Source organism: Squalius cephalus, assembly GCF_949319135.1.
Source record: "Squalius cephalus genome assembly, chromosome: 3".
NCBI lineage: Eukaryota > Metazoa > Chordata > Actinopteri > Cypriniformes > Leuciscidae > Squalius > Squalius cephalus.
Genome location: NC_137124.1, coordinates 24,733,801 through 24,805,889, shown reverse-complemented (window position 1 = coordinate 24,805,889; position 72,089 = coordinate 24,733,801). Strand labels below are relative to the sequence as shown.

The following is a 72,089-nucleotide window of genomic DNA, read 5'->3' as shown; positions in this document are numbered from 1 at the left end:
GGCACATATTAGAACCCTTTTGAAGGGTACGGTCCCAGTGACAGCTTTTGTACCTTTTTTTCTGACAGTGTAGAGGCTTTTAGCCTCAGGCTACACAAACACATTGAATACAATAATAAACAAACCAGATAACTGCTGTTTTGCCCATTTTTCACTTTAAAAACATGGAAACAAAAAAAGCAGTAAAACCTGTAATTTCTTGCCACTGTGATTACAAAATATGGACAGATTAAAGATTGTACACATTCATATACCTATAGAGTCGAAATGACAATATTTGAAGATCTTACTGCTTAAAATGTATATTGCATACAATTATGACCTACAATTCTGTTCTTAACGCATGTCATGTATTGCCACTGTGATTACAGTATCCTTAAAAATAAAGCTAATTAAAAACATCTGTACTGTATACATTCCTATTCTTAAATATTTTAAATTACACAACCATTGTTTGGAGACACCTCGAACAAATCAAGATCTGAGTCTGTTAGAGGAAATGGCTTTTCCCCCTGCCAAATGGCTCACTACAGTATATCAGCCTCTATTTCTGTATTTACGGGAGTCTGAAGTTGTCAATAAAGTCTATAAAAGCTTTTCTTAAACCGTAGAAAGGCACGTAACCATGCATGGAGGTGAAAATGGCAGTCAGTTTTGTTTGACACTCCATTTGATGTATGTGATTTACCAAAGTGCTGTACATTTTAGCCTAAGAGTGCCATGATATTGCACTACAGATATAATTCACAAGCAGGCTACATGAAGGAAAGTGATATAATCTAATTATATCACTATAATTCTATAATTATTAGTAAATATAATATATAAATATAATTATTTAATATCTATATATTTATACAACAGTTCGTTCTGGTTCTCAAATCTGATAGGCCGAGAGCCTTTTTCAGCCATGCAATATTCCCCCAGTATCAGCACTGGAACCGTTATACCATTTGTATCACTCTGCTTGTAACACAGAATGTCATGGCGGACGAGCAAACCACCATCATTTTAAAAATACTACTGTTATTTTGTCACGGAATGTAGTTTTAAGAGTATTTTAGGCAAGAATGTAGTTATTTAGACCTCAAATGTGAGACTTACAAGTCTTATAGTGACTAAAATAAATATATAAACATAGCATATATTTGACAATTTTCAGAGATTGAGCACCAGACTGTCAGCGGCCATTCAGCACTCATGTACCCACCGAGAACAGCTTTATCTCAGACAGTCCTTCGGGAATTTGCCGCTGGCTTTTATGTAGATAGCGTTTAAACACAAGGTATAATTCATTTTGGATATATCAAACAGGCAATTTTTGGTCATTCATCTATTACTTGCTCCAGAGCAAATTGATTTGGCTAAGGGCAAAGTTTCATAACTTTATATTTTTAAACTGAAAACATGTACTCTACTATAACTAGCGCTGCTTTTGTACTTTTGACTGAACTGTCTGCTTGTGTTCATTTCCCATTGTACAAACTTTGAATATTATTTATTAAAATATTATTGATCAATAAGTACTATTTTATCTAAATAATATGCAGTATTTTGGTATTGAGAAAGGGTCCGGTTGTGAATGTGATTTCGACTTTGCTATATTATTACACCATTAGATGACAGCAAAGACTATGGGCCCTATTTTAACGATCTGAAACGCAAGTGTCAAAGCGCAAAGCGCAAGTAACTTTGTGGGCGGGTCTTGGCGCTGTTGCTATTTTCCCGGCGGGATAAATGACTCTTGCGCCAGGCGCAAATCTAAAATGGGTTGGTCTGAAGTAGCTTCATTATTCATAGGTGTGGTTTGGGCGTAACGTGAAATAAACCAATCAGAGCGTCATCTCACATTCCCTTTAAGAGCAGGCGCGCTTGTTCTAAAGCGGATTCCTATTATAACGGCGGATTTGACAGGCGCACGCGAGGAGCGGTTCACAGCCAAGGAGAGCAACGCTCTCGTCAGGGACGTTGGGGATGGAGAAACCCATCCAAATTAACTTCGGTTAAAAAGGCGTATGATAATTTGGGTAAATGTGTAAGCTAGATGTATGCTTTTATAATAAATTGTCTATCTATCTATCTATCTATCTATCTATCTATCTATCTATCTATCTATCTATCTATCGTAATAATGTATGATTTGCAAAAATGAAAACGGCTGCTTCTGTGTAGATGAGAGAATCAAAGTGTATGCGTGTGCACACTCTACATTGTTTATGGCCAAGCATGCGCCCTTAAAATAGCATATGAATAACATGCGCAACGCGCCACTGACTTTAAACTATTTTTTCCTGGTTAGTGGCGCAATTGTTTTCTAAACCTGCAAAATAGCATGAAGGAACGTTTGCGCCGGAACACGCCTGCTTTTTTGCGCTGAACCGCCCAGGGAGTTCATTCCCTAGTTTAGCGACGTGCTTCTGTGGAGGGAAAAGCGCGCTTTGCGCGGGTGCAAAATAGGAATGATACATGCGTCGGTGTACAAAGTCAATTGCGCTGGGTGCAAGATAGGGCCCTATATGAGTAAGTCACCAGCAAAGACTTATATATTGAAAGGATGAAACTAGTTTGTAAACAATAAGACGCAACTTACAAATGCACTGACTAGTGCTGTAATGGGAAATCCCCTTAACGGTTAAAAGGACAAAGATACCACTTTCCTCAGCGGACATTCAAACTGATTTGTGATTATGAATATAAGATTGACCAGAAGAATATCAGCTAGATGCAGGTAAAGCACTCACTTAGTTGATCTATCTCTCATAAAACTCTATTCTACACAATACAATAAGCTTCAATGAAGTAACTCAGTCCTTCATTATTAGTCCTAAAGTGACATATTAGAATTAGTAACGGCTTGGGCTTGAGGCTTAGGCTCAACTGTTAAACTGTCAACTTGAGATTTAAATCCATGGCGGAAGGAAGTAGTTACGCACAAAAGATGTTTTTTAAAGACACTCCGTTGTTGTTTTTACATACTTGTTCCATCTAACTGTTGTATAAACGCAATATCACACTCGTAGCCATGCAATATGTAACAATACATTTCAATATGAATGTAATGCAACAAAAGTTTGAGGTTTTTGTTTGAAAATGAAAATCGGGTTTCCGATCGGATTTTCATTTCCAACCAAAATCCAACTGACGTCCAAAGTTGGGTTCTGACGTCAATCTGATGTTGGGTTCTGATGTCAATCCGATTTTCATTTCCAACCAAAATCCAACGTCTGTCCGACGTTGGATGTTGACGCCAATCTGACGTTGGGTTCTGACGTCAATCCGATTTTCATTTCCAACCAAAATCCAATGTCCGACGTGGTGTTTCAATGTTAATCTTACATCATATTGACGTCCGATGCCTGCTGGGTTCAGAATCATGCCATCAAGAATTTGCTATGAGTAGTCACAAAGTTGGAATGCTGCGCTTTACAACAATAAGGGGGCAGTTATGGTTCAATATTTACTGCTGTGTGTGTGCACCAGAGGTGGAAAGTAACGAATTACAAATACTTTCGTTACAGTACTTGAGTACAATTTTACATTTTTTTCTACTTTCTTGAGTATAATTAAATTACTTTTACTTTTACTTGAGTTGAATAAAATATTCAACTTTGCTACATTTATTTTTCACGCAAAGTACAAAGTAGACTTTGACAAAGGTGCCGAAAGAGCAACAGACCGAGCTGGCATTTGACAGGCACTTTTAAAACTACTGCACTTCAGCCAGTGACAGACAGGTCTAAAATCTTGGGTTATTTTTTTCTACCCAAAACCTGAGTTGGGTTATTTTTTTCAGTATTTGGGTAGTTTTTGTGTTACTAATCTACTGGGTCAGACGTAACAACCCATTGTTTGGGTAGTTTTCTTGTGTTACCCATGCAGCTCCTGTGTCAGACGTAACGAGTTATTTCACAGACTTTTTGTGATCACTTCAGTAGAGAGCACTGCGGCTCCGTCAAAGCATGTCTTCGGTAAAATACAGGTTTGTATAAAATATAATACATTTTATTTATCTATAAATACGTTATTGTTCTGTAAATCGTTTAATTTTATGTAAAGCAATATACAGGGACGCGATGTGAGTCACCTAAACGAGTGTCGCGTTGGTCGTTTCGGGTGATGGAAACGCCTGATGCCATGTATAGAATTTTATGATTTTATTCAAAAAGATACAGAATATAAACAAGTATGATGTTCTCAGAACTGTACACTAATTGTTTATGGACAGGTTATGGAGCCTGTCGCCGCATATTTCGGCTACGTGTGAAACGCAGGGCGGCGGTCTGAAGTTAGAAGTTACACCACTTGGCACAAGATCCAGCGCCGTTAAGGTGGAAACGGGACAACAGAGACTGGTCAGTTAAACTTGAATTACTTATAAATGTTTAATTTTTACTTCTAATATTTGTTAAACGACATTAAATGTTGGCAATATGTATTAAAAATGATATAAAATATACAATACTTTAAAATAAAGGAATTATCATGCAAGCCAGTGGTTGTGTATATATATATATATATATATATATATATATATATATATATATATATATATATATATATATATACATACATTTTTTTGATGATTTAAATTCATCCGTAATTCATGTATGAAGTAAAAAAAAAAGAAGAAAAACCGGCTTCATGGTACAGGCCCCTGGTCAGACTCACTGTGGGGCTCTGGCTCCTGGGCGATGACTGGCTCATTCTTTCTATCTGGCTCGTGCATCACGGCTCAGGTGTCCTAAATGCAGGATCTAAATGCAAGCAGTTACATTTTTTTTTTACAGAGAACTCAGGAACAATAAACACGAACAGAAACACAAAACCTAACACGACGAGAACTGACAATGAACTCAGGGAAACACAAAGCTTAAATACACAGACCAAACTAATCAACGGAATTAATGGCAGGTGTAACAGATAATCAAACATACGAAAAACATGGAAAAAAACTGAAACACAGGAAACATGTGCAAAACCCACCCAAACAGACATAAACACAAATGATCTCTAAAAATAGTTAATAATATTTTCCAATAAAGTTTGCAAAAATTTTACATTTTAAATAATTTATGAATTTGAAAATTCAGATGTCATTTTTAATGCGGGGTAGTAATAATTAGTTACAATAATGTACTTTGTGTGTTTAAATAAGCTGATGTTATGTTTTTTAGACATTTAGACAGAGGTCAAACACCTTGTAGATGAGTAGAACATAAGGAGCCTGAAGGCCCTAAACTCAAGACAACAAGAGAAGTGTTGTGTCTCTTCTAATGATAGAGTAAAGAATACCATTCTCTGATGCAGTGAAGGTGTTAGGGAGAAAAAAACTAATGGGAAAAGGTGGGATCTGTTGTGATAATCAATGAAGGAATCAGTTTACATTTTCCCTGGACCTATTTTTTTCCACCTAGGACTCTTCTTCTTCCATTTTTTCTATCCCTCCATCCAACTCATCCCTTCAGGGCCATGACTGTCCTCCCACAGGACGGGAAGCTCTGATCCTCCCTTTGGATCTCCCCATTTCCATCCATCACGTATCCCGTGTTTACAACAGTAATAACTAATACACATGCGAGACACACAGTTACACACAGTCAGAAGTTTCACATCACTTTTTTTCCATGTGAAAAATTGTCTTCAGTCATCAAAATCTATATTTAACATCCAGTGTGGCTATTGTTTGGGGAGGTGAATGAGACTATCATCATTTAGATGAATGGCTTAACTGTGTCGCCATGACAATGAGAGGAAGTCATTCGTCAGGAGGTTGGCGGACGATGGAATACAGTAATAAACATTAATACACTGATTTAGCAAGCATCTGGAAACAGTAGTCACCTTTTGGGAAAAAAAAAAAAAAATTCCCACAATAAACTGTTAATGTTAACTTGTTTGAGGCATAGGAGACATACTGACATACAATATATAAATATAAAACCAAAAACTGACAGATGTGAACTTGTGAATCTAGTTGATCTTCTAATTATGTCCTTGTTGACCACTTCTCTTCCATGATACACATTTCTGTCTCTTCCTCCTGCCCTAAAACCTAAAATAAGCTCGGAAAATGCAAAGCACTTTAATCATACTGTACAAGGCTGCTGGGTTAGCTTGATAAATGAAGCCATTGTCCCGTGATTATCGCAGTTATTCACAGCACATGCACAACAGGGGAATCTTGCATTTGTTGCATTACATGGAAGGAGTCGCTGCTGCGCTCCTCACATGTTTCTCTGTCACAGCAGATTATAGCACTGTGGTAGACAGTTATAAATATGAGGTAATCTGGCGTTCTGCGTTAGCTGCTATTATGCCATCATTATTTCAGTGGTGGCTGGAGCTCACACATGATTCATTGAAAGAATAGTGTAAAGAATTGCTCTCATTCTGTAAAGACATCCTTAAAGTATGAATTAATCACTCTCACACTGAGTGTGAAATTGGCCTGTATTGCACTGCATGAGTATCGGCACTCAATGAGTTAGTACTGCTTTGGACATTATCTGTATTTAAGTGCACAAATTTTATGGTAAAAAAAAAAAAACCTTCAGAGATAGTTTGCCCAAAAAATTAACTTATTCAGTCCCCGTCATGTAATTCCAAATCTGTATGACTTTCTTCTGTGGAACACAAAATATATATTTTATTATTATTATTGAATGCCAAAGGGAGAATGTTGTTTTGGACCCCAGCATTCTTCAAAATATGGAATGAAAGTCATACAGGTTTGAATCAACATAAGGCTGAGTAAATTATATAATTAATTTTTGGGTTACCTAACCCTATAATTGTTTGCTTTTTGTTATAGCAACTCTCAGTTCTTTCTTGAAGGACGTTATCATTTAGGGTTCATTCCATGACCCCAGTGCATGTCAAAGCAGCACTGTGTGAGTGATGAATGGCTCTGATGCTCATGTGCTGATGTCAGACACTGTGGTCCGGCTGTGTGGCATTAAGAGGCTTAACTTTGTTATCGCTGACATAGAGACATCTAGCCACACAGACAACATCATAATGTGTTGTCCTTAAATAACGAATGGAATAACTCTACACACACAATTGCTCACAATGTTAAACAATACAAAGTTGTTTTGTGAATATGAAGACTAAACATACATTACATCTCTGTATTGTTAACTGAGAGCTGCAGTAGATGAGATGCATGATGTATCGGGCTGATATTACTGATTTATTTGAAGTCTCAATATATACAACTCAATATGTATATTGTGTATATAGTGTATTTAATTGTTTATGCTCATTTACACCTATTTTTACATTTAGATTACCATCAACAATGATAAATTTAATATTGCAAATCTCATGAATATCCAATTTTCATACTGTACATTATAACGTTGTTATGGTTAAATACATTTTTTACAATTTAAAACTATTGATTTTAGTATGCAGTGCTTTTCTGTACTTTTAATTTACTTAAGACAATATAGAATTTAAATATTGGCAATTTTTCAGTTGTCAGACATACCAAGAAAATAATTATCAGCTTATTGATAACAGTCAGAATTTTAAAGTTGTGATGTAATGGAAGTAGCAACAGATCTTTTCTTCCATATTGTAATGTGCATCAAAGTGTATCAGATCTTCAAAAAAAAAAAAGAAAAAAAAAAGAAAGAAAAATCCAGGCCAGGACTTGGTAATATCCATCGGTTTTTGATTGGATGGAGGCAGATCTGAATGCGATCTTGCAATCAATTGTAAGAAAGGGCAGGATTTAAGCGGACTAAATGATTGCAGAAGTCTGGCATACGTCACCAGAGAGAAGTCGATCAATTCACCGGAGGATTATGATATTTTTTAATTACAAATTACAAGCTAAAAAAACAAATGAAACATTAACAATAATATCAATGCATTTAGAAATTAGATTTTTCGTTGCATGTCGACTTTAACATCGGTGCATCCCTAAGATGAGCAACAAACGAATGAACACAGTTGTTGCAGATGACAAAAATCAGTTTGACAGTATTTTAAAAGAGTTTACTTGCATAAAGACAGCACATTATGCATATCAAGTCCTCCTTTACCAAACTAATGAAGCCTGGTAGTTTAGACTCTCTCTGCTCCTCCTGGGACCCTGAACTGAATATCCTGAACCCATTAAAAGTTCTCTATGGTGTGATCTGAGGGGATTTTCTAAAGCAGGTCTTTGAGAGGGACATTAAACAGTCTTTAACAGAGCTTTCATCTCTAAAGCGCTATCAGTAGGCGCAGAGCAGGCTGGCACTGCCTGGCATGCTATACTGGGTTACTGCCTTTATCAGTTCTCTTTAATTAGGAAACAAGCTTCTGTTTCTGTATCTGCTTAACCAGCCATGTGCCACACATCTAGTGAGTGTACACACACACACACACACACACGCAAGTACATGGACACAGAGATTGATGGATACAGTCACAATTAGACCTACACACAAAACAAGTTCCATTTTAAGCTGTGAATTTTGTTTGTTTGTTTTGGTGCATTCTGAGAACTTTATTTGCATCCTGGTGTTCCTATCCAACATTTTTATGCAATATCCCAAACCTGACTGTCTCTGTTTTTGATATATATATATATAGGTGCTGGTCATATAATTAGAATATCATCAAAAAGTTGATTTATTTCAGTTATTCCATTCAAAAAGTGAAACTTGTATATTATATAGACTCATTACATGCAAAGTGAGATATTTCAAGCTTTTATTTGTTATAATTTTGATGATTATGGCTTACAGCTTGTGAAAACCACAAAATCAAAATCTCAGAAAATTAGAATATTACATGAAATCACACAGTAATTACACAGTGATACCATGGTCATTGAACCAGGTTTTGGTTATTTTGGCAGTGTGGGCAGGTGCAAATCCTGCTGGAAAATAAAGGAAGCATCTCCATAAAGCTTGTCTGCTGAAGGAAGCATGAAGTGCTCTGGAAATGTCCTTGTAGACGGCTGCGTTGAGTGGACAGCACAGTGGACCAACACCAGCCGATGACATGGCTCCCCAAACCAACACAGACTGTGGAAACTTCACACTGGACTTCAAGCATCTTGGATTGTGTGCCTCTCCATTCTTCCTCCAGACTCTGGGACCTTGGTTTCCAAATGAGATGCAAAATCTGCTCTCATCAGAAAAGAGGACTTTGGTCCACTGTGCTTTATTAAATCCAGAGTCAACGCAGCCGTCTACCAGGACATTTTTAGAGCACTTCATGCTTCCTTCATTTTCCAGCAGGATTTGCACCGGCCCACACTGCCAAAAGAACCAAAACCTGGTTCAATGACCATGGTATCACTGTGTAATTACTCTGTGTGATTTCATGTAATATTCTAATTTTCTCAGATTTTGATTTTGTGGTTTTCATAAGCTGTAAGCCATAATCATCAAAATTATAACAAATAAAGGCTTGAGATATCTCACTTTGCATGTAATGAGTCTATATAATATATTAGTTTCACTTTTTTAACGGAATTACTGAAATAAATCAACTTTTTGATGATATTCTAATTATATGACCAGCACCTGTATATATACAGCGGGGGAAATAAGTATTGAACACGTCATCATTTTTCTCAGTAAATATATTTCTAAAGGTGCTATTGACATGAAATTTTCACCAGATGTTGTTAATAACCCAAGTAAGCCATACATACAAAGAAATAAACAAAAATAAGTTCAGAAATTAAGTTATGTGTAATAATGTGAAATGACACAGGGAAAAAGTATTGAACACATGAAGAAAGGGAGGCGCAAAAAGGCATTGAAAGCCAAGACAACTGCTGAAAACTTACAGTAATTAAAAAGCAATACAGCCCCCTGTCAGTGGAAATTAATAACAGCTGGTTCAGTCCCAAATGATGGCCTACAAAAAGGTCTCATTGCCAAGGTGTCACACAAGACACATCTCATGATGGGTAAAAGCGAAGAGCTGTCTCAAGACCTTCGCAACCTAATTGTTGCAAAACATAATGATGGCATTGGTTATAGGCGCCATTCTAAGCTTCTGAGTGGTCCAGTGAGCACTTTTGGGGCCATAATACGGAAGTGGAAAGACAATAATTTCACCATAAATTTGCCTCGACCAGTGCTCCTCGCAAGATTTCTGATAGAGGAGTGAAAAGAATAATCAGAAGAGTTGTCCAAGAGCCAAGGATCACTTGTGGAGAGCTTCAAAAAGACCTGCAGATAGCAGGTACTGTTGTCTGAAAGAAAACAGTAAGTAATGCACTCCACCTCCATGGCCTGTATGCACGCTCACCACGCAAGACTCCATTACTGAAAAAAAAGCATGTTGAAGCTCATTTAAAGTTTGCTGCACAACATTTGGAAAAGCCAGTGAAATACTGGGAGAATATAGTGTGGTCACATGAGAGCAAAATTGAACTGTTTGGATGCCATAATACACACCATATTTGGAGGAGAAATGGCAGTGCACATTACCCTAAAAACACCATACACCTTGGTGTTGGCTCTTGGACAACTCTTCTGATTATTCTTTTCACTCCTCTATCAGAAATCTTGCGAGGAGCACTGGTCGAGGCAAATTTATGGTGAAATTATTGTCTTTCCACTTCCGTATTATGGCCCCAAAAGTGCTTACTGGATCACTCAGAAGCTTAGAATGGTGCCTATAACCAATGCCATCATTATGTTTTGCAACAATTAGGTTGCGAAGGTCTTGAGACAGCTCTTCGCTTTTACCCATCATGAGATGTGTCTTGTGTGACACCTTGGCAATGAGACCTTTTTGTAGGCCATCATTTGGGACTGAACCAGCTGTTATTAATTTCCACTGACAGGGGGCTGGATAGCTTTAATTACTGTAAGTTTTCAGCAGTTGTCTTGGCTTTCCATGCCTTTTTGCGCCTCCCTTTCTTTATGTGTTCAATACTTTTTCCCTGTGTCATTTGAAATGACTCATTTCACATTATTACACATAACTTAATTTCTGAACTTATTTTTGTTTGTTTCTTTGTATGTATGGCTTACTTGGGTTGTTACCAACATCTGGTGAAAATTTCATGTCAATAGCACCTTTGGAAATATATTTACTGAGAAAAATGATGACGTGTTCAATACTTATTTCCCCCGCTGTATGTATATATATATATATATATATAGAGAGAGAGAGAGAGAGAGAGAGAGAGAGAGAGAGAGAGAGAGAGAGAGAGAGAGAGAGAAAGGCTATATATTTATATATATAATGTTTGTTTCAAAAGGGAAGAACGTGTATTTAGAATTACAGTATTGCCACCCTTTTTCTCTTTTTTTTCTATCTCTCACTATCTTTATAAATCATTCATTGCACATTCTCACACTTTTTAAAACACTTACATAAAAAAAGCTCTCATTTCTGGCTTATAAAAGCGATCATTTACAACATAAATACTCTTTACCTCTGTGAGGAGCTGTGGGAGATCTGGAGTTCTAAAAGGGGGAGCTGAGAGGAACTGACTGACCTACGATCTCTGCTACACCCCTCAGGTAGGCGGGGATACTCCCTTTTTGTTACGATGGACACAAATACCCTTTCTGAAATGGAAACACACATGGATGAGAATAGGGAGGGAAAGGTGTCTTTATAGAGGTTATCCCTAAAACAACACTAAAGATAGACTGACTGTGTGGAACGGCCTGTTTCCCAGCACAAGGTCGGAAAAGAGCTTGAACTTCAAATAGGAATAAAATGTCAAACAAAATAATCATGCATAATTTTACGCAAACCAATGACATGTTCCGATGCCCTCTGTGCAACTTTCTCGGCATCGACATGAAAGATCACGGGAAATGTGTCGAGCGTGACGTGACTATTGTGGTTTGTGAGCATGAACAACCCACACACACCTACATCCTGACATGCACAAATACCAATCGCTATAAATGCAACAATGATGTCAAACTGTGCTGCAAATACAAAGTGAGATGTTTGTGCCTTCCTCTCCACCCGGCCATTACACCGAATTATTTTCCTGGCTAAAGTTCCCTCACATTAAATTTCACAACCTGACATTGATAGCATGCAGCCTCGTTCTCTCTTTCCCCTGTTCCTCTCTTAAACTCACAGAATATACACACTATGTGGACTCACGGGATCATCTACATTATCCAGGGCTTTAGTACACCAAACTCATTTGCACTTCTTATGTGCAGAAGGGTATATGGCCTTCAGAGACCTGGAAACAGTTATTCTCACCAGCCTTCAAGGTTACATACGTCATTATGAGTGGTAGTAAAAAAAAAGATTTTGTGTTCAACAGTAGGACACTGACATTCCATGAAAGAAACCAGAAAAGGCCAAATGTCAGGACAAGGTTGGGCTGAAACATATGAATGTATGACAGTTCATAAGGCTTATCAATTACACTGAAGTGGAGTGACACCAGGAAATGTTTTAAAAAGTCCAAGCTCTGTCCAGGACTAAAATTACCTACAATTATTAGGGGAGGAAGGGCTGAGAGAAGTAACTGATGAAGTAACTGACTCGTGACTTGAACCTTAATGTAACTCACACTCAATATTTCAGCTGAAGTGGAGTTTCAGACTAGTTACAGCTGAAATAAAAACAGCCTTTCTTTTTAACCTTGTGTCTGGTTATAAAACTGAGCTTAGTCGTAAATCAAACCTGTGTCCTCGGCAAAATATCCTGAGTTGCAAATTGTAAATAGTGCTTTGGAGACTTATATTTTTTGACAAGAGTACACAAAATAAATATCTAAATCATTTTACATTTTGGCACTTCTAATTCCCTAAAAAGGCAGAGGTCTATCAGGCAGAATAGCGGCTCGCTGTAAATCTATCTGCCCTGACTGTGGCCAGCCGAGGGTCACCGAGGAGTCAGAGTTTTGAGGAGGTATAAAGCAGTTACTTTATGGCTATCCCAATTGTTGTGCATTAGAGTTATGTGCATTGTATTAGCTCTAATGAAGGGCGTAAATTCTCAGTTTTACGAGCAGACCTTTACGAGGAAGGGGAAATTGTAAAACACACGCTTTTTGCGTTACCAGTGTTTGTCACCCTGCCTTAGGAGTTCATGCTGCACACACGCTGTTTTCATTAACCTGTGGATGGCTCTGAGATGTGTGTGTGTGTGTGTGTGTGTGTAAGGATTGAGTCTGGTTATGAGTCTAGTCCCTCGTCTGGAAATCAGCATCTAGCTGGTTGATAAGAGGCAACCCTTACAACATACAGACTTAAAGATTTAATGGTGGCCTGTGAGAGGATTGTTTGGTTTGATGATGATATATTTGCTGATAACTATTCTTCAGTACACAGATGATCGCCACCTAATATCTTCCATCTAATAATCACAACACAGTAAATCAATGGAATAAATTTTGCAAATACAGACAATCGTTATTATAAACATTAATACAAGACTGTAGAGCCCCATCCATTCACAGAAGCACAGATAAACTCCATCCTCAGTTCCTTAAATGTATATTGACATAATGACATAATGTCAAATTTGCTTCTGTTCCAAAAATGGCATACAGTGCATTAACAAAAGAAACTAACAAACTTTCATATTTAGCCAAAATATTAATAAGATTAAAATTAATGAAGGATTTTGTTTTGAGATCCTTCATTAATTTTAATCTTATTAATATTCAGAAGCAAATTTGACATTATGTCATTTGAATAACATTCTGATTGGTCAATTTAGTAATGAGAGGAACATTTATGCTGTCAGCCTCATACTATTTGTGCTGTGAATAAAAGTTACAGTACCTGTCAAAGGTTTGGAAATATTATAATTTTTTTTATATTTTTGAAAGAAGTTTTTTTCTTTTATGCTCACCAAGGCTGCATTTATTTGATCAAAAATACAGTAAAAACAGTAATATTGTGAAATATTATAAAAATGTTAAATAATTGTTTTTTTATTTTAATACATTTAAAAATGTACTTTATTTCTATGATGGCAAATCAGAATTGTCAGCATCATGCATATGCTGATTTGCTGCTCAAGAAACATTTATTATTATTATTATTAATGTTAAAAATTAATCATTTTATTTATCAAGGACACATTAAATTGACCAAAAGTCACAGTGAAGACATTTATAATGTTACAAAATATTTATATTTAATAAATGCAAATAAATGCTGTTAATTGAACATTCTATTCATCAAATAACAGAAAAATGTTAAGCAGCACAACTGTTTTCAACATTGATAATAATAGTAAGAAGAAAATCTTACCTGAACACCAAATCATCAGCATATAAGAATGATATAATGAAATATGTGAAATATGTTCAAATAGAACATTTTAGTTTTTAATAATATTTCACAATATTACTGTTTTTACTGAATTTTTTATTAAATAAATGCAGCCTTTGTAAGCATAAGAGACGTCTTTCAAAAACATAAAACATTTGAATTTTTCCAAATTACATTTTTTTATTTCAACTACTATTCAAGTCTACCATAAAAATGTTCTTTCTTTCATGTCTCACTCTCTCTCCACCACAGTGTAGTGTGACATTGTATGACCTCTCCAAGAGGTCAAAGCGTTTCTCTGGTTGAGCTCACTCCCGAAGATGTCATTTCAGTTATATAACTTCCTATGCCTTGATGCACACTGTATAATTGCGCATAAGATCAATATAAATTTTTACAGATGGGCAAACCCTCAGCCCTTTTTCTGTGGCTAGTCAAGATGTAATGGAAGTGAGGAGAGGTTGTGTGGCTGGTGATTCCCTCCTCACACACATTGAGCTTGACTCCCCTTTCCCACCCTGCCAAAAGTACAGACACTCTCCTTTTACAGACTGACAAATCAAGCAATTATGTGGGAGTTGATGATGTCATCATTTCTCCAGCCCTGTCTTCACGTATAAAGGTCTCGGCAAATTTCAAATTCACCCGTTGCCCTAAATGAAAGAAAAAGATGGGGTGAGAGGGAGAAAAAGAGAGAGATAGCGACAGAGAATAAAGATTGAAATATCTCCTCAGGACATTCTGCTTACTATTTCAGAAGCTCTCTTATCTCTCTCCACTCAGCTCTGTTAATATAATGGTGAACAATATTTCATGAAGGGCAGCTGAATACTGCCACGCTGACACACACCATCTCTCTTTCTCCTCCCCGTGCCCTCATCTGTCTTTTCTACCCCTCTTCTTTTTTTCCCCTTTCTGTAGGAAGCGAGGGACAAGGTTGGAAGAAAGGCTGATAAGCTCTCTTAGTGTCGCACCCCTCACCCCTCACATCGGCAGTTTCCCCTCGTTTGCAAATATTTTCATATCAATAATCGGGCAATTTCCGTACATGCTAATCCATCAAAGCGAGGCCACGGGTAATCCAGCGCGGCTCCAGGTGAACCGCTCTCTCAGGCAGACATCTGTTCCTCGGAGCGTCGCACAAAGGCCTTCTCTGTCAACCTTGATTGATCAGGGGAGGGTCTCGTAGCACGGAGGAGGCGCAGCGTGTATCAGAGATGCTCGACACCGGCACCTGAAGAGGTATTCTCTCTGGCGAAGAGCAGAAAGGGCTCCAATCAGTGTTAAACAGCTTGCAAAGCGCCACACATATCAGGAAATGCTCGCTGCTCTCCTAGAAGCGAGAGAACAAAAGACACGAGGAATGAAAGCAAAGAAAATTCGGATCAGTATAATATCTATAAATGCTGACAGGGTGGATTTTGGATGCAGGATTTTAGATTACGGAGGTTTTAGAGCAGCCGACTTTGCAGAACAATGAGATTGTGTGTTTGATTTTAATTTCCCTATAATCTACTCAGCATGTAAAGGATATGCTTTCTCTCTCTCTCTCTCTCTCTCTCTCTCTCTCTCTAAGATCACAAACCTAGATGGAGGAAAAGAGCAAGGGGAAACAGAAAAGGAGAGAAAACAAAATGAGCAAAGCAAAGCGGAACGAGAAATTGTGAAGTCTCATTAGTAGCACATTTATCATCTTCTTTGTATGGTTTTAAACACTGACTAGGTCAGATCTTTTCAGGCACCTCCAGGGAAATCAGCATTTGTCAGCGCTGAAACCAGCTCTGTTCTACACACACTCTTAATTCATTCCGCTAAAGAGGCTCGCCGGATGCCCGTGGCACCGCTGATGATTTTACACTCATCCTGGTGAAACCTTGGCTGCCTGTCGCTCTCAATTGGCTGTCTGAACACACACTTGTCCTTTTTAATCTCGAGCCGGGACTGTTCGCACAGAGCCCATACCTGGGGTTCTGCACTGTCTAATGCAAATGATCTGTGTTGAGACAGCCATGCATGTGAGACTTTGCAAATTATACTTCCTACGAACGGTAATTACAGCCGAGAGCCTCACTGACTCCCCGGTAGCGAGAACACGATGTGAACAAGACAGATATTATATATTATAAATGCTATTAATGTATCCTCATGCAAGGTCAACATAGGACAAGATGTTGGAGGATGAGAATACGAGTATGCTTCAGCAGGGAGATGCTAATGGCTTCTGCCTTGTGGTCACCTTTGCAAAGTTTTGTTCATTTGAGCGTACAGAGCTGGTCTTTGCGGGTCATAATTCTTATCTTCTGTCAGAGGAAAAACAACATCCTTTCCCTGTTTTGTCCCCATTTGCATACGGATTCCTCATTACATCTCGTTTGCGTATCTCAGTCAAACGGCACTGATCATCCACCCTACCAGTCAAACGCGCCTCCACCTAGAAACTCTTTATGAGTGCGCGACACAGGGAGGGAAACAGACTCTACAAAGACGGAGATGACAAAAAGAAGAAAGCCGGAGCGATAAAGAGAGTGCACGGCTCCAAGTGGTGATGTTGAGAGGAAGAAACGCCTCAGAAAATCTCCATTTCATGTGAGTTCAGACAGAATAGTGTGCCATATGTAAATAGTAGTTCAATAATGAATGCCCTATCGTTGCTTTTATTTGCTTTCAGCTTCGCAAACACACAACCGTGGTGTGTGAGACACAAATTAGAAAGCATTTAAAAGGAAATATTCAAAGGCTGGCAAAGCCAAAGGAATATCAGTTATTATTTTTGATGTTGCAATTTCTGTCACTTTGATGCAATCAGTGAGTAGCCTGGGCTCGTAGGGCTCTCAGGGGAAGAGGACTGTCAGAGTGAAGAAGCTGGTGGGAGGGTAATTATCACAGATCAAACCCTGCTAGTTAGCAGGCAGAAACAGGAGGCAAATGCCAAAAACCAGCCAATGTTTCACAAACGCTTGTTCAAGGATATCCTAATTGCTATAAGTGGTTCCTTCAGGACTGACACATCAAACGCAGCCAGCTGCGTGATGTCATCACTGTGTTCCCGCCGTGATGCTCCTCAGCAGGCAAATTAAGGGAAGAGGGCAAAGCGCAAGCACACAAGGACAGTTTCCTGCCATGTGAGTTGTGCCTGTACACACACACACAAATGTCACTTACACATACTGTTTTTAGCATCAGGCCATGCGTCGGGCCTAAACAGCACTGCTCTGATGCTGTGTCTGACAGGAAATCGAATTGTTATATAACCACTTTATTTACTGCAAAATCTTTTGAAGCTAAACAGTTTCATACAGACCTCACAGAATACGGAATGTATGATTCACTGTTGAAAACATCAGAAAACACAGTATGTTTCTTTCTGACAACAGTAAATATTTTTCCTAAAACTTGTATTCTGTCTTTATTTGGTGTCCATTAAGGGAAAAATGTATGAGAGACATGCTGAAGTAATGAAACTATAATGAGTCCGGTACATAGGCTACTATATAAATACAGTGCTTTCCTTTTGTCTTTTCATATACACTACTGTTCAAAAGTTTCAGGCTGGTTTTTGAAAGAAGACTAACTATGCTCAGCAAGGCGGCATTTATTGATCAATAATACAAAATAATACAGTAATATTATAAAAATATTACAATTTAAAGTACGTTTTCTAAAAAAAAAAAATTGTGGAAACCATGATCCTTTTTTTTTTTTGTAAATGGATAGAAAGTTGAAAAGTTTGAATCTCATTTTTTTCTTTGCTGATTAAATTACTTTACTTTGTACAACATAGATAAATAAATCTTACTGACACCAAACTTTTGAAAGGTAGAGTATGCCACTAAACTGAACATTTCCTGCAAAGAAAAATAAATCATTAGAACTTTAGCAGACAAAGAAGCCCCTTAAAAGTAAGACCTCAATAATTGCCTGGAAAATGAATTTGACTTTTGGAGGAGAGAAGCAAGAAAGAAAGTGAGAGCCAGAGACAGAGGGGATTACTGCACACAGACCACTGTGTCATCCTTTCATTCTTTCCCTCGCTCGGATAAAAGCAATTTTCATCAGAGACGAATTCCAGTGCAGCTTCATAAAATGTAAATTTGTCCTGTGTGTATGGCTGTATATCAGTGTAAGTGAAGTAATAATCTGGTTCCTATCAGCTTTAAGTAATCACCCTTGTGGCGGTGTCTAACGACCGGAATCAGAGACTTTAATACCTCCCATAAGAGCAGATCTCTTTAAAAAAGTCAAATAAAAGCCAGTGTGTCAGTCTCCCTTAAAACCCGAAGATAAACTCAATTATTTTTCCCCTGCCTCAGCAAGAGGACACAACAGAGACCTCTGAAATTACTCGCTCACTCACAGGGATTGTAAAAAAGGCCAATTTCTAGAAACACACTGTAAATGTGACAGAAGGCAAGAGAAAGAGACACTAGCCGTCCGCATTGTCATAGCTAGGCTCAGCGTAATGAGAGCGACAGAGACACGAGTCACTTCGCATGATAGCGAGGTTTAAATCAGGCCGGGCATCAGGGCCGGGCGGAGAGCTGGAGAGCCGGAGAGCTATAACAGCTGACAAACGAAGCCACTGACAGGGGTAATGGATGGCAGGCTGTGGCCTATCTATCCGTCGAGGCGCTGGTGAGGTGCGGAACTTCACGGCGACTCTCTGATGCACGAGAGAGCTCGTAAAGTAGCGCGGGGCACCTGACCTCTACAGCAGACAGCGGACTGGCAGGGCCTTTACGACCCGTGCTGGATTTAATGGCCAATAATGACTGGAATAACCGCTTAAACCTTAACGGACCCCGCGCGGCTTTGAGCAGAGCGAGAGATGATATATTTGGCCTGCGGAATGACAGGGGCAATGTATCAAAGGGAAGGAAGGAACACCCTGGAATATATTTGTGCATGTGTGGGTATGTGTGCAGATGGAGGAGGAGCAGAGAAACATGGGATGAAGCCTGTACGATAGCAGCGTTTTCACACACAGCAACAACAACAACAACACAGTGTCACGCTCATTCTAAGATCAAGTCAGAATAAAATGTGCCTGTTCAGAGCAACATAAATATGCAATATAAGGCCTTGACACGTTGATACGCAGATTTATTTATTTTTCCCACCCAGACTTTATTCTAATTTATAGCGCACCAGCATCCTTTGGCCTGAGATCATAACACCAATTCATTAACTATTGGCACCAATGTGTATTCCGATTTTCAATAAACTCTCTCTCTCTCTCTCTCTCTCTCGCTATTTGAGTGCCTGGCACGTTTTCAAGCAACATATGCTGCCATAATCTCTTAAAAAGCACCATCCAAGTCCAAATTTAATTATGTAATAGCAGAAACGCTGTCAGAGTGCAGACACAGCAACTTAGCCATTAAACAGCATTTCGTCGTACCGCCTCACCGTTCTTCAAGCATCCACACTAAAATGTCAACCATGGTAATGATGTTATAAACACAGCAATACAGGGCAAAAATAACATTTCTGGATGCTCCAAAATATAACAGAGATTCCTATATCAGAAAGGAAAAAAGTCAACTTTTCTTAAAGGGATAGTTCACCCAAAAATGAAACTTTTCTCACCTTCATGTCATCCCAAAACTATCCATTTATGGTTTCGTTGCAAAGTCTGGCTCTTCTTCTCTTTTAGAGTCTAATATCATTAGAGTGACATATTTCCAGCATTTACGCCTCTAAGCCCAAGCTAAATCCCTAGCATGCAGTAGTGGTTTCCCACATTCTCTATTCTCTGGTTTTGAGGAATACTGGTGTTTGTGTGATGGTTTAAGCCAGGACTGTTGAGTGGTGGTCTAACCCCAGCCACACTGGCTCTGTGTGCAATGAATCACACATTGCCATTATGTTTTGCGTGCTTTTTATTGCATTCACGATTATTGCATTTACATTCTGTACAGAGGCTCTGATGTGATATGTCCCTGTTGAAGGCTAGAGGAGAGGAATACACACAAATACATGAGATCGGAGCTGGGAATACATCCAAATGTATCAGTGATATGGGGTCACCTTTTGATTTGAGTCTAAAAGGACATGACATAGATAAATCCTATGAGCAAACTGTATTCCTTAAACAATTTCGAGGGTCCTGTTCACATGCCGCTGTTCCACAGGGAGTATGCGCTTGGCATGCCTGTGATAACATTCCCTCTGCACAATAGTGTAATCTCTGTGGCTCAGGTAGTGTGTGATCTGCGCCCTGCAGTCGGTTTGTCCCGGCATTAAAAACACTCCCCATTCTTTGTGCTTCTACAAATGAATTAAGCGGATTCCGACAGGGAATGCTTATCGGAAAAATTTTGCTTCACTTCCGAGATAAACAAATCAGACTAAATAAGTTCTGCGAGAGTTTCACTAACTCGTTCGCGTCCTAATCTGCAGGACTGCTTAAGATTACACCTCCAGATCATTTTCCAACACGAGAAAAGAGGGCAAAAGTTAAGCTTGTGTGAAAAGAGCATATTGTTGGAATAGGCATAGACTTCTCCATGAGATGGCTTACTTTAGCTATTGTATTTATAGTAACAAATCAGAAACTTGTGTCACATGATTTTTTTTAAGGACGGGAGCATTGTTTGTAGATTAGAAAATCAGGTCACCGGTAAAAATTCATTTAATTTTTTAATCTGCACACATGTTTGTTTTCGCCTGAAACTCAGAGAAGCTCCAAGGCAAAACATAAAAAGCATTCCTAAGCAGTCGAGTTGCTCTTATAGAAAATACCTCAAAGCGTTTAAGATAATACACAATCGTGGATTGAAGCTCAATCTCACTCCCTCTTCCTCTTCAGATAAGTGTTTCCATTGATGAGACCTGGCATCCTCCTCTTATCTCCAGAACACTTCACGGCAGGAAAAGGGTGCTTGAATAAGTCTTGCAAGATTGTGACGGTAATATATCCGCTTAATCGTGGCTCGCCAAAACTTCTACAACTTCCCATTTTGCTAATAATAATATAAGACTTATTTCATGCACATAAGCAAAATTATTTCCTAACTACACTAGGAAGAGGTTGTATGCCCCCCCTCTGCAAGCTCCTAACTTGGAAAGCTTGTTAAGACTGTATCATCTATTCTCTATGGGCTATAAAAAAAAGAGTGCCTCATTTGTTAAATATTGGATATTGTATAATATTTTGCAAGAAAATAATATTTAAGGCATTCTAAAATATTTGTCAAATTACACAACCAATGCTGCTATTACTGTAAATATCATATCTGTTTGAGTCTGCTAAATCCCAACAGGCTTTTGTGCATCAAAAAGCAAGAACTTTTCCTCCACACCACAAAGTGGCGCTGTGCTGTACACTCCATTGCAATAATATCACCCAGGAAAGAAGCACCTCCTTTTTGCTCAGACTGTCCCTGTTAACACTGCCAGTACAGCTGTGTGTTTACGTTTCAGTCTGCCATTCCACTCAGACTCAATCAAGCAATAGGATGTGATCTGCAGTCATTAAAATTAGCCGCTTGCAGGAGCCAATTCATTTGCATTCTGCAAGGCGCAGTTAAATAATTACTTAAATGGCAAATATATTTTTCAAATGTCTCCCGTCTGTGCTTTGCTCTGTAATGCTGATAGAGGTTTGGTTGTTCTTTCACGGCGAGGTGCTTTCACCTAATGAAACTCGGGATCAATAGAACTGTTCTTTACTGTCATATATGCTGCACTCACACAAGGGAAATAAGGCTCTATTTTTCATTCTCAAATGTATTATGGATGTCATTCTTTATTTAGCACTTTGTTCAATTCCAAACATGATACAGTGGAGAAATATTTCCTTGGTCTGCATTGCCTGCATAAGAAAATAAGATAAAGAAAAACAAAAAGGGAAATGAAGAAAAGAAAGCACCAAGTCCAAAGGGGGGGAAGAAGAAAGGAGGATACAGAATCAGTGAAATAAATGTTTCACATGAAACTCTAAGCTGCTCCCTGAAGGATTATTGAGAGTTTCTGTTAATCTTACATAATTAAAAAAAAAAAAAAAAATGTACAGACATTTACATATTAATCTAGTCTCAGAACTGACATATTTCAAATCAAGTTCTCAGTCACAGAAAGAAAGAAAAGGTTGTGTGAATGAATAAAAAGGGGAGATAAGAGCTGAAAAGGAAGAGCAAAGAAAGACAGAAAAGGAGAGATGAAGACAGAGCCAATGATGTCCTTCGTCTTCAGGTGGATGTCTTATCTCCAGTAGAGGACCTTTCTTATGTAATCAGTGTTTTCATTCAGCAGCTGTTTCAGCTGATTGTGCGGGGGAAGAAAAAGCCATTTGGAGCGGTGCTGCTCGGAGCGGCCCCTGTGAATGGATTCTCTCCACCGCCAAGAGCCCTAACAGGCCCAGAGCCCGTCGAAGGTCAGTTCTATTATTTGAGGAGGGAGAGGCTGCGTTATAACAGACAATGATAGGGCCTTAACCCTCATTTAGAGGTGCCATTTCTCCACCTGACCCCCTTGCTAAAATGTTAGTTTTCTCATGTTCTGAAATGTGATAGCACCACGGAGTAACAGGGCTCTATCATCAGAGTCTAATACTGGTCTGCGCTGTTCTAACAGCTTTTGACATAGACGAGCTTCACCCTAGACATCCAGTTTATCTTCTCAGTTGACCATGCCTGTTTCCACACTCGCTGTTCAATAAAGATACATTGTTTATTATTCCATTGATGATGTCCTGTTGTCCAGAGTAGCGAATTTCAATGAAACGTGCAGCAAAATTGGTATTGTTAATTCAGTTCTAATAGAGTCGGCTATGTATAACAATTCAAAGCAATTTAATTCCTATTAAAATTCATAATAATAATATTAATAGGACTTTGGGATAAAAAAAAATTATAATTATTATCTGGTGTAACTGTCTGAGGCTAAAATTCCTGGCACAAGTATTGGTCAGAAGTTATCATATCATTTGCTTCATTAAAATGCACTGAAGCTTTTGTTTTACAATTTAATGTATTACAACATTTTACAATTTTAATTATTTTACAATGTATGTCATTTTGTCATGTGGAAAAAAAATATAAACCAGGAAAACAAACCATCATGAATGTGGTGGTCAGTAACTTTTAAAAATCAAATGGAAGACAAATTAAGTTGGAACTCAAAGAAAACTCAATGATATTTAATGTTTAATTATTTGTTTACTTTGAACACAACTTGACACGTTTAGCACTTTAAAATCAATATACTACAGTTTAAAAAGGTACAAACTTTCACATGAATACAAAAATGATATTCCTACAATCTTGGCACATGTATTTTGAGCTATATTTTTAGAAGATCTCAGACATGTTTATTAGTCATTAGCCCACATACCTTCATCTTGCACTATCATCATACATATGCAAGTGAGGAAGAGAGATCAAATGTGGAAAACCATCATCATTCTTGATGATTCATAAATATTAATATCAAGTCAAGTGCTGTTCCCTTTACATTGTGGTCTTGTTGTCATTTACTCCATCCTTTTTTGTTTTTTCCAAACATGTCCTTTCCTGAAGGCCCTGGCTGGGGCTCAGTGCTCATTTATACACAGAGGTGGCTCCCCTCATACTGAGGTCAGAGGGCCAGAGATGATTAGGAGACAAAGGTGTTGAGGTGTCACCTTTAGGGCCAGACTACTGGGGGGCAATGGAGCACCTTTAAAAAGACTGCCCTCTCCCATCATTCAAAACAGATGGGATTTCAGTGTGTGAGTGTCAGCTCTCGTTTGGGAGACGCAGCCGCTGGCAGACCTCAGCAGTAAAACTTATTAGGTATGCAGTTGCAGCACGGCCCAAACCACACTGGTTTAGCGAGGGAAACCGCTGATGCTCTAAACCACTGTCACTACAACACATACACACTCTAGCCAACACACACATAAACTAGACAAATAAGTAAACACATAAGAGTGAATACATCAACAGCTCCTGGCTATCATCTGATATAATGGAAGATTCTTGCAGCAGTCATTCAAATTGCATTCAGTCTCAATAATGCCCTGGGCACAGGAGGAAGGAAGTGATTGCAATTGGATTGCACTCGTGCAAGGAAACAAAATCAGAATCAAGCCATCTTATAGGCTTTCATTTCCCATCAAATTTTCTACCCCACCTTTAAAAACAAAGCAAGACTTTGTTTAAACTGAGTAAGAACATCAGAGTTCAAAGCAACTAAAACTCTAAAAATTAAGGTAACAGGGTTAAAAATGGCATTTAACATTCTAATGTTACACTGTTCACAGATACTTCCAGAATTTCACAGATACGGTCATGTGTAAATCCCATAATCTTATTAAAGGTCAATTGTGTAGAAATAAGGCATACTGGTATAAGGTTCACATGGCATTGATTTCTACAACAGGGTTTGATGGGTAAAACCCCACTACTACATTTTATTCTTGTTCGTGTTACATATAGGTTACATGTCAATGTTAATATGTCCATAAACATATAATCTGTAAATAACTAATTTTGTTTTACTTTTATCCGATATTAATAATGCGGATTAAAGTGAGATTAACCAGCAAGCCCCACCTAAAAGAACAGCAATCCAAAACATTAGCTTACTGTCAGAGAAATGGAAAGAGAAAGAGACAACCTCACAAACCAGCAAATTAGAGAGAAGAATATTGTGGTGAATTTGGATCTGAAAGAGAAAAGCCACCACCACAGTAAACATCCATAAACGCCCATGAACATTCAAAACACCGAAAAGCAATAGGCAGGATTTCTGGAACACTACTCTATAGGCTCCAACAACAAAACAAAACATCTCATTATAGCTAACCAGGGGATGATTGTGGCACTCTGTGTGTGTGTGTGTGTGTGTGTGTGTGTGTGTGTGTGTGTGTGTGTGTGTGTGTGTGTGTGTGAGAACCAGTACATATATTTTCTCTGATATTAACTTACAGCTCCTCAGTTGAACAGAGATTATAGACCTCTGCTTGCGCACTGATTTGTTTGCGCACACAATACAGGAAGGAAGAGAGGAAGAAATCAGGAATCTGGACAAACATGGATACCATTTAAAACAATCATAACATGTAAGAATAAAACAAATAGGCAACCGAACTGTATGCATTTGTATTTTCCTGTCATTTTTATAGTTCATAAATATTTTTTCTCACTCTGTTTTTTTCTTTCTTTTTTTTTGTTATTATGTATACAGTAGCCACTCAGACTGAATGTGAGTTAAGATCACATATCACAGAGACTGAATGAAGGAGCTACACAAAGGTCTAGTCTTCATTGCATTCTTTTTTCTGTCTCTCTCTCTATCCCTGATACACATCTGAGGTTAAGCTGAGAAAGGTATAGCATCACTGAACCTGCACTAAGCAGTGCAGAGCTGTTTGAGAAGGAGGAGTCCTTTACACAAAGTGCAGAAAGCAGAACCGAGGCACAGTCTCCATCTAATTAATCCAAACACAATCTCTCTCAATAACTGGATAAACACTGCACTTATGTTTTATGGTGGTATTGTTCGATTCTGTACTGTCTGATTTTGACATAATGCAAACTCAAAACCACATAAATACCAAATACACTACACCTTTATTGACACTAAACCAGGAATGTGTTAATTTTTTTAAATAAAATAATGGATATTATTTAGCATCATTATTAATATTGTTAAAAAAAAATACACAAAGAACATCAATACTATGGGTAAAAACTCACAAGTCGCACATAATTGTCAACAATTTGGGTAGGTACAAAGAAAGGACAAAGCATGATCTGGAAAAGAATTGCTTTAGATATGAAGGATCTGTAAAATTAAGAATATCTGAAATCCTTATGAGGCCCATGACAGACTGACATCCTCAACTCCATTTCCAGTGTGCACTGAGACCTGAACAGAAGAGCCGACACAGTAAGATATGCACAATTAGACATCTCTTAGTTAAAGCAACCGTCTCTACAAAAAGTATGATGTTTATATACTACCAATCCAAAGTTCAGGGTCAGTAAAAAGAAACTATATGTGTACAAATAAATTGATCAAAAGTGACGGTTAAGACTTTTTACATTGTTTCAAATGATTCTATTTAAAATAACTGCTGTTATTTTGAACGTTCTATTTATTAAAGAACCCTGAAAAAAAAAGGTATCATGTTTTCCACAAAATTAAGCAGAAAATCTGTTTTCAATATTGATAATAAAAAGAGGTTTCTTGAGAGAAACATATTTCCCAAATCAGTATATTATAAAATGATTTCTGAAAAATCATTTAACACTGAAGACAGGAGTAATGACTGCTGAAAATTCAGCTTTACCATCACAGGAATACATTCTATTTTAAAAATTATTATGAAAACAACAGGCATTTTACAGGCGCTCTGTAAATGACAGTGTACACTTTTAACTAATCATTTATGTATTTATAAAAATACATAGAGCTGTCATATGTTGTTTATCATCAGATGCTTCATTTTTTCAGCCGTGTCATTCTATATTTTCTCTCATGAACATGGATTTGAATTAGATGAAACTGCTTTTAAAAAGTTTGAGAGAGAAAATACGGACCAAAATGAATGATATTGCATATTAACAATAAAAGGATCTAAAGTCACATACACACAGCTCTCTAAATTTCACTCTCCCTCTGTTATGAATAAATAAGAAGGAAATGATATTTCCCTATTAAGTTCATTTGCCTTTTTTCTCCTTTGAATAATGAATATCTAATGGAATAGCCAAGAGAATTATAATTCGGCCTATTAATTCAACATATTTTTTAAGGATTACATTAAATTTCTCAATTGTTCTCAATCAGGGAGCTGTGGATAGAGAACAAAGCATTGTCAGTTCAAAGAGACAGACTCTCCTCTAAATGCTTTGCTCTGCATGGATGTCTAATCACAATAAATTAATAACAATGATACAAACAACAGCTCAGTTTAAGTACTTAGACACTACATCAATAGCCGAACTGTAAGCCAGAGAACCGCTCGGAGAAAGTAGGGAACATCTTTGGTGAGCGTGATCTTTTTTTTCCCCTTTGATTTAACATACCCAGAATATATGCCACAAAACACACACAATACAGCAAGAAAACATACAAACACACACACACACACAGACACACACACACACACACACACACACACAGAGAGCGAAGGAGGGGAAGATATGAGCATTGGTTTGAATAAGTTCACAGCCTTTATGCTTTGGTGTCCTACAAAATTACCATATGAGAGACTATTTACTCCCTGACAAAATTTCAATGTGTTTCTATGAAAGTTCAGTCCATCCTTATGATGGTACAAAATGAAAAGCCTGCCTTACTTGTTGCACGCAATTAAGCCCGTCTGAGAGACAGCGAGGGCAGTTTAACATTTCATACAGGCTGTAATTATGCTTTAAGTATTAGAAAGTGCCGTCCCCTAGGAGCCAATTACTTGAAAAGCTCTCATCACATGCAGGATATATACAAACAAATCCTTGAAGCACAAAGTCAGTCTTTAAACATTAAAAGAGATGAATTCAGGAAGCCATACCAATCAGTTTGATGTAGCTAATTACTAAATAAGAGCAGCAGAGCAACCATATTAGATAATTATGACACAGACACACACCTCAAACAGAGAGAGAGAGAGAGAGAGAGAGAGAGAGAGAGAGAGAGAGAGAGAGAGAGAGAGACTGGCTGTAAGGATTGGATGATATGTAAGAAGTGAGATTAATCAGTAGTTTAAAGGCAATACAAGCTGCAGGGCTCAGGACCTTTTATAAAGTGCTTATCAGTGGAATTATGGCTTTAGCCCTTCACGATCTATGTGGTGTCTCAGGGACCCCAAGGTTCTTTAAAAAGCTAACAGTAAAAAACACACTTGAGATTGGGTTTTATGACTGTGAAGAATTTTCTGATCTTCTGACTGATGTTAATATCCTCCATGGAAAATGGTACATTATTTATTTTTAAAATCCTAGACCCCCATGTTGTGACTGGCCTACAGACTATAAGTACCAATTTTATTTTTATTATACCTTTTTACAATGCATCTTTGATGGATAACAATCAGCTCATGCCTACTTTGCAATGCAACAGACGGTTAAAGCTTTAATAATATCTGCCAACTGAATTTTTATTAAGTCAGAATTAATAGGCTAATTTTCTAATGGCCATAATGGTCAGGTATTATTATTTTTATACATATGCCACTATAGAGTCACAGAGACCTTAAACATTAATTAAATCATAGTACATTAGAGTTGAATCATCACTCAGCTCTGCCTACATTACCTATTACACTTGCTCTGTTGCCTGTGAATATCTCCTTGGTTATTACTGTACTCTAATTATTAGTGTGATTTACTTTAATTCTCTTTTGCATATTGCCAAAGCTGCTGATAAGTGTTCAATTGTGCCTAGACCACTTTTTGCGATAACATCCATCCCCTTACAGAAGGATGTGTGTACTTATTAACTGGGAAAAGAAAAGTGGAGAATACAAAAGATAAATGATAAATGTATTAAATCCATAGTGGAACAACATCAATGGTCAGATCAAAACAGTAAAAACACTGTCTCCTCTGTTAGTGAATGAACGAACGAACAAATGAATGAATCTTTGTTGTTCACATTCTATAGTAGTGGTTTTCAATCAGGTTCTCAGCAAAATCACAAATAAAATAAAATAAAATAAAATAAAATAAAATAAAACATTGAAAGTTATATTACACAACATGTAAAAACCTGTAATTCTTGAATTTGTCTTGGCTCTTGAATTTCAGTGGATAACATTCATCCAACAATTCACAAAACACTATGCATGCTTTATTTAATGTGGTGATCATATTTTATTTTGCTTTGCATAGTTTTGTTCATGTTTTTTGATGTCTGAGAACAACTGGCCCACAGCCTAGCCTGTAGAAGCACCACACACCTCTTCATTGTCCTTTGCCTCTTTCTATTCAGAGATTGGAAACTGTAATTACAGATATGTATTTCATCAAACGTCACCACAGAGAGTGTGATATTCCGGAGTAAGGCTGTGCATTCTGTGATGTGTTTGTGTGGCATTCCCGACTGCAAGAGTCTGAATGAGACAGGCAAAAACAAAGGCGCCCAAATCCCATTTGGTTTGGAGGCAGCGCATATGGAAACGAACCAACTCTACTGCTAATACAGCTAATAGGATGTTCCACTCTAAATAGGAGCTCATGGTAATACCAGCATTTTCATTCAGGTTGGAAATTGTAGTTTTAAATTACAGTTTAATGCTTCAGATTTTTATTAAAAAAAAGGCATCACGACAACACAAAAATTACCAGTGCTGCTGAACAGTGTCCCTGCTTCCTATTGTTAGCCAATTACTGTGCAATCTCTTTCTTCTGACTGAATAGCTCACTGTTAGCAAATAATGAAAAGGCAATTATGGCAAAGCTGTGTTCACATTACGCTCTTCATTTTGCGTGCTGGCGTAATTATTGTCAATCCTAGAGGCTTACTGTTGCATGCAAGAGGCAGCAGGGAAGAAAATGAACTGGGCTGGTGCATGGAAAATTAGAAATGTCACAGTTACCTTTTATATCAAGTGCTACTAGACTTCTGCACATAAACATATGGAACGTTAGTGCACGTTCACATCACAGAGAGAGAGAGTGAGAGACGAAAGAAAATGAAATGTGTGTGCTATTTTTTTTTTTTTACGCTATGTATGCACATGCATTTACATTTACATTTATGTGCATATTTTGAGTTGTCTTTGCATGTGCATTTGCAAGTGTCTATGCATGTGGACGTGATATGTTTTATATTACATCTATAAACCCAAAAACTGTGCAAGTAGAGTCATGTCTGTCTGCTCATGTCTGTCTGCACATGTGCAAACTGTACATGTATATTTCTGTCTCCAGGAAAACATATGGACAAGTTTCAGGGAGATCTGAGCACGGATAAGAAAAAATATTTAAAAAAATATTTTAAAAAGTACAGGCAGAATATCACCAACAAAAAGTGATTAAAAGGTCTTCACTGGTAATATTTTTTTTTTTCTATATAAAATTTCCATTGCAAGGTTCTTTAGATTATTATCAATGTTATTCACACTCAGAAAACAATGGTTATAACCTTTTTAAAATTTTCACCCAAAAATGAAAAGTTGCTGTTCATTTACTTACCCTCAGGCCATCCAAGATGTAGGTGTCTTTTTTCTTCAGTAGAACAGTTAAGAAGATTTTTTAGCTGAAACCATAGTCCTTGGTGATTCATATAATGCAAGTCAATGGCTACCGTCATTTTTGAGTTAAAAAAACATACGGGCAAAACAAAATTAATACCCGTGGCTTCTGATGATTCATTGAGATCTTATGAAGTTAAACGATTGGTCTGTGCAAGAAACGCAACATTATTTACAACATTATTACCTGTAATCCACAGCCTCGGGCCCTCGGCAAACAGTCCTGAGCACGCCCATGGCAGTCTGGAGCACGAGCTTCCTGTCGCATAATGACGAATGTGTCAATCTTCCCGTCTGAGGTCGCGCAAGCAAACTTAAACTTAATTTTGTATATACCTGTAGGTTGCGGCATCAAGGATGAGCACAAGTAAGTGCCACTTTAATGAACAATACAGCACAGGCGTCCTCCCTCTCAAAGATCACTCCCGCGCAAACGTCATTATGCGACAAGCAGCTCGCGCTCCAGACTGCAGTCAACACGCTCAGGATCGTTTGCAGAGGCTGTGGATTACAGGTAGCCTAATAATGTTGTAAATAATGTTAAGTTTCTTGCACAGACTGATCGTTTCGCTTCATAATTGATTTGCGAAAAACTTTTGTGATATTTTCTAAATGTTGATAAAAAAACTATTGCGAAATGACGGCGTTTCCATTAACCGATGTTATGCGACTAAAACTTCCTGTCGCGATAAGTCATTCCAAAAATCATGCAAACGGATGTTGGTAGGTTCAGGTATTTCACAGTCACAGCACTAGCCATTATTTAGATGTGTTATCCAAGCATCAATGTCAAGGAAAGCCCCTTAACATGAGGTGTTTCTCCCTCCTATCTGCTTCAAGATCTTGATTAATTGAGGCATTTCTTTGTTGTTTAGAATCCAGTATTACCATAATTATTTAGTCTTTTATGAGTTTAATAAAGAACTGTCTCGTTCTTTGTTCAAATTTACTGCGCCATCTTTAAAGAATGATAGATTTTACATACGCCAGGTGACCTGTAAATGCGAAAAACGGTTTTTCATTGCACTTTTTTACGAAATATTCCTTTTTCGAATTGCCTGAAAAACCACCTCAATTAGGGCAATTTGAAGGGTAATGAAACGCGGTATAATCAGGAGCCAGGGTCCAATCTTGTTTTGCATCCCAACATTCTTCAAAATATATTCTTATGTGTTCCACAGAGGAAAAAGTCATACAAAATGAGTAAATGATGACAGAATTTTTACTTTAGGCTGAAATACCCCTTTAAGGCTCTTCGAAGCCAAGATACAAGACACACAGGAAGCAAGCATCAGCAGTCTCTTGGAAGAGCACATCTGGTTTTGGGGGTTGGGTTTCTTTTGTCAATATTCCTGCATGCATCTTTGACAAATCAAAGTGAATAAACAATGTTGTTATTCGGATCCTTGTGAGAAAGAAGGCAGGAGCGCTAACACAATTCAGGCAGGAAAAAAAATGTCTCAAGGTCAGACTTTAAACACTTAAACGACACCATTGCAAACACCGCTCCAAATTCAATTTGACATCCTCCTACCTGCCAAGCACGATTAGAATTTTTTTTTGAAAGTTTCCTTCTTCTTTCTTTTTTTCCCTCTTTTGCATGAGCCTCGCTGCTGTGCTTTTTGTGTTTAACAAGGTTCTTTAAAGACCGTGCGAGGGAAAAGTGTATTTCTTAAGAGAAGCATGATGCGCTCTCTCTTTCCCGCTTGCGCACACACAAACTGCCAATTTCAGCCCTCAAATGCGTACAGAAGGCTGTCAGAGTCATACTAACACCGCTCACATAATAGCATCGTCTGGGAGTCTCGACACCAAAGCTGCGCAGGAAACATCACACTGGCTCCTGAGAAAAAGAGTGCTTTTAACTTTCAAAACTCCTTAAGTTCTGAAAGCGCAGTGCTGGTTTAAGCTGTCTCTCTGTGAATGAGTGAGAGAGTGCGAGAGAAAGACAGACAGAGAGAGTGAGAGAGAGAGAGAGAGAGAGACAGAGAGGGAAGAAGAAAAAAAATAATGACAAAACAAGGCAATCATTACAGTCTACTTGTGTGTGTCACTCTTCCAAACAAGCGAGCAGATGCGTTTGACGTCAGACGACTGCCTGGAATTGTACTTTGTTTTGAAGCCTCATGGCTGTGAGGTGAACTTACCCAGCTAGCAATCAAAAGCAAAGATGCTAATTTACCTCTCTGCTTGATACAGCCTGTTTGTGAGCTCCCAAAGCAAAATGTTTTGATTTTGTCACAAAGACACACAGTGAGCGAGACAGTCAGGGCATCAATCACAGACAATTTGAGCATGTTACTCGTTCTTTATCTTTTGCCCCTCTATGTTAGTCTTTTTAGCATTCATGACATGAGACACAGTCAGAAACAACAGGGTACACATTGCACCCGAATCACAGCTTCTCTTCAGAAAAGGATAACTGATGGAGGTGAAGGGAAAACCTATTGTGATATTCTTTTGTCATAACTGGAGCAATTTGATGGATTTTTTTGTTGTTGTTGTTATTTAAACACATTTGTTTGTTTATTGCAAGGCTTAAAATTAAACTATTAACTAACAATTAACTACGACTTTTGCCTCAGTAAACTCCTAATTACTGCTTATTAATAGTTAGTAAGGTAGTTAAGTGTGCGTATTGGGTAGGATTAGGGATGTAGAAAATGGTCATGCAGAATAAGGCATTAATATGGGCTTTAGAAGTAATAAACAGCCAATATCCTAGTGATATGCATGCTAATTCGCAAATAGTTAACAGTGAGAATTGAACCCTAACCTAAAGTGTAACCAAATGTTTTAATCATAACAAAATTCATTACGGATGTCTTCAAAATAAGCATCAGTGCCCATCTGCATTCAAATTAATCAATGTGAATTTACAATCATTTACATTACAACAGGTGGAATGTATGTCGACTGGTTAAAATAAAATGTACAGCTAATAAATACCTGTCTGCAAGAGAGGCAAACAGACTGACATAGTGTGTCTATACCTGTAGGATATTCAGATTCTGCATCAGGCATCTGTTATCCTGCCTTGTTGACAATGTGAGCTCCAAAGAATGGATTGCAGACAACAACAGTAGCACAGTTATATATGGAAGTAGCTTTATCGTTAACGGTCTATAAAACTATAAAACAGTCATAAGCAGGTGCTCTGTATTACCTTTTATCTGAACGCATGAATCTGAAAGACAGCCAACATGAAAAAAGAGATAGAACTATCAAGATAGCAATGTATCAGTGTTTATTTTCATTGTAGCGCTGAGCGTAATGGGACAGACGTGGACATGCTCTATGTGATTTCATCACCGTAAAGAAAAATCTTGAGTCTGATGAATGCTCAAATTCATGTACACAGACAGATTATTTTTGCATTTCAAAGAAATACATCATAGTCAATGATGGGAAAAGTAGTGTGAACTATAAATAAACATTTTACTACTTTACTAAACATGCATTACTACTACTAATATATATATAGATATATATACACACATATACACACACACATACATATTATAGTATTGCATATAGTATTGTTTATAGTGGGTATTTATTTTAGAGGTCTGATTCTTTTCTATTTTTATCATTAGTTATTAGTTCAGACAGGAAACACGCAGTTCCACTTTCATCTGGAAAAGACAGGATTTTCCACCCACGTTTTCCTATCCTTCCATCCTTAGCTACGACAATCCGGAATTCATTTACAGCAATAATACTGATTTTCTTCTTTTTTTTTTTGGAATAATATCATTATAGTGCCAGCACTGTACTTCAAATGGAGCGGTAGAGAGGCAGAGAGGTGAGGGTTTGGGCCAGAGGGATGGTGAAACCATGCCAAAGACAACACAGCACGGTCCCTACAGCAGCAGGACATTTCCTCCCACAGAGCTCTGATCTGAGATCAGGTCTAATCACACCTTTAAACATGAGACAGAGCCGCTCAACGGCATCCATGCATTAACCACCAGGGGGGACAGAAAGGCAAACATACATGAAACTAATGGTCAGGGAGAGTAAGAGAGTAAGTGATGTTGAATGTGTGTGCTCACACAAATGCGTCGTAAGCAGGATTTCAGGGTGCTCTTCTTTACATTTTATATTCCGGACTGGTAATTAAGCGTACAACAATCTAACATATTGTAAACAGACACTCACAAACAGTAACCTACTACAAGCACCCAAATACACATCCACTGATCCACAAGCAAACAGAAAGAAGACTGGACAGATTGTAAGAGCTGGAGGGGGTAACATTCTGTAGTAAAGAGTGCAGCACTAATTGGTTTGGGTTAATTGGTATTTTTACTGCAATCACAGGGGAGAGAGAGACCAGGCTTAAACATTAAACACACATCCACATCTCTCACACACACACACACACACACACACACACACACACACACACACACACACACACACACACACACACACCTTACCAAAGCTTCTATAACAGCTAAAGGTCATTAAAGCTGCTATTTCACTAACATTAATAATAATAATTATTATTATTATAAATTCACAGCATCAATAAACTGTGAAAAAAAAACAAAAAACTTATTATCAATATTATTGGTCACACTTTAGTTTAGGGTACAATTCTCACTTTTAACTAACTGTTAACTACGACTTTTGCCTCAGTAAACTCCTAATTACTGCTTATTAATAGTTTAGGTATTGGGGATTAAGGGATGAAGAATATGGTCATGCAGAATAAAGCATTAATATGTGCTTTATAAGTACTAATAAACAGCCAATACCATAGTAATATGCATGCTAATAAACAACTAACAGTGAGAATTGAACCCTAAACTAAAGTGTTACCATATTAAAACATGATTTCACAGCAACAATTAATGAATTAATTATTATTATAATTAATAATAATAAAACATGAATTCACAACAATAATCACTTCAATAAAACACTAATAATTATTGGTATTATTATTATTATTATTAATTTTCTAATTAGATTATTCATTTTCTAAAACATGAATGGGGCAGTTTGTCACGTCTGACAATTGTAAAAGGACAGAAACAGAAAAAAACTATAACAACAACAACAAAGGCATAGAGAAAGAGGTCCTGCTCAGATTTGGCTTTCATAGTTAACTCATCTGACTGTAGTCATCCTCATTCTCATCCTAGAAAATCTCTTCAGTCACTTTTCCAAGAAAAGCACAGCTCTCCTTTCTAAAAATACAGCACCGGGCATGTGGAGCGTTAGCAGCATCTCTGTGATGTTAAGAAATGTTAAGTTGAGTTTCAACACTGTGGGACACAGAGGAAGTGCCACCTGTTCTCCAGATATGACGGATTTGTTGACTGTTTAAAAAAAGGGGGGGTGGAAAGAATGAAAGGGTTTACTGTCTTCCTGTGGCACAACTTCAGAAGACTGGATATATTTTTAGCTTCTAATGTAGAGCAACCCGGACTCATCTAAAAATCCCCATCATTGAGTTACCAGATGTCTCCTAACCGATAAAGGAGCCGCCCTGGAAGGGTCCGGTGTGATGTCATCGTACCAGGTATCAACAGGTGATTGGCGGAAAAAAAATCAACTCGCTGACGGGTCGAATGAGGCGAGCGCATTTAATTAGACATTCAAATTGAAATGAAATGTACATTTTTCTCATATATCTCCATTAACATCTAGTGACTTACAATATAAAGTGCACCAATCAGCGATTCTTTTCTTGTTTATCGCTCTTCAGTGTGGGTCCAGACTAGCCCTTCATGGTTCTAACAAAGCCCGTTTAATTCATTATTAATTGATAGGGGCTTGTATATTCATGAGCATGTAGTCTTGCCATCATTGTAAAACGTGTCAGCTCTCAAGGAGGTCTGCTTTGAGCCCGCTCAGCTTGTGTGTGTGTGTGTGTGTGTGTTTGTGCATGTGAGTGTTTTGATGTGTAGGTCATTACGCTTTCACTAGCCCTTTGTTTGGCTGTGTGAAAAATCGTTTAGAAAGGGCAGTCTGGATTGAGACGCCATGTTTATGTTGCAATCAGATCTGAGCGATGAGACACAGGAGGGAGGCTAGCTGTGTGTGCTATTTATTCACTGTTTCCCTCACTCTCTATTCCCAAGAGCCCTCAAACAAACAGCACACACACACACACACACACACACACACACACACACACATACGTACTTTGGTAGTCCAATACAAAACATCCCAATATAGATATGCCCATTAGTGGTCCATGTCTATGTGAGAATGGCTCTAAAAACAGAAATAGAAAACATCATTACAGACTGCTGCAGGAGTGCTGAAACACAAGAGTAATATGACAATCCCCATAAAAAGAGTTAAATAATCATATCAAATAAATAAATGAATTTAGCAAAATTTGACATCTAATTTCAAGTTTATAAAAAAAAGTGATTTTATTTATAAATGAAAATGTGAACCCCAAAAAGCAGTTTTAATAGGTTAATATATAAGAAATAAATGGGTTTCTCATTTTCTCCCCATTCTGTCATATCAGGAAATAGATGACACATAAAACATACACACACACACACACACAAAACAACAGTGTAACTGGAGGGGTGTCAGTCTCTCTCTCTAGTTAGGGGTCTGCTCTGTATCCAAGTCAAAGTAGTGAACTTGGCACATCCATAAATTCGGACGCCCCCTTCATCAGAGTGGCCACTGGACCCTGCCATAACTCATTTGCACTTGCACACACACTTACACACCAGGAACCACTGGGTCCAACCATAACTCACATACACTCTCAGAGGTCTTTAGATCCCTCTCAGAGGTCATAAACCACGTTCTCTCTCACACATACAGAGGTATGTGGGGGTCCTAGTTTGAGGTCAGGTGATGGAGCTCTCAGGGTGATATACTGACACCCAGTCTCTCTAACTGGGGTAATGAGTCACAGAGTACGAAACACAGCCTAACTTGTTATTTTTTCATTTTGACAAGAAAAACTGCTCTCAGACATCAGGTGATATTTATGTGTATCAGCAGTCAAACAGAGGTTATGGACACAAATCACAAATGTGGCCCTTTGACGCTGCGCAAGCAGTGCGCAAAAGCCACAGTATGAAGTGAACATCGTATAACATATTACATGTAAAATATTTCTTACTTTTGACTTAAAGTGGGCAAGGGAAAATTACCTCTATACCTGAATACGTCTGGTATATATTAAATTAATATATAAATTAAATTAAAATATTAATTAAATAAATAAATGTTATTATTTATTTTTTTTAAATAAAATACAATAAAATTATGGGTCATATAAACACATTTTATTTCATTTAAATAATAATAATTATTAATAGGTATTATTAAGTGGCTTCTATGTAAGAAACCACAGAAACTTATATAATAAATTCAGATGCATTTAAATAAGTCTTATCTAACACTAATTTACCCAGATTTCCACATCTTTGTATATGTGTGTGGGGTTAAATCTGGTCATGCTATCAGAACCACTGTACATTCCATCTGTGCAGCAAATTTAAGTGTGCTGCAGATTCTGTGTGTGTGTGTGTGTGTGTGTGTGTGTTTGCACAGAATATTGAGCAGGTGGAGCAGGTGATGGAAACTGAAGGAATGTATTTAACAGCAGTACGGCTGAGTGAACATGCAGGTTCATGGGTAATGGAGTCTATATCTCAAGCACAAACACCTTCATGCATACACACACAAACATGCAAACTCTTACTGGGTAATGGAGTCCATCAAACTCGTTCTTCTCTAGGCTCACACGTACAGTCTGAAAATTAAATACTCATCAAGGGCTCCCAAGTGCACCGCCACAAGCTTAAATCCTTGTGTGTTAAACAGCTCTGGGACTCAGTGTGTTCTCAACAGGTGAGGAAGAAAGAGAAAGAGAGAGAGACAATGAATCCATTTACCCAGTAATAAAAAATGCATACTAATAGAAAATCCTTGTGTTTACAAGCAGAGCTCCAGAGAAAAGAGTTAGAGTAGGATTCTACACAGATCCCGCAGGACATCCGACCCTGAGGTGTATATTGATCACAATCACATGCATCTGCCACCAATCACAGTGATTCAGAGTTTTAACATAATATTAATCATCTGAATGGATGAAAATGCTATGATATATGATCTGCTTTGCTTGCAAATGTGCATTTATTAATGTAACATGAATGTATTTAAAGTTAATTTTTATATATGTTTTAAATATAATATTGACATTTTCATCTATTAATACATTGATAACAGACAAACCAAAAATAAAAGAAAACTGCAAATATAAGCACTCAATGAATTGGTGGCTTCATGACAAAGCTAAGCCATAGCCTAAGCATTGCAGAGTCACTCCAGTAATTGTACACATAGCTATGTAAAAGCCATCATCCATGCATACATATTTCATGAATGCCTCCCCAAAAAAACATGTTAAAATGGTAAGAGTGTGTCAGAGAAAAGAGCCCAAACATCCAAAACCGTACACAAGAATGTGGACAGTATAGGTCACACACAAGGAGACGTGGGTCACGCTCAAATTGTCCATCAGTCAGACAGGCAGAACTGATTTAGATGCTAAATAATGGTTTAGATATTCAAAAATTCCATATATATGCGAAAGGCTCCAGTGCACACCGAAGCGGACCCATCAAAGAGCCCCTCGCCACCACTCCAAGAACTGGCTTCGAAGAGCGTCTTTGTGTCTGTTACATTTTCCCAAACCCACAGCCAATGTGATCTGCTATTAAGTTGAACATTTACATTCATTCATTTATATTTATATTATTAAGTGACTCTGTCTTAACAAAAAGAGGAAAAGTCAAGTAAATAATTCACATAACCAGGACAAATATTTGAGAATGCTCAGCTGCACTCAAAAACCAAGAAATCCAGAGAAACGGCGCAATAAACTAATCAAGGGGTGCGTTTTTGAAGATGAACAAGTCAAATTGCAAGGTTAAAGACATATGAGGGGCAACAAATTCCCAAAATACCACAAATATGTGTCTGTGGCGCATTAGAAAATGCAATCCTTTTTTCTATGAACATTGATTCAACATACAACTGTGCCTCCACTCAAAAAAAAAAAAAAATAATAATAATAAAAAAGATTTTTTTATTTCATTTGTTTTATTAAATCATATATATATATATATATATATATATATATATATATATATATTGTAATGAAAAGATTATTTTAAAGAACTAAATCAAAAGGAAAAGAAGTCCATGTTTTGAGGCAGAGAGAGAAAGAATCTGCACATGGACTGTTTAAATCAAACCCATGTCCTCTCACAGGCCTCCACTGCAGGTCTGCACACGCAGGATAAAAGGAAGCAGATGATATGCGTCACACCCTGCAAGCACAAATCAGATTTTTGGATGGGCTGGTCAGGAGTTTTTAAAATGGCTGACTTGCTTTTCCAAACACAGTTTATTAAATATAATCTCAAACTCAAAATATCTGAAGCTTCTGATGTGTGATATATGCATGCCTACTTTAAATACTGTTTAAACTATATTAAATCCATTGAATTTGAAAATACCAAAAATGTAAGGTAAACAATGTGTAAAAGATTTAGATAATATTATTATTAAAATTGTAAAAAAAAAAAAAAAAAATCTATAGACTCTTTTAATCTTATTTTATTTGCTGAAACTTTAGCTGGTAAATAATAAATAAAATTATAATAAAATATTTAAATTAAATTAAATTAAATTAAATATATAGCCTAAAAAGACTGTCAGTCTTTTATCTATATTTAGATCACATGTCTGGAACTTTACTAATCTTCAGAGATTAACCTGAGAATAGAATTATCTTCAGATAATCTGGTGTGAGACATTTGTATGACTTTGAAAAAACAAGGTGAATAAACTAGATCTACAGCAGTGTGACAGAACAGTCTGTCTGATTGAGTGAGCAGTAATGTTGACGGACAACCAAAATCTTGTGATCTGACCCCAAAGACAAAGGTTTAATAATAAATATAGCAGTGTCTGGATTAAAAAGACACCACTCTGCATTTTTAATGTAAATGTGTGTCTGCATGCTGTTAAATATGAATGATCCCCGTCTCACCTCAGGGTGAATATGCGAGGATCGAGGAGCGATAGTCTGCGCTTGTGTGTGCGTGCTAAGACTAAGCAGTTTCATTCAGCCACAATTTAGTATAAGGGTCTCCAAAGTTCATATGTAAGGAATGTCTTGGCTAAATCACATGGGTCCTAACTGAAAGCACCCCTAAACTTCTGCAACACTTCTTACACAGTCTCTCACTTTAAAGTAACCCCTCTAACTCTGATCCTACTGAGCTATTAGAAGGGCAACAGGGATTTTAAATCACCCACAGTGAGAGACAGAAAAAGAGAAAGAAGGTCGACTGTTCCTCTGCTTTATTTACGCCCTGTTGCAGCCACTGGTTGGCAGGTACTGTTGGTGTGTGTGTGTTGTGAGCAGGGCTGAAAGGGGTTGGAAGGGTAATGCTAGGGCTATCACATTAACCTGACTGGAGCTCCTCTAATAGGCACCGCAGCTTAAATTGATATATCAATTTACTCCCCTCCTGCAGGACTTCAAAGGCCCGCAGTCTTGTTCCCTTAGCCTTTACCCACCCCACATCAATCTGCCTGTCTACACTGCATGAGCCTCTCACCAACCCACAGCACACTGCATAACCAATCACATGACCTGCTCTGACAAGAGCAGTTCAAACTGGCCAATCAGAAGACAGCCATGAAGTAGAAAATCTGCATCTGCAACTCGGATCAGTTGAATTAATACTAGCAATGTATTGATGGAATCTGATCAATTGCTGCAACTTGAATCCTAACGAAAAAATTGGGTTATTTAAAACATTACGTTATTTTATAATTGTACCTTTATATAATGTTAAAGTTCTATTATATTTCTATAGTGAACAAAACTGTTGACAAGACAAATACTGAAACAATATTGCAGTAATAATAATAATACTGAAGACTGTCATTGTTTACTGTTTGAATGCTATAAAAAAAAGTAACTACATAAGTTTATAAGACCTTTTAAGTCACAAATACTAAGAAATGTGAAGTATTTGAAAAGACATAAAAACCAACAGTTGTTCCAACTATCCAACTTACTATAATGTTAAAGGTTTGTAAGTTAATTCATTTCATCAAATAAAAAAATCACTTCAATCAATGTACTGGCTGAATGAGGCATTTTGCATTTAGTGAAGAAATAAAGTAGTGTTATTTAAGATAATTGTTGAAGAAATAGAAAAATCAGAATGCATCAGGTTGTTGAATTTTTTCATTTTCCTTTTTAAATATGAAATGAGAGAAAGCGAGTCTGCGGAAAGCAATGAATATTAAGAAGTGTCAAGCCACTGGATGGAATGACTGACCAATCAGAATTGACTAGGTCTACTCAAAAAAAGAAAAATAAATGGTGTAATAAGTAAACATATTGAATCTTAATTAACTGCATACTAATTCAGCCTAATAAAACACATTACCAATTAGATGCCGCAGAGCTCATGTGCCTTTATTCAAGACCCGTAAACGGGAACAAAAAGGCAGTACATTTGTTTTGACATGCATCTGTGAGCTGTATTTGTGTTAGCAAGACATTTACAACAGCTGAGATAGAAGCAGATCTTCACAGTTAGCTCCAGACTCTGTTCTTTTACACGGAATCAAACAACTCGTCTTTCCAGCACAAGCCCTAGAGGGCCATGATGTCATATCCAGTGTAACACCTTGCGGATGACTGACACATGTTTCCCATGGAGAGACAGACACACAAACACGCAAATGCACACACGTACGCACACAAATTGAAAGAGTCTTTGTTTTGTCTGACATCTCCCACCTTATGCTAACCTGTTTTGTCAAAACAATTCCCACAGAAATTAGATGACACAGATTCGGGAAGATAAGAGCCTAAATCTGCCAGAACCAAACCAACAGTGACAAACAACACCTGCTTGCAGCTTTCACACAATGCTTTTAGTGCACATATCGATTTACATACCGAAACACTGTCAACTGAATGACTCATTTGTACAAAACAATAATAATAATAATAAAAATTAAAAAAAAAACAGTTATCAATGACCTGTCTCTTCTTAATTGAGCAGTGATAAGAATAAAGTGCTGATAAAAGATACTGAGATCAAACAAATGCTTGCTTTTTCCAAGGATCTTTGGTGGGTTTAATTCTAAAAAAGAGAGATCACGCTGTGTCGATATGCTAGAGCGACTAAGACTGAGTACTCCAACAGGCTGAAAACGACATCTGAAATGTTAGGCTGGATAAAGAGGAGAATGGAGTGTGTTGTCAGGTGAGGTTCTTTCTCAAACCCCCCCTGATCAGAGAGTTTAGACAGAAGGGGGAAAAATACAGCAAAAATTCCAGGAAGAAAGGGAAGCACTGAAGAGGTTGAAAGAGATTGAGAGAGTTGAGAGGATGTGGAAAAGGAGACAGAGGGTCACAAAGTAGACGGGAGCCATGAATACAAAGCAGCTGAGATGTGAGAGAATTTTACAGCAGCTATTGTCTGTCACTCACCCTGTAGATTTGTGATCACAATTTCTCCCCATCAAGTGTTTCACTTTCACCCGAAACAACTACCCAACACAAATCTGCTTTTTAGCCATCTGCTTCTCTCACTTGGTCTTGCAGCAGCACACGCACACACACACACAAACACAGTCTCTGTGTTTTTAACACAGAGACAACAGATACACATCCCCATCCCCCTGCAGTCCTCGCTGCCAGGCAATACCCTTGCCAAACAATGACAAGTGTTCACCATTACAACCGTCTAGGGTTAAGTTGCAATAAATAAACAGAAAAAGAAAATGAAACATGACTCTCAGTCCAGTCGTCAGACCAAAAAGAAAATAAATCCACATAAACAAAAATAGCCCCGATAAACATTTTATTAAGATGTTGAAAAATATGTAAAGTTTCAGAGTAACAAAAGAAAAGACTAGTGGGTGTATAGACTTCGGGGTGACCCACGGCCTAAAATAACAATAAAAAAAAAGAAAAAAGAAAGATCAAAGAAAAAATTCAAATAATTAGCCTAACTACACTAGCAAAAACAGAGTGAATGTTATCACATAAAATAAAAGGATATGTCACCCCTACAAAGAACACCAACACTGCTTAAAATATATAATCATATAACATTAATATTGTTGGTCTGGCGGCTGGTGACCCAACGCTATCTCAAGACCAATTCGTACGAATTCGTACGAGTGATAAAAAAGTGGCTAATTCGTACGAATTCGTATGACCTCACTCGTACGAATTTGTACGATTTGTCTAAACCCACGTGATGGGTAGGTTTAGGGGCGGGGTCAGGGGTAGGTCATTGGGCAATTCGTAAAATATGTACGATTTAGGAAAAATCGTACGAATTCGTACGAGTGAGGTCGTATGAATTCGTACGAATTAGCCACCTCGTACAATTCGTACGAATTGCCGTGAGATCAGGCTGGGTGACCGGCCCGGAGCCACAGCAGCTCATTTTGGAATAGCGGAAGTGACTGGCTGCATCCGTAATTGCTTACTCTCGAGTAGATACATATTTTGAATAAGTATCACGACTGCTAAAAAAAAAAATGTTATATATAGTATGAGTGAATGTAGTATGAATGTAATCTGGACGTACTACATTAACCATGCTATCATTATCATGTGACCTACCAGCATCAGTAACGCATGCTTTACTGCTATTCACAAATCCTCTCCTGTAGCCTCATGGGATAGTAAAGTGTCCATCGTATGCACACTTCAGATTTTTGTTGGAAGAAGTAGGTCATTCGGGTACTTTTTGCCTACACTTTTATGAGTCCTGCACGCTTCTTTTGTCACTATATAATAGGGAAGTATGTGATTTCGGACACAGCCATTGTTTTAAACATGCAATCAGTGCCATCCAATCCGATGAAGAAAGGCGGAGCTATCAATCAGCTGCTTAAAGGATCCTACTCAGGACTAAAAGCGAAAAAAACAGACACACTCCATTCAAAACAAGACTAAATGCATAATCTAAATGAACACACACTAATATACACTTCTATTTCTTATTTGCTGCTTGAAAGAACTGCTTCGTGTGATTTTTTTTAGGTGCATCTGAGATGCATCTTTAATTGTTTTTACACGTTAAATATTTTCACTGTTGGTGACCTTTGCATACAAGGCCTTGGTCCGCATGTATGTGTGAGACAATATCCATCCAACTATTCGATCAGTGTGAGCAGGTCAAGAGTTAACAAACGCACAACCACGTACGCACCCATGCTCACAGTCCGGAACAAAATTAGCTAAGTGCTAAAACAGCTGTGCTTGGTCATTTATTCAGCAAACACACACAAAATAACCTCACTTTACTGTAAACGATCAAGACCACCCAAGACAGCCACAGGTTTGCAACAGATTTAGACCAGATGAGAAACGATAAACTCATTTGACTGCTTCTTTCTTTATTCTGAATAGCAAAAGTGATTGAAAATACCATAAAAATAATGCCACTAAACATCTATATTTTACTTCCATATCCTTGAACGTGAGTTTATCACTGGATTAAAAGTGCAAATCATCAATTCTTCAGCTTTTCGAGTTTGTCAATCCGTCAAACAAGACCTATTCTTGGTTATTCTGCTTTGTTTTTTTGCTGGTCTGTCGTTGTTATTTGTCATACTGAAAAACAGAAGCTGAAAAAAAAAAAAAAACATTCTGGCAAAATATCTACAGTATTATATATTTGAATAGATTAAAAAAAAATCAAGTTTTATTTTTTATAATTTGTGTATTAATTGTTGTATGCATTTATTTTATAATATTTAGGTATTTCTAATATCTATTGAAACATTACATTCATTTTCATTAAACCAGGCTGTAGCAAGAAAAGCAATAATGAATTGTTTGTGTGATGAAACCTGTCAGTACTCTGGTCTATTGCATTTGTTCAGTGCATTTGAAAATGATGGTCCAGCACTTGCATTGTCTTGAACGAATCCAGCCAAAAGGCAACATGCTCTGGATCTTCTTTTCTTCTTCATTCCATTCTGTCTTTTTTTCCCACTTAGTTTATCATTTGTTGGAGAAGAGCAGAAAGAAGGAATGGCACGGTCACTGATTCACCACAATAGGTGCCCGTGGGGGTTGACAGGAGGCACAGTTTGTGGGTGAGGTGTCGAGGCTGGGACAGCTCCAACTCCGTGTCTTTAAAACCATCACTGTTGTGCTACACTAGGCTACGGGCCAGTGAGTAATCTTCACACAACAAATGTCACAAGGAATTCTGGGTAGCGCACACAAAAAGAGCAAGTCTGTGAAGAGAGGAGAGAGAGGAAGTGAGACAATGATGAATGATTGGCAAGGTCCTGTTTGTCTCTCGCTCTCAATCTCTTAATTTTTGGCACCAGTCTTGTAAAGTTTTTTCGTTGACACTATTGCATGACAAACTGACAGTAACATTATATCATTTAATGATGTGCGCTTTACAGAACAAGAGTCGCAGCTCAGAGGTCTACTTTCCTTCTCTTTCTCTCTCTCTCTCTCCGTCTGTCTTTCTCACGGTGCTCCTCTGTCGGTTGGAAGCCCAGAGCAGGGCTGCTGCGGTGAAGCTCCCGTTACACTCTGCCTCAGCCTCTCTGTCATCTCTGCTAAGCCCAGTGCACCCTGGGAAATTAAATAACCCCATGTCTCAGTTCCCATTGCCCCAATTAGCATATTTTCTGTACAATGGGCATGGTGTCTAGGATGTAAAAGGACAGTCATTTAACTATATTTTCTCCATTAAAGGGATAGTTCATAAAGATGAAAATTCGTTCATTATTTACATTCCAAAACTGTATGACTTTCTTTCTTCTGTGGAAAACAAAAGATGATATTTTGAGAAATGTCTCAGTGTTTGTTTTAATTTGTCCATACAATTATGGATGTCAATCTATCAGGAACAAAATAGTCACCAAAATGCTTTGGCTATCAACATTCATATCAACAAAATATATTTTTTTTATGTTCCAGAAGAAAGCCATGCAGGTTTGGAACGAAAAAAAGGGCGAGTAAATAATGACAATGTTTACTTCTGTTTGAAATATCCCTAGTATAAGTATAGGCATCTCAATTATATAATTGTGATCTGTTTTTCCTATATTTCCTATACTATTATTACTATATATATATATATATATATATATATATATATATATACACACACACACACACACACACACACACACACACACACACACACACACACACACAATAATTAAGCACATGATGACAGAATTTTAGAACCTTAATAAAACTCCCAGCACAAGGAGGGGACACAGCTATTTCATAGTAGCCTCCACTCTTTAGTTATTTTTACAGAAAGAAAAAAAAAGTTATCGTATACAAATATTTAATTTTATATATTTATTATTTTCAGAACAAAACCGTTTTTGCAAGAATACTCAATTGCCAACCTGCAGACTACAACAATATATGTTTAACCGGTCGGTGGTCAGACTTCTAAGTAGGGCTCAAACTATAGTCTGCATGGGAGCCGCGCTCTCTAATGAAGTGGTTAAAGACCGCAACCCCAGTGTCAGACGTCAGCGTGCCTATATTGAGGCCAGGGGAGTGAGGTTTACCTGTACAGCTATCACATACCAGCATTTTACAGTGAAACTACATCAGTTCCATAGCCTTGTAATCTGACTCCGTAGGAATCATTTTAAGGTATCATAAACACAGGACTGACACAAATGCATTGCAACAATATCAGTGAAGAAAATAATTCCTACAGCAGAAAAAGTGACTTTTATTCTTTGAATTCAAAATAATATTTAATAATGAAATACTTGTTTAAAAAACAAACAATTGACTTCAAATTGTATTTGCTACAATATGCATATTTATGCATAGTAGTGTATTGTGTAATTCTTGCTTCATCTGTATTGCATGTGGAGTGTTATTTGCAAGACACTGAATTGCTGTTTTTGTAGATTTTTGTAACGTAATGTTTTGTCATTTTGTTAGTTTAGCATAACAAAAAATAAATAAAAATGAAATAGCAAAGATTGTGTGAGCACAATCAAAGTTGCTGTCAAACAAAATGATAGACAGAAATGACTATTAGACACATTGACTAAGGTGGAAATTATTATGGTTTAACAGCGGAACTTAACAGAGCAGACTTATTCTTTCACACGTCCTGTATGCAATCCACATGATATATGTCTCCACACACACACACACACACACACACACACACACACAAGCAGGCAGTTAGAGGCGGTAGCAGGCAGGCATTTAGACAGCATGGTATAAGAGCTCAGTAGGACTGCCACACTCAGTCCAATCCAAATGAGACCATGCTGCTTCAAACTAGCCCAGCAGTCTCCAAGGACTCCACACTGATTCTCCACAGCAGATCATTAAAGTCTTGTATTCTCCCTTCTCTCTTTCTCTTCACACTCCCTCTTGCCTCCTCTCCCTCCCAACCATATCCGTACTGAAAAAAAAGTAGTCTAAATAAAGTTAAAGTCTGAATAAACAAAGGATTTTCTCCTATGTTATCCCCATCCTTCGTCCTTTCCTCCTCTTCTATGGGCCACAGTTTCCCTGAGATGATTGTGGAATCTCATTGGCTCATTCCAAGCTTGTTGCAGTGGTAGCTGGTTCTCAGTTTAATTGGAAACTTAAATACTTTGGGTAATGTGTGGCCCCTGGGAGCCCTTGCTGCCATTTCACAGACACATACACACAGAAAGAAGAGAGAGAGAGAGGGGAGAGAGAGAGGGAGAGCAGACAGGGTGTCTCTCTCTTTTGCACAGGACCTCAAAACCCTCAACACCCCCACCCCCTCAAACTACAGCTGTCCTCAACGACAGCCCCGGCCCTTCATTATCAAAATAGAAATTTGTGTCCTAAGTGCAGCAACATTGCTAATGCTAAATATCCAACTCCCTCAGGAGCTAATTACGCCTGAGTACTGGCAACATGGATTCCATTTTTTCACCTCCAATAACAACTGTAAAAGCAATTTGAGCATTTTTCAATTAATTAAACACATAGTCTCCCAGTAACCTCTTGTCATTTTGCCCTCCAGGACTAAAGCTAATTTGTGTAAAATAAAACGAGAGAGCGTGTGAGAGAGAGGGAGAAAGCAGCGGATGGGTGTTTTTAGTCATTTTTGCCACTATTAGCCACTTAAGGAATTAAAGGAGGACTGTAAATATTTCATAATAAATACAGACATGTCACTTTGACAGCAATCTGATGGAGGGTTTAAACATGTTCACAATTTTAATGAGTATAATATGTTGGTCTAGATCTATTCAGACTCAGAGTCAATTTGATTCTTGATTTGATTTGATTTTAGTTGTCATACTATAAGTACACAAGAGTAAATCAACTTTTTTGGGGTTTGCTTTTTGGGGGAATATTTTGATTGCCTTTGTCATCATCTAATTATATATATATAAAAAAAAATAATAATGTAATAACACGGTTAGATGCAATATTCAGCAAATATCAAAATAAATATACATTTTTCATAGTGTATATTGCATTGTTGTGATGCCTAAATTCCCATGTAGCATTTAAAATGATTTTAATTTACTTGGGCAAAATAGTAGTGAATAGAATTTTAATATTTTCCAATTATCAGATATAACATAAAAAAATAGGCCTATCTTATATTATCTTATAGATTAGCTTATAGATTTTGACCATAATTTCAGTATACATCCCTTAATGTGTTTGAATGTTGAAAAACATACAAAGAAAAATGTCAAAGAATAATAATGTGTGAGGGGAATGTGTGGGTGCATGAATCATATCAAATATTTTCTGTCACAGCTGATGAGTGGTGCACATAAAAACTGCATTCACCTAGACACTGATACAACACACACACACACATCCAGAATCCTGCCAAACATTCTCATTATAGTCTCTTAGAGGCTTCTGTCAGTGAGTCAGATCAGAGAGAGTGCGTGAAATCTCGCTAATGGGCATTACAGAATTATGGGCTTTCCCTTGCTCTCTCTCTAGCTCTGTCTCCCTCCCACTCCCTCTCTCTCCCCATCAGGACCTGTGTGAGAGAAAGAAAAGCACACACAAAAGGAACACACAGAATGAAAGGTGAGGAAAACGAGCATTCGGTGAATATTTACTCCAGTAAATTCGGCCTGTGAAAACACAAGATGTTTCATGTGGAAAGCCATCCCTCCCAAGCACCTCAATCTTTCCCTCTCTCGCTCACAGCACCAGTCAGCGAGATGACTCCTGGTGCTGTCTAGCTTCACTTTCAAAGCGCTTTTTAAATGGGCTCCCTCAAGGACGGAAGCACAGCCTTCACCTCTGCGCACCTCTACTGTCTCCCGCATGGACGACCCTCTTAACTTTCCCTCCTTAGCCCTCACTCAAAATATTCAGACGAAGACCCTGCTTTTCAACAGATTCTCCTAGCGTTGGCAAATATAGCTGCGTGGTGAGTGCGCCATGTTAAGCTATGAGAACCGAGGCTTCTGCCACAGTCATTACACGGTGTGCTGCTCACACACTGATGTTGTCTGAAGAGCATCTCATCTGCATAGAGACACACTTCACGAGTTACACAGTCTGCACACACATTGCTCCTTTGCCTTCATTAACAGGCTACAGGGAAACAAATATGTCTGAGACGACAAGCAATGTTTTGATAGTGGGTTGCTGTGCTTAATTATTATTACACTAAAAACAACAGTATTGCTCTTTGAAATGAAAAATTATAAAACAGTCTGATACCCTTCAATCGTTAAAAAAAAGATTCTGGAATTCTTATTTTTTAGCACAATTAAAGAATTGAGATGCCTATACTTTAAAAGATATTTCACCCAAAAATTTAAAATCTGTCATTATTTTCTCAACCTCATGTTTTTCCAAACCTGTATGACTTACTTTCTCTTATGGAACACAAAAGAAGATATTTTTAAAAACCTTTTTTTCATTTTTTTTGGCCATACAAATGATCCCATTGACATTCATTCTATAGATTAAAACACATCTTCAAAATATATATATTTTTTGTGTTCTGCAGAAGAAAGAAAGTCACACATGTTTGAAATAACATGGGGGTGAGTAAAGGAAGAATGATACGTTTACACAATGATATCTATAACAATAACTATATTAGCATCCGCACCAGTCGACAATATTGTTCTAGCGCTATCTTCGCTTATTATTATATCTAGTGCTTTAAATGCTGGACTCTGCTATTCTTTTATATTTAGAACTATAGCTTTATCGTTATTTTTATAGTTATCGTCCTTGGTGTAAACAGGCCTTAAATAATGACAGAATGTTCCTTTCTAGGTGAACTATCTCTTTAAGTAGAGTCTAATATGAGCACTTCCTGGTTTTGTAGTGATGGGACTAGAGAGTGAGCAAAGGTGAGACGAGTGGCTCTTTGATCTCACTGCCATATTTTTATTGCGAGGGTGGAACCACATTTCTCTGGGCTACAGATGCTTATGGGGAATGAAAGGTGAGCACACCCGCAGATACCAGTGTGTCACACTAAAATCCATCCTCCCTGAGGGAGAAGAGAGGCAAGGAAGAGGGTTATGCAAACAGATCATCAGCAAATAATGCCTGGGCCCCAAGCAACAAAAGTCAAATGCTTGAATGCTACGATTGGGAAATAGACTCACACAAACACAATGGCGAAGTACCTCAGAGGCATATGGACAGATACTACAGATACGCCTGGCCAGGTGTAGAGAAACAGACTCTAGGAAACGTCTATGGAGAATTTCAATTTCTTAGGCTGTGCTCCTTTAACATTTGACATACATTTCATTATGATTTCTATATAATTACTATTCAAGGACTATAGCCTCATTAAAGCATTAAACTTCAAAATAAACAACTCCATAAGAATGTATATTTATATAGTACTGGTCAGCATTCTCCTGAAATTGGCTGATATATAACGAGAGGCTGTATCATGTGCTATCACAGCATAACAAAACAGCTCATTTGGATCCGGCACCTCAGTGATATCATCCTAATGAGGAGCAAATGGGGAATGAGGCCTTGCTCGCATTGTTGTTGCCACACATTACACCTGACACCCAAAACGCTGAGGCTTGATCGGGTAGCTGTTCGAACGTATCAAAGGCAGAGAAGAGAAACCCAACACCTCTGCTGCGAGAAAGCGATGGGGAGAAAATGTGAGAGGGCAAGTACAGTATGCAGAGAGGCAGGCAGAGAAAGCCATCTACATTTCAAATGCAGAGGATGTTTTCCGTTGGATGTTTATGAAACATGGCTGCTGGCATTGAGCAACTGTAAGAGGATATGGCATCAAAGAGCTGCTCAGAGAAAACAAAACAACAACACGCCGCTGCTCACGGAAGAGGAGAGCAGAACACAACCCCTCCTAAGAATTATGCAGCAGCTTCAGCTGATTACCTGCAACCGGGGGCCTCTAAACGACTCGCTCGAACCTCAGGCCCGGGAACCAACTGTCTGGGTGGACAGTGGGCGTGGCACAACGCTGACCAATGGGACGGCAGGAGAGCTTCGCTTAAAAAGAGAATGATCTGTGGATGAAAGAGTGCACCGAATGGTGTGATCATAGCAAAACACGGGTGCTACTGCAGTGACAAAGCAGTTTGGGATTATATATAAAAACACTCCAGGTAAACATTTCTCAAATCTCCTATACCGTTCATTTTCAACAACTTGACCTTCCATTATTAAAGTTTATGGTACGTTTAGTTATTGTGAAACCACATTAAAAAAATTAAAGTAGCATTTCAGCTAACATCTTACAGTACCGGAATGAATAAACAAGCCAAAGCGGTTTAGAGATAAATAAGTTTAATTACATTTACTGAAATCCTCTGGAGGTCATTTTAGCATGGCACAGACAACTGCAGATGCAGTGAGATATAAAACAACTGTGACCGCTTGTTTTCTCACACCAATTAAAGGGCATTTTGACAGATCAGGGACTGCTAAGAGTTTAAGTCTCAGTGAGACATTTAAGAAAGACTGAGACTTGTAAATAATATAATATACATAAACAAGATACATTGTTCTACCGCAGATGATTAACTTTCTGTAAACCTCTAGCGTGGACTAATCTAAGAATCTTAGATTTAAATACAACCTGTAGAATTCACCCTAACCAGAAATGACACATATTTAGGAAGATTGTACCGGAATAAATTATAAACACCCTTCCAAGCATTTCACCTTTATTGCGCTTGTGGCTAGAATTAATACTATTGGCTGTATACACCATTTAATTACATTTTAATTTGATTACTCGGAGATAAAAGACATGTAAAAGACATTTTATCATTCAAACAAAACCCTACTTAAAATCAATAAATATTCTAATATTATTCATATTTGTCAATGTAAAGACCCTGTAAAATTATGCATAAATCCCTATCAAGATCCTCCAAGACTGCTTCTACTAATACTACATCAGATTTAGAAGTTGCTCAAATCCATGACAGGGTTCATTCTGTCATTGCACACAAAGCTAATACAATTCTGCTTAAAAACACCACTCATTTAAGTTCTGTTTCAATAGCTGCAATACCAGTCCTTCGGTAAAGCAGCTTCTGTGTAACTCTTTGTATATTCATAACTTCAAAGTTATATTAAAATATGCACCTATGCCAAAAGGCTCTTTCCTTCTTTCACAAAATATGTTGTCAGATGAGTTTTTAGTAACAATGCTTTCCTGCAACCATTTGATCATAACAGTGTTTACATATGTGCACATACAGGCTTCTGGTGTCTGATTTAATATTATAAGACAGCAAATGAGCCGTACAAGACTCAGGCATCTGCAGTAGTACTGCTGTAGAGAGTGCATTAAATTGTTGTGTGCTGATAAGAGATGCGTCGGCAAAACCCTGAAAAGCTTGTTTTCCTTACACTCAATCCTCATTAGGCTCAATCAATACTCCTTTAGTCCCTCAGCTTACTGACTCATTTCAAAATAACATTACAGGTCATTTGTCTCATCGTTGACTAGACTGCATTACGGTGCTTTCTCGCTCCAGAGCAGAGAATGACACAGAGAGGAGAGAGAATGTTGGATACTGAGATTTCTACGTTCTGGATACAACGTTAAATATTTTTGGGTGAGAAGTCATTGAGAAATCAATGTCTGCTTCCTACAATCCATTTCAACCAAATCAATCATAATCTAGCCGGCTGGCGGGGGAAAGAGAGAGAGAGACGGGGGAGGGAGATGAGAGAAAGACAGAAAGAACGAGAGAGAAAAATGCACACAATCTTTGTCTGAAATCTCTCAATTCTAAATCCATTCTCATAAAAAGCTCATCATCACATGGTTTAGCCTGGCTAACGGCCTGTCAGTCATCAGGGGCCTCCAAGGAAGACTTCCGGGAATATGGAGCCACAGCCGGGGGACCCGGGGACCCAGTCTATCTCTGCCATATGAACACTTTAAAATTGACTGGGGTGTTAAAGGCTATCATGATGAGAATCAGCAAGTCGATTAAATCTGCTAGAACTCCCTCATGATATTTTCACACCTGTTCCAGGGGGCAGAAAAAAAAAATACCAGGGTAATCATGTTTAAAATAAATGAGCTCCTGCATCAACAATCTGGTGGTTTCAATAAAAGGTATTTGGCAAACCTATAGAGTACTGACAGATTTAGATTTCTCTTTTAAAGGATCAGCGTTGCCCCTTTTGATTTTGTGCTCTACATAGATATTTGGATCATGGTTAGAAGCGCTCCATTACAAGCTACATTGTTATGAGTGAAAACTTGCACTCAAGTCAACAGGTTTTGGTAAGAATTAAGTTGTTTACAAGCATCAAGAAAGTACAAACTTCCTAATATATATATATATAGGCTATATATATATATATATATATATATATATATATATATATATATATATATGATTAATAAAATAGTATTTTTTTTCCTTTCAAATTGTTGTTTCAAAGGTGTTTTTATATATATATATATATATATATATATATATATATATATATATATATATATATTAGCTGTTTATTGCAATAATAATAATAATATGCATTATTATTATTATTATAATTATTATTATGTTGCAGTGCTGCTTGGGGGATAGGATTTACTTGTGCACATGTGTTTAATCATTTCATAAAAATGGCAAGGTCAAAAATAAATCACATCCATTATTCGCCACGGATCTCCCCAAAGCATTAGCGGCGGACTGTTTAGAATTTCAATTGGCTTCCAAGTGGCAAAACCCCTTAGCTAATACATCAAAGAATATTTGGCGTCAACTAATCGGTTTAAGGCAGATTTGAAGTGGCTAAAATCCGTTTGAGGGGGACAGAAAGAGAGGTAGGCTACACGTTACCGGCTGCCCGTTGCTGTCGGGAGAGACACGCCTAACCTTGTGCCTCGAGGAAACCTGTCATGCACTTCACGTTAACTAACTTTGTTTAACCAGCGCATTCTGCGCGCGAACGCGAGAAGCAATTAGTCTGCTACAATAGATAATGCTTTCTAATAATAGTTTCTAAATCCAAATTAAATTACGTCGTTTCCCCCAGGCATTTTGGTGAAAAAGCACCACTTGAAATACCTCCCCCCTACCCCTACTTTTTTTTTTCTTCTTTTTTTTTTTGGTCGTCCCTGTTATATTTCATTTGACAGACAATTGCATTATTGTGCAAAGATTCAGACTCTTGCATATCTGCACGCCTCGTTACAAACATGCATAATTGGAAACATAAGCGTCCGTCATAAAACAAGCAAAACTGATACATCAGTGAGAGCACATAACCTAACATAAGCCTACACCTCCCCTTGCCGTCCAGTCTGGGAGTTCACGGGAGCATTTCGAGAAAATAAGGCACGAACTATTTCAATACAAGACCACCTATGCTAAAACATAATGTTTTAAAAGTGCTGTTTTTCGTCAGCCTATACACGACTGCTTTGATTAGGCTATTATATGTGATTTAAGTTAAATAAGCAGTTTCCTACCTTTCTGTCAGCGCGTGAAGAATGTGACTGCTGCATTTCTCTTTCCATGCTTTCTTTCATTCACCCCTCCACTATGGCTAAACAGACTGCTTATCGAATCCTATTGGTGAAGAGGAACTCATTATACTGCCAATAATACTCTATCAATGAATATTGACGTCATTTAAATGCTGCTACTCCCAGGTAGGCTATCCTTGGAAACTGGTACGCTATAGCATTAAAAAACAACAAAACTGGAACGTTATTTAAAGCTGACTGTGCAATGGTCACTTCCACTATGTTTCAGCAAAAAAAAAAATAAAAAAAAAATAAAAAAATAATAATAATAATAATAAAAGTGAATGAGGTTAGATTTGATATGGCATATGCTTTATGTTATATGCAATAGATTCGAAATGTAAAATGACAATAAACACGTGTATGGCTATTTCTTTTTCCTCATGAACTGACAAGGAACGAAATAAGTAAGCTACTCAAACTATATTTTAATTCTGGTTCATGTCCTTCAACTCTAACACTCACGGGTGGTGCAGAAATAATAAAAACGTCTTCACTATCACAGTAGACAATTTCGTATGTCTTCAGATTGTTTTGCTTTGAACTTAGCATTGGTCCACTGAGTTTGAGCGTCATCATTCTTTACTCTTCAGAGTGCAGTAACACGTGACCTCATGCACACTCTCTGTAGCAGCGCCTACAGCGATCCCTTTCGGCTCAGAGAGACTTTAACAAGTGAGCCAGTTCACAGACTCCTGCGTGAAGTTCCTCAGCCACCACTTATGTTTTTGTTTGTTTAGTCTTTTATTTTTATTAATCATAAACATCGCATGTAGGCCTATTTATCAGTTCACCTGCAGTTTGTAATAGCGTAAGGGTAATTCTATGGAAATTATGTGTGTGTCCTATGTGTTGCGGCACTTAAATTATGAAACTAAATTATAATAAACACTGATTACATTTAGCGTACCTTTTAATGGGCTATTGATTTCTAGATTGATTTAGTAGAAATTTAGTATTAGTATTAATCTAATTAGTATATTGTTGTGATGATAGGCTACAGTAAATAAAAATAAAATCCGTTTCATCTTAATGCATTTTAAATTGATCGTATCTCCATTTTGAGCATGCTAGACGCACACAATACAGTCTGCGAGCAAATAGAACAAAATACATGAGGATATCCTCCGCCACAGAGGAATATATCTGTTTGAATCAAAAGGGCTTAGAGCCCCTGGTCGTGGTGGATTTGCCGTGGTTCATATGGTCTTAATCTGTCTGCGCTTGGGGCTTTGGTGTAAAGGAGAAGAAGATCTGGTTTGTTCCGGGATCTAAGGCGAAAACTGTCTAGCGGACAAATCAGTTAACACCTGTCAAAAGTTACTTCTTCACTTTCTCACTGAGATTTGATAAGCGCGCACTCACTTTCGCCGCTTTGTTTCTGTAAAATAGCTTTGCGAAAACGATGTGAGCACATTTTTTTTCAAGCGGTAAATTTATACAATGAGGTAATAACATAGACAATCTCCCCCAAATGCAGGTCCGTGTTCAGCTGACTTAGTGGATGGATGGATCACCGACTGTTGCGTATTCTTGGAAAAAAAAAACAAAAAAATAAAAAAACTCTACAAGCTTAAAATGAGCGCCGAGAACACACAAAACCAAGGAGGATAAAGAACTGCAAACAGTACTTGTAGCGTCTCCCGTCGTATTTAGCAAGCCGTCCCAGAAAGGTAACAGTCCATTTGTTATTAATCATGTGTGAAAATGAAGGCTTCGTGTATTTAGAAAATGAGGAAAGTTGAAGTTGATGTACTGGCTCGCATGAGACCGCCATCCAGGGGCTGTAGCTGCTCAGTCTAAGGCAATGAGGCTTGTTAGAGACAAAAATATGGGGATAGCGGGGGAGATTGTTAGTGAGTGCCAGCAGGGTACGAATGTAGAGAGAGAGAGAGAGAGAGAGAGAGAGAGAGAGAGAGAGAGAGAGAGAGAGAGAGAGAGAGAGAGAATCGATTCAAGTTGGGCTGCTGTAACCCAGCTCCAGCTTGCCTTTCCTTCGATGACTACACCCCGAGAGGAGGAGCGAGAGGCTCATAGTAGGCGTCAGAATCCTCAATTTCCAACTTAGCATCCTGGCAGGACACTCTCCGAAGCAAAGCCCCATCCGAGAGCAAAAAACTTGTCCCGCGCGCTCGGCATGAGAGTCACAGCGCGCGCAGAGGGTGAGAGAGCTCCTCGAAAATCCGCGTGTGAGTCTGACAACGACTGATTAACGAGTGTGAAGTCTATGCATTCGTCGTCCTCTTTAATTCCCATCACTGCTATCAACGTGAGGAGGACGGGACGGAGGTCTGTTTACTCGGAACTCTATGAGCGAGCGCGGAGAGCGCGTGAGAGTTTGAGGGAGAAGAACTCAAGTGAGAAGCTTATATTTGGATCTTCACCATGGCGTACCCTCAGGGCTACTTGTATCAGCCATCCGCCTCTTTGGCACTCTATTCCTGTCCTGCCTACAGTACAAGCGTGATATCGGGACCCCGGACAGATGAGCTAGGGAGATCTTCCTCTGGCTCAGCTTTCGCTCCCTATGCCGGATCTACAGCGTTCACCAGCGCCTCGCCAGGCTACAATTCTCATCTCCCGTACAGTGCTGATGCGGCCGCCGCCGCCACTTTCACTTCTTATGTGGTGAGTGCGCTTTATTCACGGTCCTGTGTATTTTTCTACTTTTGGAAGTTGGGTGGATGCATTGTTATGCTTCGTTGTAATGCATATTCTGCTGCAAGAATGAGACACAATGTAATCATTTGCGCAAGATCTGCGGTTTTAACTATCAAATATGCATTCGCGGAATTTGGTTAGGTTTCATGACACTTTAAATAATACATAATACAGGACAACATTTTAAAACAACCAGAAATTGTTCTAAAATAAACATTACATCACATAGACTGATATTATTTTCTACACAGTAAATGAAGCAGTTAATTCCGAATTCAATGCAAACAGAAAAACATACATACATAATTTCACGTATTTTTTTATTTATTTATTATTATTATTATTATTATTATTATTATTATTATTATTATATTGTGTTTATTTGTGACAACACGATTTCCTCGGTTCTGTGGGCAGCAGCCAAACAATATTATTGGTTTCAAAGGGAATAAATGATCAGTTGCTCCCCACTTGTCTTAACCGTGTATTTAGTCAAATAGGCTACTTAAAAGGACACATGTTCTACCGGCTATTTAAATGTGAATTGCGTGCACATAGGTCAGCGCTGGTCAATGCGTGCACAACAATGTCAGATGACCCAACATAACGCTGCAACTTCTAATTAGCTGGCTAATCTGAAAATAAACATTGTCAAAAGTAAGTATCGCTGTCGAATAACGATTTATGATCGTTAACAAAGAGGAGGGATTTTTGAGAGAACGTTGTGAAATTGCATTTCACAATCATTCCTGCTGGAGGGAATGAGGCAACTAAAAAAATAGAGAATACGTGGCCCTGCGGCCTTGCACTTTACCATTTTGATTAATTAGATTTAAAGTGTGTTTGTGGCATGCATGTGTGTGCGTGTTTGTTTATGGTGTGTTTGCGTTAGTGATCTGTAACCGATCCTTCATTGTGCGCAGGTGTCTGTCCATAAAGTGATATTTTGCTAATAAAACAATTGATTTGGCTCTTTTCAGAGCTCCCCGTATGACCACACGACAGGCATGGCCGGATCTATAGGGTATCATCCTTACGCTGCTCCCTTAGGCTCGTACCCGTATGGAGACCCAGCTTACCGCAAGAATGCTACCCGGGACGCCACAGCCACTTTGAAAGCTTGGCTTAGCGAGCACCGGAAAAACCCGTACCCCACCAAAGGCGAGAAGATCATGCTGGCCATCATCACTAAGATGACCCTCACTCAAGTGTCCACCTGGTTCGCCAACGCCAGGCGGAGGCTAAAGAAGGAGAACAAGATGACCTGGACCCCACGGAACCGGAGCGAGGACGAGGAAGAGGACGAAAACATTGATCTAGAGAAAAACGACGACGACGAGCCAAACAAGCCCACGGACAAGGGAGACTCCACAGACACAGAGGCAGGTCTGTGGAAAAATCATCAATTTTTCATCGCAGTCGTTTCCACTCCGGGCGCAAAATTGATTGCTGGTTAATGGTGGTATATTATTTATAATGGGAGAATTGCTTTAAATAATAATCACCTTGAACTCCTCTAATTTGACTTCTTATGGACTGAGAATTGCTGGTGACGTATGGTGTTTTGCACATCATTTATCTTGAGCTGCATAATAAGGGCACAGCTGGCGCACGGCATCTCATTTATAGCTATAATAACAACAGCCTATTTATAATAATATTAATAGTAATAATAATAAGTATTATTATTATTATTATCATATGAATGTCAAATATTAAACAACTTTGCACAGAAATGGGTACATGAATTGAATGAGATTTTTTTTAAACAGTAAAACTATACAACAGTTTAAAATAATGATGTGATATTTGTCTCATCTTCAAAAAAATAAATGTTAATTTCGACCAGTCTTGCTTAATCAAATCTTTTTTCTTTTCTTTTTTTTTTTTTTTTGCTTTCAGATCATAAACTCATCAACCCAGGGGAGATACCATGCGACAGATTTAAAGACGAGACTCATGCTAAAGATCTTGATCCACCTTTGACAGACTCGGAATTAAAAGACACAGAGGAGCGGACGGATTTGCTCGCAGAGCAAGCGAAACCCACCACCTCCTCTCCCCCCGTCCTACAGAGAGGGAGTGATCTCATTACGCAAGAAAAGCCCACAGAACCGGGCCACGCCGCGAGCACGGTGAACAGCAACGTAACGTCTGTTATTCATTCTCCCCCTTCGGCGCCCAAACCCAAACTCTGGTCTCTGGCCGAGATCGCCACGTCTTCGGACAGGTGCAAAGGGAGCACTGAGGCTCCACAGGCCGCGGGACTGGGTCAAAGCACAGTCATAGCCAGCGCGGCCTCGCCGAGCCGTTCCTCCCCTCAGTGCCCTCTCCCTAATAACACTGTCCTTTCTCGGCCTATTTACTACACGTCCCCTTTTTACCCGGGTTACACGAACTATAGCACTTTCGGACACCTCCACAGCAGCCACGGCACCAACACCAGCTCAACGGCACATTTCAATGGATTAAGCCAGACTGTTTTAAACAGAGCCGAGGCTCTGGTAAGAGAGAGCAAAGTAAGAAGCCAAACACAGGTAGATCTTTGTAAAGACTCACCTTATGAGCTAAAGAAAGGTATGTCAAACATTTAATACCGGATTCATCGCCAATCACACGGACATTTATTTATTATTTGTGGTTGCTTAATGAAGAAGCAAAAGAAGACGCATTCTGATTAAGAAAAAAAAAAAAAAAATCCGAGGACAATTATTTTCTGAGTAAATGCTTATCCTCAAAATCTTAGTTTCTGAATTGTTAATCAAGAGGATGTAACTTCTAAGAATTGTCTTAAACGCTGCAGCCGCCTGAGTCTATTTGTATTAAAGACTAATATGTATATTTAATGTAGCATTTTGTATTTAAAATGGACAATACACTATCTTTGAAGTAAATTATGGAAAAGAAAATGTGTGCAGCGACTGATTTGGGAATTTGCACGCATGTGAATGAGAATTTGATAGCTGCACAATTTAAAGCGATATTATTTATGAAGATAAATGACATCATGACAAGGACAATTATTATTTCTGAACAGCAGCGTGATAATAGGCTACTTGGAATTATCAGGCAGCCTATATATTCTGATTTACCTCTACTAACAAGCAGGGGCGGCACATATTGAAACTGAAACATGAAGACGATGCTTTATTTGTCGGTTCGATGCTGTTAAGTTTTTACAGAAGTTTTTTTTCTTCTTCTTCTTCTTCTTCTTCTTCTTCTTCTTCTTCTTCTTCTTCTTCTTCTTCTTTTCGATAGCCTTCGGTCAGGGCAATGCTCATCTCTCTTTTGCAAACAGAGAGATTGCTCGACGGATGAATATTGATATGACAACACCGGCAGAAGTGTCGAGCAGTCATTTAACCCAATTACATTCCAACCGCGTCGTGTTATATGCAAAGCAATCAGGTGGCGAACTCCAGTAATGAGTTCGATTTTATGCCAAATTTAGACCTCATTACTATTTCCTAGGCGTGGCAAAGTGGTTAGAGGCGCGCGGCGATGCGGAGTGGGTCTGGGAGCATACTGCTCTGTTATATCATTAAATGGTAGGATAGGCTTAATAGTGCTTTGGATTATAGACGCTGATGGCTTTCAAGAGTGTAGCCAAGGTGCCGTGACAAGCAAATGTCCCCCTGGCATGGCCTGTCCCTAGTACTGCCCTGCACCTCTACCATCACCCGCAGGTAGGTGTCACACTTGCTCTTAATTTCGAGGCCTGACTCTTTAGGAAACAGAGAGCAGAGAGCGAACCTTCTTCAAGAGGCACATATAGCCGGGTGTAAATGAGAGTAACATATTATAGCTGACACGTATTAGCCTATATAAAATAATAATAATTAAAAAACAACTTTGTAATTACTGAGAGAGTTACGAAGGTAAAAAAAAAAAAAAAATCATACGCAGAGATTACAATTAAGAATACAGATAAATAAATACTTCAGTTGTTTTAGTTACACATTTTAAAGCAAGTTCAGTCTCCAAATTACAAAAGACCAAATCTAATTTATAACCGACCTTTGGTGAACATTTTAGCAAATATACAATTAACTAGAACATAATCACAAATCATTATATTGTTGTTCGTTCGCAATTGTATTATTTAACATGTTCCATTACATTTTATGATTATTATAAAATGTTAATACAATTAATATAATTGACATTCAATTCAATAACGAAGTAGGCTATGGCCTATATAAAAAAACACGGATATATTTTTTTTTAACCACATCCTCTACAGCACTGATATTTCCAGCATGCCTTGAATTATAATCTGAAATGTATAATAAGAATAAGAATAATAACAATAATAGTAGTAGTAGTAGTAGTAGTAGTAGTAGACATGAGGACGGGAAGCGACTTGATTCAGCCGGAGGTCGTGTCATTAATCTCTATAGTTTACTTTGTGCACTCCAGTTGAAAAGTCCCCTGGGTTTCATTTAATTCCCCTGGCTCTAATGTCCTTCCCCGGCAGCAGAGCGGGTGAGGGGGGCAGCTATATTTAATCTCTCGGAGTGGGATGGAGCTGCCACTGCACCACATCAGCCGGCTAAATAGCATAATTATGTTTTTCTTTGCTGATCCCTCTAGGAGTTGAAGCATTCGATGCAATGCCCCGTCTGTCCATGAAGCCCTAGAAGTTTAAAAAGCAGCAATTTATATTCTCGAAGACAGATGGTCACATTTTCCCCCCCATTTGATTAATTTATACATTTGATTAATATAATCAACATTCATTCGTCTGAATTGTGACTTTTTTTTTCTTTTTCTTTAATTTTTTTTTATTGCAAAATATCCTCTTTTCTAATGACATGCCAGGCTTAAATATTGAAATTTCGATAATAATTTACGTTCCCATTTTACGCATGATGAAAATCAATTGGATATTTCAAACCGTAGACGGGGATTGTGTGAAAGCTGATTTCAACGCCACAACAGAGAAAGCCGTTTGAACACACTAAAGATTCCTAATGTATTCTATAAAGGTCGTGTGAACTTAATCTAACAAAAATTACTGTAAGTGGTTATAATGCAAACACAATCTATATTTAACTCTGGAATTGTCAAAGAAAACTCACGTGACTTAAATCAGTGATTGTTTAGTTTAATTTGCTGTGTTGGTTGTATATGATGATAAAGAAAGACGCATGGGATTTTATTATTTGTATCATTATAGTTTTAAGCTATATAGGCTAGCCTAGGCTATATATTGCAATCGCGTATTAGCCTATGTAGCCTACATTTTAAGTACAGGCGTCATTTAGGCTATATTCAACGTAACACAATGTGATACGACCTTAAAGCAGTAAGCTTTCGGACTCGGGTCGGCCGGTCCGTTCTTTTGTGAGAATGAATAACCGCGCGAACTCCGTAATGATCCCATACGACTTTGTTCAACTTTTTCTCTCTCTCTCTTTCTCTCTTCCAGTTGAATGGGTCTCAGACTCATTGTTCGGAAGAGATCCACAGTCACTGTGTGTGCATGTCAAGTGAGAGCAAGACAGTTCCCACGTGTAAAAAAAAAAAAAAAAAAAAAAAAAAAAAAAGAGAGAGAGAGAGAGACACTGAGACGATTCTAACTGATAGGCTAAATAAAGAAAGTACATATTGAAATAAGATTTCAAAATGTAAATTCAATGTTCTGCAGAGAGACGTTAGGCTATAGGCTATCTCAGCTGGGAAGAGTGTACAAAAAAGCCAACAGAAACGTCTTCATCCACATCCACGATTTTCATTAGCATAATTAGCAGGGCTGTGATGTAAACTCTGGAAGAAAAAATTATATATATATATATATATATATATATATATATATATATATATATATATATATAATTTTTTCTATATATATATAGCCTATATTAATTTCAGCATATTTTTTAACAATATCGAACTTTTGAAAACGAAATTACTGAAATGAAATTACTGTATAAAAGCACGTTTATTGCAATCATTCCCGTGCTGTTAAAAATATACTGAAAAGGCGAGTCTCGACAGGCCCCTTGCTAACAACTATTTGCTTCCATTAGGAACGTGACATCAGCTTATTCACGCAGCAGGGAAAAAAATCTCTTATTCTAACTGGACCAACAAAAGTCAGAATAAATGGAGAAAGCGAGACAAAAACAAACCAGCAAACTGATGACGTTTGTGCACATTTAGGCTACATGAATTGAGAAATATGACGGGATTGGAAATAATTAAATTAAATTGTATAAATAAATATATAGGCTAGCCTATATATACACCCCAAAATGTATTTTAGAAGATCTGATCGCATATTGAATAGCATAAAAATCTAGCTATTTTAACATTTCTAAAATCACACGAAATGTTAGTAGAATTGCAAAGAAAAAAAATGCTGAACTAATCCTCTAAAATTCAGTGTATAGCCTACTAAAAATCTGGTGATGTTTCCTAAACGTGTTTGCATAAACCATTCAACAATAGCTTTACCGCGATCAACAAGCCCACTAAACCGAGCAAAGATAAAATAAATAAATGATATTTTAATGAACATGATTAAGTTGCACCCCTGCTTAATGCGTTATTTAAAACAGAAAACTTGACCTTAAAACATTCACGCGTAAAATTACACCTGCCACGTAATCGAGCAGTGAGCGACATGGGCCTCTCCATAAAACAGGTAACGTCTACGGCGTAATCAAAACCTGTTGATAAAAATAATCGCTAAATCACCGTTAAAATGTACTGGACCAAGTGTTCCAAAGCGGATTTCTGCGTAATATCGACAGTCCACCTGATAAGTCAATGACTACTTGATCCCTCCACACTGACACGACTCCAGCTGAGCCGAATCAAATTCAGCTCGAATGTGTAAAAGGACACCCTTTTATTTGACCTGCCTATAATATGCGCTGGGACATTGCGCGAGGCAGCAGAGCAATTGTGGCCAAATTCAGAACTTTTTTTTGCCCCTATTTATCTCTCTCTCTCTCTTTCTCCTCGAAGTTACATATGTCGGTTGATTAGCGTTATTAGTTTATAAAAATTGGAGAAAATATGGAAACTTGCTATGAAAATTCTTGACGGGACCTCGGTCGGGAAAAGAAAATGCGGGTTGAGAGGAGATAAAAACCAGGGGAAATAAATACGCAGGATGAGGCTAGAGTGAAAAATATTCAAAATCATCCTCCCCAAATCTTCAATAAAGAAACCGAAGTGGAGTGGTCTATTCAGTTCAGCATGCTGGGAATACCTCCTCCCTTTTATTTAATCATCCAATCCTACTGAGGAACCTCTTAATTAATTATGGGTGCTAAAAATTCACACCAGCTGTTTCTCTCGTACTCTCTCTTCACTCCGGGGCGAAGAGTGTGACGCGGCCATGGGGCGTAATTTTCACAAATTAGCCCATTTTCTCCCCCCAAAAAATCGAGCTCCTGTCAGGGCTGCTCTGACGTAGGGTGTATCATTTCGCGGGCTCTAACTGATCGTATAGACGAAGGGGGGAAGGAGAAGTAAAGGGCGGCTTTTCGGCAAAGTCACGGCACAGTCGACACTTATAAATCGTTCGTGTTAAAGGAACATTTTAGATAGGCAGACGTACATTGTAAGTTGAGCCAGATGAAGTGACAGGCGGTGATTTACTGCTATTTACCCCCACTTTAGCCTAGACTTCACCCACTGTTTTTCTATTGCCCGCGTGCGGCTCTCTGGGGAGAGATTACACGTGTCATTTTCAGCTTTCTGATGTTTTAAGTGAAACCTCCATACATAGTTTTTTAATAAACAAGGAAAACATTAAAGAAAGAAAGATGAACCGAGCGCATTTTTGACAAAATATTTTGCGAAGAATAAAATAGTCAAATAATTCAGACATAGCCTTTAGACATCAAAGTCTTTAGGTGTGAAAGTAATACCACATATTTTCATCTGCGTTCTGTTAAAGCTAAAATTGCTCTAAAACAAATTAAATAAAGGTATAATTGTGTTTTGTGGATTTATTTAATTAAACACAACTTTAACTCAACCTAAACACTTTAACCTAACTAATATTGGTTAGAAAGATTAAGCCACAACAGATCAAGTTCAAGACTAAACTTATCTCTCATTTCTAGTTTCCAACTCAGAGACTGCGGGGTTGCCTTTCCTTCAACTGTCCACTAAACTATTAGATTATTATAGTCACCAAATTAACTACATTTAAATTGAAAGCAATCAGTCTCACAAAACAAGAACATTCATCATTCATAAAATATATCTAAAAGATCCATTCATTTTATTTTCTGTGAAATGTGCATTTGAATGTTAATAAATATTATATTCACTTTTACAGTAAGTGTTTAATTACATTTTCTCTGTTTACACTGTCACTACAATTAATGATAAGCAGATGCAGGCTACTATGAAATATCAGCAAAATTGAAAGGCAACGCCACACAAGGGTGGAGAGGTTTCGTTTTAATGCAGATATAAACGTTTTTTTCACTGCATGGAAAAAAAAATAAAGGGACAGTTTTCAACACATTAGGCTCAAGTCCTAAGAGTCCCACAGCACCACTTTGCCTAGATAAGCGGCTAGTATTATTACATTCTTAATGGTTCAGATTAAGATTGATGAACTGTTTTCTTTTGGGCACTACACAGGGTCCACGAGAACGGGGGGAGAGGAGAGGGGAACGGAGAAAAGAGGGGATGAAGGGAGGTCTACAAGCTGCCTGTTTATTTTCATTTGGCCTTTTAAATGATCCCTTTCTTCTAGACATCTGTTCCACATTATGACACTGATATTTAGCCTAATGGCTGTTCTGATGCGCTGCTTTGTGAGATAGCTGGAGTCAGCGGCCATTATCTGCAGCCCACCTGGGGAAGAAAGCCAAGCCTGATGATGGAAGTTATGCAGGAGAATGAGGGGCAATCATCTAATTTTTTCCTTTTTTATTTTTTGGAGAAAGCTGACCAGTTTTTCCACAGAGAAATTTCCCCCTCTTAGGCTGATGGATGCAAATGTAAGCCCTGTAATTGGATCAGTTCCCCAGATACAGATAAATGGCTGCTGCTTTACTCAGGGTTATTTTGAGCTATGTGAAGACAGCAGTGTGTCGCTGTATGTGTGTGTGTGTGTGTGTGTGTTTAGGCAACATTAATGAGAAGGAGTTGAGACACGCTTTACTCAGTCACAACACGGTGTGCCTGGACCTACTGTACACATTCACACATTAAATGAGGAGAAGGCACTGCCCGTGACTGTTTTCTTTCAGGCACTTCAGGGCGTTGAACTCCCACACACGCCAATTAAGTGAAGGCACTTGTTGATGATGTATAACCAGCAATTAACAAATGTTAGACCACAAAAAATTGACATTTACATTCAAGAAACAAGTAATACTATTCATAAAATGATTTTCTTTAAATGGATACTTGACCCAAAAATTAAATTCTGTCATAATTTACTCACCCTCATGTCAGTCCAAACTCTTGCTTTCTGTCTTACTGACAATTGAGTATCGTTGTTTTGTTTTTTTTCATTTGTTTGATAAGCAACCTCTAAACCGAGTATTCTGGTTGTGTGCCAGCTGAGAGAGTGTTGGCTAGCTCTCTGATTAGCAGTGTGCTTTACAGCCAAGCAGAATAGGTAATCTCATCAGAGGGGCTTTTTCAACTGATAAACACCAACTGTGGCCCCACCCCCCACCCCCACATTAATACCTGTTACACTGCAGGAAAGGGGGCAAGTCTCAGCCCAGGCTCAAATAATCGATTGACCTCATTTTCAGTGAAGGCGCCATTTCCAGTCTGAGAAGTAATTCTCTGGCTGAGAATGCCAGAGCCATCTGGGCAAGATAGGTGTAGCGTGGCATGATTTCACCTGCCTGCCAAACACAGAGCAAAGGGGCCACAGTACAACATTGTGCTACTGAACACAGGAGAGATTTCAACACAAGCTCATTTCAGTCTGATTACCATTCAGGTGAGTCCTGGCGGTCACAAAACAAAACCACAAAACAAAACTCTTAAAGTATACATTTTCTTTTCAGGCAAAAGTGGATTCACATACAATAACAATGATTTTTTTTTTTTTTTTTAAAGACACCTCAGTGTTTTGTTTTGTTTTTTGCACACACTAAAAGTCAATGGGTCCAGTTTTGGGCCCAACTGAATTGGGCCTGGAATTCATTTCATTATGAACATTCTTCTAGTTTAACTTGTTTTATGTCCCACAAAAAACAAACAAACAAAAAAACAAACAAAAAAAAAAGCATACAGGTTTGGAGTAAACGACAGAATTAAAATTTTTGGGTGAACTATCCTTTTAAAGAATAAAGAACAACCACAGTTTGCAAGTAGCTATTACCGAAAACATCTCAGTGTTTTTGTGCGTGTTGCTGTTGTTCACCCTTTGAGCGGCACTTAAGATTTTGTATGGATCTGATTTATTAGCTTGTCAGGGGAAGCATTGTTGGAGAAGGCAATCAAAAAGCACTTACCTAGCCCCAACTAAAATGAACACTTTTTCACTAGCTAATTTCTCCAACTCCCATGGAGGGGTTGGCAACTTGTTTGATGAGGCATAAAATGATGATAAATGAATTTATTGCTCCACTGATCATCAAACAGTGGTAGTATATACTTCTTTTCTGATAACACATTGCACAGATCTGTTGACATTTATGGATGGGCAGTGGGACTAGTTTTTACCCCCTTAACCTATCTGACCTCAGGTCAGCATGCGTGGAACTGAGCCTGTGCCAGTGGAGAAACAAGACAAAGGACAGTTTAATAGGAGGTTAAACTGGAAACAGGAGTGAACTCTTTGCTTTGAGGGACACATGCTCTCAACTTTCAGTCTCTGATCAGTGTGTGGGAAAAGACAGAAGTAATCAGATACCCACCCCTCTCTTTCTTTTTATTTCTCTCACTTCTCTTCTCCCTCACTCTTTTTTTCTGCCAACCATCTCTCCCCCTCCCCACAAAATGACACCACAAAATTTAAGTCAACAAAAGCAACAAAACAAAAACCCAGAACAAACAAAACAACATGTTGTTAAATTTAAAGGAGAATATTATAAGAAATATTCCATTAGTCTATTCACTCAAGCAGCCATTCTGAATCCCAACAATGATTAATAACCTTCGGGGGGAATGCAAGCGGTCGCCATGAGGTCAAAAGCATATGTGCATAAATAATCCCTTCATGTCCCTCTCAATCACCTCTTGCACAAAGCAGAGTCTGCATAATAATAATAATAATAATAATAATAATAATAATAATAACTTTTCCAAAGTTCAAGAACACTTTATACTTTTTCAGTGAAAAAAAGAAAATAGATTTGGCAATGTGTCAAAATGACTATTCTTTATGTGCAAAGCTTTTTGATGTAAAAAAATAAAATAATCCCACATTTTTTCCTTCTGCCAAGGCAAAGTAAGAATGCATTGGCACAAATTTATTCCGATCCTCTGGCCCCCCTTCTTTTTCATTTCTTATTCTTTCTCTCCCTCTATTTCTACAAATAAAACGAATTAGATTGGTGCTGCATCAAACAGCAATAAACAGCAAATGCAATAACAGAATCCATTCTATGGAATATGTAAGTATTGCATGGGTGTCAAATATGATACTGAATAAGGTCAACAACAAAAGAGTCGCAGGAAGCAAGACACAAATTATGATGTGTGCCATTTTCCTAAATCTGTGTCATCGATCTGTCCAACTGGCAACTACATTGTGGTGGTTTTATTGAACAATTATGGTGGAAACTATTTCAGCCTTGAACTGATAGGAAGAAGCTTCTCTATAAATCGAATCTCCATTGACCTGACTTCACAGACTGTTGCATTCAATGTTAAATGTTAGCACTTACAGCATTTCAAATATGAATTTGCTCCAGAGTCTGGGCCTTTTATTCTGACATGTGCTACAAGAGAAAGACGGGCAGAGGATTATGATCATGATAACCTCATTCACATTGATGGTGGATAAAAAAATCCATTTGTCAAGAATGAGAGAGGTGGAGAAAGAGAAAGTTAGGAAAGAAGAAAGAGAAAACATTAAGATTTACTAATCACAGACTGATATTGCTTTCATTCTTTCACTTTTATTCACACAGTGACAGAAACCTAATCAGGGGAATCGGAATAAGCAGACAATTTAAATAAATTGTTAATAAGCAGAGTTAGAAATGATATTTTTAAGCAAGCGTTATGCTTGACAAACCATTTTAATTTTCCAAACAGTGAGAATATGAGCAGTGTGTATTTAATGCTGTTGTTTTAATGCAGCTCTTGTACAAGGGCCCAATTCTCAGATGAAAAGATGGGATGTGATATTTAAATGTGTTATTTTGTAGTAGCTGATTTTTATTTTTTTATTTTTTTTGTGAATACACACACAATGGTATAGAAATATTTGAGGCTATAAATATAAAGCTTTTTAATATTTATTCAATTCTGTCTTAATTTATATTAGATGAAAACCCCAAACACACACACACACACAATCAATTACTTCCAGAAATAATGAAATCTCTCCCCTGTCCTTGACCTGTTGACTGACTCGGCCCAAATGTAGCTCATTCGTTAGTGTTTCTTCCTGACATTAGTTTATACATCACAAGTATTGACACACACATATAAAAGCCCATAGATGTCATACACTTAGAGGGCCCAGTGGCTATGAAGATCTCCATCATAACACACGCGCACAAGCCCTATCACTGGAACAGCTCAATACCATGCAGGTTTTGGCTGATTTATGAACCGGATTGTCGGGGTAAATCACTGAACATGTATTAGGCTGTGTAATATGCATATGGTGAGTCAGTCTTAGTTTGGGTGCATAATTGCTTTGCTGTGGGCTATTAAGACTAAGAGCATATGATTTTAGTGTCTGCCCTATATTCTTTACACTGATTACGATGATCAATACATATGATTTGTATGTCGCTGGTCATCGATCGGATACAGGAGTCATTGCCCTTCCCTGAAGGAGCTTTGCTAATGTCACCTGCAATAGAAAAGGATATAGAGCAAGATACAGAGGACAGGCTGTACACTCATTTTAAAACTTTGATGCAGAACATGTTCAATTAAAAAGGAAAAGGGAAAATTGTAATAATAGAATATAAATCATATAAATGGACGTCAAACATCAGGAGGTTAAAACAGAATATCTGAAAGCAGAATTTGCCATTTAAAGTATTTTACGATTAAACTGAAATTAAACAAACAAACAAAAAAAAGGTTTAGGAATGCCTGTCTTATGGTGAGACATTACAGACTTAATTCATGGATATAATTGCATTACTGTATATACGAAATATTAAACCAAGTGGAATCTGAAAACAAATTATGTGAGAGCTTTACACAGGACTTTTACTCGTTTATTGTACTTTATTATTCTTCTGATTCATAAGCTGTTCCAGGAAAATAACTAGAAGTTTTGCACATTCACAGAAACTAGTTTACTTAATAATTATGAACAATGTATCTATAGTATATTTTGCTTGAAAAGTGTGTTATCTTTCTTTAAAAGTGTCAGTGCCAATTGGTTTGAAAATTTGCAATGACATTATACATTTTGAAATGTGTCCAAACATTTTTGCGGTCACTTCAACTCAACGGAATATGAATGCCAACCCATGAAAGCATCCCAGCATATGTTCATATTTAGAAAAAAGACAGTAGTCAGGTTTTTGCAGTTCATGTAAACACAGCCAGTGTTTACAAAGGCCACACACACTGGGATTGTCTGGGTGTCTGTCTCACAAACTATGAGACAGTTTGTTTTTTAATGCAGACAATGTTCAAATCTGTCAGACTCTTGGTGTCTCCCCAAGGGCATCCTTCAAGAAACAACATGTGCAGAGATGTGCATTCAACAGCTTTTCCAATATGACTGCAATCTCTCAAGGTAACACTGCAAATAAGTTTGTTTTATACATGTAATAAGGCAAAGCATATGATAAAAAAAAATGCAATACCCCCACCCACAGTTTGAAAAAT

The 72,089-nt window shown here is 37.9% G+C and overlaps 1 protein-coding gene and 1 long non-coding RNA gene across 3 annotated transcripts; one reads left to right on the top strand and one right to left on the bottom strand.

Moving 5' to 3' along the window:
• Positions 1-45,203: 45,203 nt before the first annotated feature.
• Positions 45,204-55,553, bottom strand: LOC307156579. Of its 2 annotated transcripts, none has more exons than XR_013820737.1 (3): positions 55,401-55,553; positions 51,833-51,963; positions 45,204-45,711 (listed from the first exon to the last, which is right to left on the bottom strand). It is a non-coding gene; the product is annotated as an uncharacterized lncRNA (long non-coding RNA). The 2 variants fall into 2 exon arrangements; XR_013820738.1 differs by lacking the exon at positions 45,204-45,711 and adding an exon at positions 45,928-46,063.
• A 1,884-nt stretch (positions 55,554-57,437) lies between these two features.
• Positions 57,438-63,810, top strand: irx5a (iroquois homeobox 5a). The gene is made up of 3 exons (XM_079868016.1): positions 57,438-58,085; positions 59,099-59,504; positions 60,021-63,810. Exons 1-3 carry the CDS (start codon positions 57,843-57,845, stop codon positions 60,710-60,712), a joined length of 1,341 nt encoding a protein of 446 aa, XP_079724142.1. The 5' UTR covers positions 57,438-57,842; the 3' UTR covers positions 60,713-63,810.
• Positions 63,811-72,089: the final 8,279 nt, after the last annotated feature.

Bases quoted from the DNA above. Each gene is read 5' to 3' on its own strand.
- irx5a (XM_079868016.1), top strand. From the start codon at position 57,843: ATGGCGTACCCTCAGGGCTACTTGTATCAGCCATCCGCCTCTTTGGCA. The intron at 58,086-59,098 runs GTGAGTGCGCTT...GGCTCTTTTCAG, and splicing joins CCACTTTCACTTCTTATGTG to AGCTCCCCGTATGACCACAC. The intron at 59,505-60,020 runs GTCTGTGGAAAA...TTTTGCTTTCAG, and splicing joins CTCCACAGACACAGAGGCAG to ATCATAAACTCATCAACCCA.